Source organism: Henckelia pumila, chromosome 1 (assembly GCF_033568475.1).
Source record: "Henckelia pumila isolate YLH828 chromosome 1, ASM3356847v2, whole genome shotgun sequence".
Classification (NCBI taxonomy): domain Eukaryota; kingdom Viridiplantae; phylum Streptophyta; class Magnoliopsida; order Lamiales; family Gesneriaceae; genus Henckelia; species Henckelia pumila.
The window spans coordinates 171655380-171727468 of record NC_133120.1 but is presented as its reverse complement, the minus strand read 5'-3'; the positions used below and the strand labels follow the sequence as shown (position 1 = coordinate 171727468).

The window sequence follows — 72089 nt, the reverse complement described above, 5'->3', positions numbered from 1 at the left end:
ATTGAACTAGAGTGAGCGGGGTAGATCGAGTCCGTATGAATTGAATTCTCGCATGTGATTGATTTATTTAAATGATTATTTTAAATACGTGCGAGCATGCTTTATTGATTCTTGAATTAATTGAATTACATGAATTGTGATTAAATTTATAAAGCATGAATTACGTGATATATAATTGTATTTGTGCTATCATCTGTTTTCGAATATACTTGAGATTCATGAGTACTCAGAGCAGAGTTTTGGACACCGAAGTTATGAGATTGAGATTGTGATTGAGACATTGTGTCCTAACCCTTTTATATCAGATGGCACCTCGACGATCTGTATGAAGAAATCAACCACACATGGTTCCTCCTTCTAATGAGAATCAACAACTAGTAGTAACTCCTCCGAATGATCAGGGTAGTACTGGAGCGGATCAGATTGATGCTACCGCGACCCCTATGGAAACTCTATTGAAGAGATTTCGATCGTTTTGATCGCCTACTTTGAAGGTTACCGAGAACTCCATTGATTGTGAAAGTTGGCTAGAGGACATTGATCAACTCTTTGATTCCCCTGACTATACCGATGACCGCAGAATCAGGTTAGTCATTCACCAGCTACAGGGTCTTGAGGTTCGCACACATCGCAGACAATGAAGAAGCCAAGGCCGATCATTTCATCAACGGCTTGAACCCGGAGATTTTCACTTTGGTCAATACCGGGAGACCCAACAACTTCGCCGATGGTATGGATCAGGCAAAGGGAGCCGAAGCTGGACTATTGATTCAGCGAGGAAATCAGTTAGCTCCTCAGCAGCAGCAGAGATCTTTTCAGAATCAGTCTGTTCAGTTTCAGACTCAGCAGTCTCAGTATCAGTACCAACCTTCTCAACAGTCGAATCAGTCTTAGAGGGTTGAGGGAGGTAACAGTGGCAAAAATGGGCGAGATCAGTATAGACCGAAAGGGAAGCAATTTAAGAAGCCTGGGAGTAGTTCATCGAGTTCCAGTGGCTCTAGACAGTTCAGTTCTAGGCAAAGTTTAGGGTTTTCAGGAGCATCGTGCAGTAATTGTGGAGGCCGTCACCCAAGCGACCAGTGTCGAGGCGTGTTTGGTAGTTGTAATATCTGCCAGCAGCCGGGTCATTTTTCTAGAGTTTGTCCTCAGCAGGGTTCTGATAGGGCTCAGAGCGGCAGTTCTTATCGACCGCCAGCTCAGCCCAAGAGATCAGCTTTTGCAGTCCATTCTTTTCTGCCCCAGCAACAGTCTTGTCAAGGAGGTAATCAGAATTAGAACCAACCTCCTCAACAGCAGGCGAGGGTGTTTGCTTTGACAGAGGATCAGGCCAATGCAGCTCCGAATGATGTGATAGCAGGTAACTGTTCGATTTTTGGTTATCCTGCGTATGTTTTGATTGATACGGGTGCTTCTCACCGTTTTATTTCTGAGAGATTTGTCTTGATGCATGATTTAATTGCTGAGCCATTATCTGATGTCATTTCTATTACTTCACCTTTGGGTGGAGAAACTATTTCGGTGAGATTGGTACAAAACTGTGTGTTAGAATCCGAGGGGAATTCGATTGAGATAAACTGCATTGTACTTGGACTATCTGATTTTGATTGTATTTTCGGGATTGATGCTCTGACCAAGTATAGGGCGACAGTAGATTGCTTTCAGAAAGTGGTCCGATTCATACCTGAGATGGCAGACGAATGGAAGTTTTTCGGTAAGGGTTCTCGATCCAGAATTCCTTTGATTTCTGTGTTATCCATGTCTCGTTTGCTACAGAGAGGGGCAGAGGGATTTCTGATTTATGCAGTGGATGTTCAGAGGTCTAGTCCTAAGTTGACTGAGATACCAGTGGTTAGCGAGTTTCCAGATGTATTTCCAGACGAGATTCCTGGTTTGCCGCCTATTCGATAGATCAAATTTAACATTGAACTTGCACCAGGTACTCAGCCTATTTCGAAAGCGCCTTACCGAAAGGCTCCATTAGAATTGAAAGAGTTGAAGGAGCAGTTAGAAGACTTGATTTTCAAGGGATACATCCGACCTAGCGTATCACCTTGTGGTGCTCCAGTGCTTTTTGTGAGGAAGAAAGACGGTTCTATGCGACTCTGCATCAACTACTGCCAGTTGAATCAAGAGACGGTCAAGAACAAGTATCCTCTACCTAGGATTGATGACCTTTTTGATCAACTGCAGGGTTCTTCAGTGTATTCGAAGATAGATCTGAGATCAAGGTATCATCAGCTGAGAGTTCACGACGAGAATGTGCCTAAGACAGCCTTCAGAACTAGATATGGGCATTTCGAGTTTATAGTCATGTCGTTTGGTTTGACCAATGCTCCAGCAATTTTTATGGAGATGATGAATCGTATCTTTCAGTGGTATTTATATGAGTTCATCATTATCTTCATTGATGATATTCTGATCTATTCGAAGAACCGTTCAGGTCATACAGAGCATTTGAGGATTGTATTGCAGATTTTGCGAGCCGAACAGTTGTATGCTAAGCTATCAAAGTGCGAGTTCTGGTTGGACCGAGTGGTTTTTCTAGGCCACATTTTATCGGAAGATGGAATTGCTGTGGACCCAGTAAGATCGAGGTAGTCATGAATTGGCCGAGACCGACGTCAGTGCCAGAAATCCGAAGCTTTATGGGTTTAGCGGGATATTATTGCCGATTTATCGAGGGTTTCTCTTCCATTGCAAAGCCGATTACCCAGTTGACCCAGAATAATGCACCGTTTTTTTGGTCTGAGGAGTTCATGGCCAGTTTTATTGAACTGAAGAAGAGGTTGACCAGCGCACCGATCTTATCTATTCCATCAAGTACGGGAGGTTTTTCCGTTTACTGCGATGCTTCTCAAAGTGGTCTTGGATACATTTTTATGCAGAGGAAGCACGTCATAGCTTATGCATCAAGGCAGCTGAAGCCGCACGAGACTCGTTATCCAATCTGTTGGAAAACGGTGATCAGATCAATCAGAATTGATACTCGGTGCAGCGGAAGTTTAAAAATTTTATATGGAACGATTCCATATCATGGGTATCAAAACTTTACGATTAAATTGTGCGTGTAAAAATTAAATAACAATTAAATTTTTACCTTGAAATCTCGAAACGAGATTATGGACACCAACAGATAACTCTGCTCTTGTTGTATATCCCAGGAACTGATGGACGAACAATTCTTCAATCAGGTCCACGAACAGAAGTTTAATCCCTCTGATAGATTGCACTAGAAAATCTATCAGAAGTTTCTACGAAGAGAATTAACGAATTTGATCCGTTAAACCAGACTGCAAATTCAAAATTCACAGGCTGGATTTTCTGTCAGAGAGATGGGAGGGGCGGCCACTAGAGAGAAAACAGCTAGGGTTTTCGAAAATTGTGACCTCTGTTGTATAATTTCTATACTGCAATAACTTATTTATAATGTGGGCTGCTAACAGCTTAGGGCCCATTAGTCATAAGTTCAAGCCTGACAAGCAAAGCCCGCATGTTCAGAAATTAATATAAAATTCATCGTGAATCAGATTGATAAACCAATTTCACCAATGTGCACAGAAACCATTTCTGCATCTTTTAAAGTCAAGATAAATTTTCTGAATCCGAATTCAGTGATTTCCAAAAATGCCCATCCCTATGTCATTTTAGGAAATCTTACTCCCTCTACTCTTAAATAAGAAGTCCCACTTCTTTGTTCATTAAATTTAACTCTTTAAATTTAACTATCTCAACGGGGATTAAAAATCCATTACTTGTGTGACCCTCAATGGTTCAGGGATACAGCTAGCCGTGGGCTCACAACTCCTTGTGACTCGGAAGAACAATTTCCGACTTGCCCATCGAATCATGGTAAGAGCGCCTAGCAACATCGCCCCATGATTCCCTAGGTATCACTGATAGTGCCTGCAAGAACCAATATATTTTGGTTAGCGTACAGTACGGTCCCTTCATCCATATATCCCGATCGAATCAACAACCATTGGTAAATCGAGAGTCGTTCGAGATTCGATAACTATGCAATACATCTTGAAGATCAAATAGTGACATCGCATGTGCTACTAAGAAACCATTTCTTAAAACACATCATGTACTCTGGCCAGAGATTCGTCACACTAATATCTCCTCAGATTGCATAGGATATCCACACTCGCAAGTATGTGGTGAATCCTTGACAACAAAGCATCGACTCCTATATGTGTCGTAACTGTACCCAATCCCGACACCTGATGACCCCAATAGAGTCGATAAACGAGTCAAAGCACAGTACTAGCATATAGAGTCTCAATGATGTTTCAAGTAGTAAGGACTAATGGTGTACAACCAAAACCGCGGACTTCATCCACTCGATAAGTGATAACCACTTGGAAAGTCCGGATAGGGTAGTTCGATCATTCATCGTATGAATATCCATTTGCATGCTTTGAACATCTCTATGTTCCATACCAATGAAACGTGGTACTCGGCATCGCAAATGCTAGTCTCAATCTCGAGTGATCCTTATCCTTATTAACGGACGGCTCAATCGACTAGGAACTGTTTAGAATATACAGTGACTATAAGATGTGTTTCATGATAGTCATCCCCATGTACTACCACATCTTACATACACTATAGTATATTCAAGGTCTTTATCAAAACAACAATAGTATATCACAATATAACAATATGAAGAAATATAAAGTCATTGCCATTATAAAAGTGTAAATTATATTAAACAAAAGATTGTTTATACAAAGAGTCATCAAATCCTTTAGCCACAAGTTGGCTCATCGGGCACCACTCTTTCAATCTCCCACTTGCCCTAAAGCCAACTAGTCATACTACGTAGACCCATTGCTTCGCGATGTTTGTCAAATAATGGTCCTGGCAAGGGCTTAGTAAGTGGATCAGCGATATTGTCTGCAGAGGCCACTCTCTCGACAGTGATGTCTCCTCTTTCCACGATCTCCTGGATGATGTGGTATTTCCTCAGTACGTGTTTGGATCTATGATGAGACCTTGGTTCCTTTGCCTGAGCAATGGCACCCGTGTTGTCACAGTACACCGGGACTGGACCAACAACTTCAGGAATGACGCCCAACTCTTGGACGAAATTCCTCATCCAAACGGCCTCTTTAGCAGCAGCTAATGCCGCAATGTATTCTGCCTCAGTGGTGGAATCCGCTGTGGTGTCCTTCTTGGAACTCTTCCAAGAGACAGCACCGCCATTGAGCATGAACACAAATCCAGAGGTTGAATTCGAGTCATCCACGTCAATTTGGAAGCTAGAGTCGGTATAGCCTTCCAATTTTAGTTCTCTTCCTCCATATACCATGAACATATTCTTTGTCCTTCGTAAGTACTTAAGAATGTCCTTCACGGCTTTCCAATGCATTTGACCGGGATTAGCTTGATATCTGCTCGTGACACTCAGAGCAAATGCTACATCCGGTCTGGTAGATATCATCCCATACATGATACTTCCTATGGCTGACGCATATGGTACATGTGTCATTTTCTCTATCTCTTCATCAGTCTTGGGACACATGGACTTGGATAGAGAAACTCCATGACACATAGGTAGATGTCCTCTCTTGGACCCATCCATTGAAAACCTTTTCAATATGGTTTCGATGTAAGTTGATTGAGTGAGTCCTATCATTCTCTTAGATCTATCTCTATAGATCTGTATCCCTAGAATATAGGATGCATCACCCAAATCCTTCATCGAGAATCTACCTGATAACCATATCTTTGTTGACTGCAACATCCCTACGTCATTCCCAATGAGTAGGATGTCATCAACATAAAGTACTAAGAATGTCACAGCATCCTTAACTACTTTCTTGTACACGCACGGTTCCTCCGGGTTCTTGATGAAACCAAAATCCTTTATTGTTTCATCAAATTTCTGGTTCCAACTTCTTGATGCTTGTTTGAGACCATAGATCGATCTCTGAAGCTTGCATACCTTATGCTCGCTTCCCATGGATGTATATCCCTCAGGCTGCATCATATAGATCTCTTCCTTAATGTTCCATTAAGAAATGCAGTCTTTAAATCCATTTGCCATATCTCATAGTCATACCAAGCAGCTATGGCAATAAGGATTCTTATGGACTTGAACATTGCAACTGGTGAAAAGGTTTCATCATAGTCAACTCCTTGTCTTTGAGTATAACCTTTCGCCACCAATCGCGCCTTGTAGGTCAATACCTTACCATCAGGCCCAAGCTTTCTCTTGTAGATCCATTTACACCCTATTGGAACAATTCCATCAGGAGGATCTACTAAAGACCAAACTTGGTTTGTATGCATCGAATCTATTTCCGACTGCATAGCTTCAAGCCATAAATTTGAATCCGCATCGAAAATTGCTTCCTTGAAGTTTCTTGGATCACATCCAACGTCGGGTTCATCTTGATCCCCTTCAAGAAGAAGACCATATCGAATAGGAGGTCTAGAAGTCCTCTCGGATCTTCTAGGTATAGGCGTGTCCATCAATGGTTCCTGAGGTGTAGGATCATTATTTTGTATTTCGGGTTCTTCTCGAATTTCTTCGAGTTCCATCATTTCGCCTTTCTTATCCAATAAGAACTCCTTCTCCAAGAAGGTGGCATTCCTTGAAACAAACACTTTTGTTTCAGTAGGATGATAGAAATAATATCCGATTGAATTCTTCGGATACCCTACAAAATAACATAAGGTGGATCGACTATCCAACTTATCTCCCACTGTCTGCTTCACGTAAGCAGGACATCCCCAAATCCTCAAGTACGAATACTTAGGAGCTTTGCCATTCCATAACTTGTATGGTGTTTTGTCCACTTCTTTGGTTTGGACGTTGTTCAACAACAACACCGCCGTTTCAAGCGCGTAGCCCCAAAACGAAGGTGGAAGCTCAGTGAAGCTCATCATGGATCGAACCATGTCCAACAAAGTTCGATTACGACGCTCCGATACACCATTTAGCTGAGGTGTCATAGGAGGAGTCCACTGAGAGAGAATCTCATTCTCTTTCAGATAGTCCAAAAACTCGGTACTTAAGTATTCTCCACCTCGATCCGATCGAAGTGCTTTAATACTTTTACCTAGCTTGTTTTCTACTTCAGCCTTGAATTCTTTGAACTTTTCAAATGCTTCAGACTTATATTTCATTAAATATAAATACCCATACCTTGAATAATCATCAGTAAAGGTAATGAAGTAGGTGTGGCCAAATTGAGTACCAATTCTAAATGGACAACAAACATCTGTATGGATCAAATCCAACAGATTTTGACTACGTTCAGGTTTCCCCTGAAAAGGAGATTTAGTCATTTTTCCTTTCAGGCAGGACTCACAAGTAGGTAGAGAGTTAATATCAGACATATCAAACATGCCCTCTCCCACTAGCTTGTTCATCCTCCTTGAGGAAATATGACCGAGCCTAGCATGCCATAGGTTTGCCGGGTTTTGACTATCGATTTTCCTTTTGTTTGTTGTTACCGGTTTATCAACATAATTTATTGGAACGTCTTTTAATTTTAAGTTATATAGATCGTTTTCAAGTTGTCCATTTCCAATCAAACATTCATTCTTGTAAATATTGCAAATCTCATTCACAAAATTGCAAGAATAACCATCTCTATCAAGCATAGAAACAGAAATAATGTTTTTAATCAAATCTGGAACAAATAAAACATCTCTCAAAAGTAACTTAAAATCGTTCTGCAAAATTAAATAAACATCTCCCACAGCTTTAGCTTCAACTCTAGAACCATTTCCGAGCCTCAGCTGGGTCTCACCCATTCTAAGCTTGCGACTTCTTGTCATCACCTACAAATCAATGCAAATGTGAGATCCACATCCGGTATCCAATACCCAAGAAGTAGTATTAAGTGAAACATTTATTTCAATATAGAACATACCCTTCGCAGTTCGCAACTGCTCTAGATATTCCTTGCAGTTACGTTTCCAATGACCGGGTTTCTTGCAGTAATGACAAACATCCTTGGACTTTTCCATGTTTGAAGCCTTTGTCTTGTTCTTCTTCTCGGGTCCGGTTTTCTTGGGTGGGGCACAACGTTTCTTACCCTTTGTACTTGGCCCCTTCTTAGCTGAAGAAGAGGAGGCCACCAATAGAACTGGTTTATCCTTCTTTAAAGTGTCTTCATATATTACAAGCATATTGACCATCTCTTCAAGGGAGGCCTCTATCTTGTTCATATTGAAATTCACCACAAATCTGTCAAACGAAGAAGGAAGAGAGAGAAGTAATAAGTCCACATTGAGTTCATGCTCCAACACCAAATCAAGCGTTACCAACTTCTGTATGAGCCAAATCACTCGTACCCCATGATCACGGACCGAAGTCCCTTCACGCATGCGACACATCATTAGCTCTTTTACAGTAGCAAACCTTTCAGCTCTCGATTGAGCCCCAAAAAGTTCCTTGAGTTGTACGTGAATGTCAGCAGCATTCACGGTGTCCTCAAATCGCCTCTGGAGTTCATCAGACATCGAGGCTTGCATATAGCATTTGGCCTTGATATCATGGTCCCACCATTTATCAAGTTTGGCCAACTCTTCTGGACTTATATCAGCTGGTGCTTCCTTCGGAGGAGATTTTTCTAACACGTAGAGCATCTTCTCCGAGGTCAAGACAATCTTCAACTTACGGAACCATTCCGTATAGTTTGCGCCAGTCAGTTTATTTTGTTCGAGAATAGAGAATAGTGGATTGCGCGAATTCATCTTTATGAAATACTGAAAAGAAACAGACAATTATCAGTGATTGTTTAATTAATTTACTAAGACATAAAATAGGCAAAATTTATTTTATGAATCTCACTCCCACTATTTTAACGATTTCACTACCCTCTGGTGAAAACGGAAAACTATTTTCCTTAGTGGGAACATGGAGTCCAATTGACAAACTATGGTCCCGAATAATATCAGTCAACCATAATTTTCAAAAGGTAGAGCCCAATTGCTTCCAAAGCAACCTCCACGTTTTTACCTCATGTGAAAGAGTGGGTGCCCGGTGAGCCAACTTGTGGCTAAGGGCTTTGATGACTCTTTGTATAAACTTTGATGACTCTTTGTATAAACAATCTTTTGTTTAATATAATTTACACTTTTATTAATGGCAATGACTTTATCTTTCTTCATATTGTTATATTGTGATATACTATTGTTGTTTTGATAAAGACCTTGAATATACTATAGTGTATATAAGATGTGGTAGAACATGGGGATGTCTATCATGAAACACATCTTATAGTCACTGTATATTCTAAACTGTTCCTAGTCGATTGAGCCGTCCGATAATAAGGATAAGGATCGCTCGAGTTTGAGACTAGCATTTGCGATGCAGAGTACCATGTTTCATTGGTAGGGAACATAGAGATGTTCGAAGCATGCAAATGGATATTCATATGATGAATGATCGAACTACCCTATCCGGACTTTCCAAGTGGTTATCACTTATCGAGTGGATAAAGTCCGCGGTTTTGGTTGTACACCATTAGTCCTTACTACTTGAAACATCATTGAGACTCTATATGCTAGTACTGTACTTTGACTCGTTTACCGACTCTATTGGGGTCATCAGGTGTCGGGATTGGGTACAGTTACGACACATATAGGAGTCGATGCTTTGTTGTCAAGGATTCACCACATACTTGCGAGTGTGGATATCCTATGCGATCTGAGGAGATATTAGTGTGACGAATCTCTGGCCAGAGTACATGATGTGTTTTAAGAAATGGTTTCTTAGTAGCACATGCGATGTCACTATTTGATCTTCAAGATGTATTGCATAGTTATCGAATCTCGAACGACTCTCGATTTACCAATGGTTGTTGATTCGATCGGGATATTTGGATGAAGGGACCGTACTGTACGCTAACCAAAATCTATTGGTTCTTGCAGGCACTATCAGTGATACCTAGGGAATCATGGGGCGATGTTTCTAGGCGCTCTTACCATGATTCGATGGGCAAGTCGGAAATTGTTGTTCCGAGTCACAAGGAGTTGTGAGCCCACGGCTAGCTGTATCCCTGAACCATTGAGGGTCACACAGAGTAATGGATTTTTAATCCCCGTTGAGATAGTTAAATTTAAAGAGTTAAATTTAATGAACAAAGAAGTTGGACTTCTTATTTAAGAGTAGAGGAGTAAGATTTCCTAAAATGACATAGGGATGGGCATTTTTGGAAATCACTGAATTCGGATTCAGAAAAATTTATCTTGACTTTAAAAGGTGCAGAAATGGTTTCTGTGCACATTGGTGAAATCGGTTTATCAATTGGAGTCATGATGAATTTTATATTAATTTCTGAACATGCGGGCTTTGCTTGTCGGGCTTAAACTTATGACTAATGGGCCCTAAGCTGTTAGCAGCCTACATTATAAATAAGTTATTGCAGTACAGAAATTACACAACAGGTCACAATTTTTCGAAAAACCCTAGTATTTTTCTCTAACAGTGGCCGCCCCCCTCCCCTCTGCTCGGGAAAAATCCAGCCTGTGAATTTTGAATTTGCAGTCTGGTTTAACGGATCAAATTCGTTAATTCTCTTCGTAGAAACTTCTGATAGATTTTCTAGTGCAATCTATCAGAGGGATTAAATCTCTGTTCGTGGACCTGATTGAAGAACAGTTCGTCCATCAGTTCCTGGGAGATACAACAAGAGCAGAGTAATCTGTTGGTGTCCATAATCTCGCTTCGAGATTGGAGGTAAAAATTTATAATTGTTATTTAATTTTTACACACGCAATTTAATCGTTAAGTTTTGATACCCATTATGGAATCGTTCCATATAAAATTTTTAAACTTCCGCTGCACCGGGTATCAATTCTGATTGATCTGATCGCCGTTATCCAACAGTGGTATCAGAGCCAGGTTGATCAGATCAAGCGATTAAATTAATCGATTGTACAAAAAAAATTTTAAGCCTCGGTTTTTTGAAACAAAATAAATTTTTAAATTAAAAATTTTTCGGGCAAAAACACGGGCAGCGATTGGATCGCTGCCCGGAGGCAGCGAGAGTCGCTGCCCCGGGCAGCGCACGGCGCTGCCCTAGGGGCAGCCAGGCTGCCCGGCCCGAGCCCCTTTGGGGCGCGGGCAGCCCGGGAGTGTCCCGGGCGGCCCGCGAAAAATTAATTTTTAATTTTTAAAATTAAAATTTTAATATGTTAAAATTCTATTTTTGGTCCGATCGAAAATTATTTTTGATTAATCCACGAGGCATCGGATCGAATTGTTCGAGTCCGAAATTTTTAAAATTGATTTTTGGATAAATTTGAATTTTTGGAAAATTTAAATATTTTATCAGTTAAATTGAATTTTATGAAATTAATTATTTTTGGTACAATTGATGATAAGATATGATCTTATGGAAATATTGAGTAAAATATGATTTTATGTATAAAATTGGATTTTATATGTAAAATATGATTTTATTTGATAAAAAGATAAAATATGATTTTGTATGTAAAATAAGATTTTATATATGGAATATGATTTTATCCTTTTAATTTAAATTGCCATTGCATGTTATCCAATAAATTAATTTTGAATTAAATGTTATTGGATAAGGATGATCGATTGCCATGACCAATTTTGTAGGTGTATGTTAGGAATTTACATTTGTTTTTATTGTTGTTGGATTTATTAATGGGCCTGGTTTATGGCCCAATATGAATTGTCATATGTAATAAAAGTGGGTCTGGTTTATGGCCCGTTCCCACCCCTTGAAATGTATCCCCTACTTGTCATTGTTATTTATTGTAAATACATTAGATTTAGTGGGAGATGAAGATTTGAAGACGGAGGTGGGCCCAGCAGACAATAAAGACAGAAGAAATGTAAATTGGAAGCTCAATGTAATAGGATTGCATTGCATACTGCATATTACCAAGGATTGGACTAAGACTCGTGATTGGCAACCACAGGTCGATTAGAAATGGAAACGATCATCCTATATAATATATGATATTATTGTTTGTATGCATGTTTTAGACAAAATTGTGTGAATCCGGCAAGCATACAAAATTTTAAAATGATGAGACAAATTTTCAAAATTAAAATCCCTCATTTTAAATATGATTTAAAATTGATATCAAGATAAATAAAGGAAATTTAAAATTGTTTAAATGTTCCTACCTTCCATCAACGATCAATGTATGAGATGCTACCCGCGGATACGGTCCGGCTCATATTATTGGGGGGGCCCGTTCGTCGGAAAGTTGTACATTGGATCGACACATGTTGTAAGTTGGGTGGAACTCCCATGGGATCGGCTCATATTATTGGGGGATCCACATGGCGACCGTCCATCACAACTTAATATTGATGGGTCATCTTGACATATCACAATAAACGGCGTCATATTATTGGGCCCTTATTGGACATGAGGTAAAAACGTGGAGGTTGCTTTGGAAGCAATTGGGCTCTACCTTTTGAAAATTATGGTTGGCTGATATTATTCGGGACCATAGTTTGTCAATTGGACTCCATGTTCTCACTAAGGAAAACAGTTTCCCGTTTTCACTAGAGGATAGTGAAATCGTTAAAATAGTGGGAGTGAGATTCATAAAATAAATTTCGCCTATTTTATGTCTTAGTAAATTAATTAAACAATCACTGATATTTGTCTGTTTTTTTTCAGTATTTCATAAAGATGAATTCGCGTAATCCACTTTTCTCGATCCTCGAACAAAATAAATTGACTGGCGCAAACTATACGGAATGGTTCTGTAAGTTGAAGATTGTCTTGACTTCGGAGAAGATGCTCTACGTGTTAGAAAAATCTCCTCCGAAGGAAGCACCAGCTGACATAAGTCCGGAAGAGTTAGCCAAACTTGATACATGGTGGGACCATGATATCAAGGCCAAATGCTATATGCAAGTCTCGATGTCTGATGAACTCCAGAGGCGATTTGAGGACACCGTGAATGCTGCTGACATTCACGTACAACTCAAGGAACTTTTTGGGGCTCAATCGAGAGCTGAAAGGTTCGCTACTGTAAAGGAGCTAATGACGTGTCGCATGCGTGAAGGGACTTCGGTCCGTGATCATGGGGTACGAGTGATTTGGCTCATACAGAAGTTGGTAACGCTTGATTTGGTGTTGGAGCATGAACTCAACGTGGACTTACTACTTCTATCTCTTCCTTCTTCGTTTGACGGATTTGTGTTGAATTTCAATATGAACAAGATAGAGGCCTCCCTTGAAGAGATGGTCAATATGCTTGTAACATATGAATCCACATTAAAAAAGGATAAACCGGCTTTCTTGGTGGGCTCCTCTTATTCTGCTAAGAAGGGGCCAAGTACAAAGGGTAAGAAACATTCTGCCCCACCCAAGAAAATCGAACCCGAGAAGAAGTACAAGACAAAGGCTTCAAACATGGAAAAGTCCAAGGATGTTTGCCATTACTGCAAGAAGCCCGGTCATTGGAAGCGTAACTGCAAGGAATATCTAGAGCAGTTGCGAACTGCGAAGGGTATGTTCTATATTGAAATAAATGTTTCACTTAATACTACTTCTTGGGTATTGGATACCGGATGTGGATCTCACATTTGCAATGATTTGCAGGTGATGACAAAAAGTCGCATGCTTAGAATGGGTGAGACCCAGCTGAGGCTCGGAAATGGTTCCAGAGTTGAAGCTAAAGCTGTGGGAGATATTTATTTAATTTTGCAGAACGGTTTTAAGTTACTTTTGAGAGATGTTTTATTTGTTCCAGATTTGATTAAAAACATTATTTCTGTTTCTATGCTTGATAGAGATGGTTATTCTTGCAATTTTGTGAATGGGATTTGCAATATTTACAAGAATGAATGTTTGATTGGAAATGGACAACTTGAAAACGATCTATACAACTTAAAACTAAAAGACGTTCCAATAAATTATGTTGATAAACCGGCAACAACAAACAAAAGGAAAATCGATAGTCAAAACCCGGCAAACCTTTGGCATGCTAGGCTAGGTCATATTTCCTCAAGGAGGATGAACAAGCTAGTGGGAGAGGACATGTTTGATATGTCTGATATTAACTCTCTACCTACTTGTGAATCCTGCCTGAAAGGAAAAATGACTAAATCTCCTTTTAAGGGGAAACCTGAGCGTAGTCAAAATCTGTTGGATTTGATCCATACAGACGTTTGTGGTCCATTTAGAATTGGTACTCAATTTGGCCACACCTACTTCATTACCTTTACTGATGATTATTCTAGGTATGGGTATTTATATTTAATGAAATATAAGTCTGAAGCATTTGAAAAGTTCAAAGAATTCAAGGCTGAAGTAGAAAACAAGCTAGGTAAAAGTATTAAAGCACTTCGATCGGATCGAGGTGGAGAATACTTAAGTACCGAGTTTTTGGACTATCTAAAAGAGAATGGGATTCTCTCTCAGTGGACTCCTCCTATGACACCACAGCTGAATGGTGTATCGGAGCGTCGTAATCGAACTTTGTTGGACATGGTTCGATCCATGATGAGCTTCACTGAGCTTCCACCTTCGTTTTGGGGCTACGCGCTTGAAACGGTGGTATTGTTGTTGAACAACGTCCACACTAAAGCAGTGGACAAAACACCATACGAGTTATGGAATGGCAAAGCTCCTAAGTATTCGTACTTGAGGATTTGGGGATGTCCTGCTTACGTGAAGCAGACAGTGGGAGATAAGTTGGATAGTCGATCCACCTTATGTTATTTTGTAGGGTATCCGAAGAATTCAATCGGATATTATTTCTATCATCCTGCTGAAACAAAGGTGTTTGTTTCGAGGAATGCCACCTTCTTGGAGAAGGAGTTCTTATCGGATAAGAAAGGCGAGATGGTGGAACTCGAAGAAATTCGAGAAGAACCCGAAATACAAAATAATGATCCTACACCTCAGGAACCATTGATGGACACGCCTATACCTAGAAGATCCGAGAGGACTTCTAGACCTCCTATTCGATATGGTCTTCTTCTTGAAGGGGATCAAGATGAACCCGATGTTGGATGTGATCCAAGAAACTTCAAGGAAGCAATTTCTGATGCGGATTCAAATTTATGGCTTGAAGCTATGCAGTCGGAAATAGATTCGATGCATACAAACCAAGTTTGGTCTTTAGTAGATCCTCCCGATGGAATTGTTCCAATAGGGTGTAAATGGATCTACAAGAGAAAGCTTGGGCCTGATGGTAAGGTATTGACCTACAAGGCGCGATTGGTGGCGAAAGGTTATACTCAAAGACAAGGAGTTGACTATGATGAAACTTTTTCACCAGTTGCAATGTTCAAGTCCATAAGAATCCTTATTGCCATAGCTGCTTGGTATGACTATGAGATATGGCAAATGGATGTGAAGACTGCTTTTCTTAATGGAGACATTAAGGAAGAAATCTATATGACGCAGCCTGAGGGATACACATCCATGGGAAGCGAGCATAAGGTATGCAAGCTTCAGAGATCAATCTATGGTCTAAAACAAGCATCAATAAGTTGGAACCAGAAATTTGATGAAACAATAAAGGATTTTGGTTTCATCAAGAACCCGGAGGAACCATGCGTGTACAAGAAAGTAGTTAAGGATGCTGTGACATTCTTAGTACTTTATGTTGATGACATCCTACTCATTGGGAATGACGTAGGGATGTTGCAGTCAACAAAGATATGGTTATCAGGTAGATTCTCGATGAAGGATTTGGGTGAGGCATCCTATATTCTAGGGATACAGATCTATAGAGATAGATCTAAGAGAATGATAGGACTCACTCAATCAACCTACATCGACACCATATTGAAACGGTTTTCAATGGATGTGTCCAAGAGAGGACATCTACCCATGTGTCATGGAGTTTCTCTATCCAAGTCTATGTGTCCCAAGACTGATGAAGAGATAGAGAAAATGACACATGTACCATATGCGTCAGCCATAGGTAGTATCATGTATGGGATGATATCTACCAGACCGGATGTAGCATTTGCTCTGAGTGTCACGAGTAGATATCAAGCTAATCCCGGTCAAATGCATTGGAAAGCCGTGAAGGACATTCTTAAGTACTTACAAAGGACTAAGAATATGTTCATGGTATATGGAGGAAGAGAACTAAAATTGGAAGGCTATACCGACTCTAGCTTCCAAAGTGACGTGGATGACTCGAAGTCAACCTCTGGATTTGTGTTCATGCTCAATGGCGGTGCTGTCTCTTGGAAGAGTTTCAAGCAGGACACCACAGCGGATTCCACCACTGAGGCAGAATACATTGCAGCATCAGCTGCTGCTAAAGAGGCCGTTTGGATGAGGAATTTCGTCCAAAAGTTGGGCGTCATTCCTGAAGTTGTTGGTCCAGTCCCGGTGTACTGTGACAACACGGGTGCCGTTGCTCAGGCAAAGGAACCAAGGTCTCATCAAAGATCCAAACACGTACTGAGGAAATACCACATCATCCGGGAGATTGTGGAAAGAGGAGACATCACTGTCGAAAGAGTGGCGTCTGCAGACAATATCGCTGATCCACTTACTAAGCCCTTGCCAGGACCATTATTTGACAAACATCGCGAAGCAATGGGTCTACGTAGTATGACTAGTTGGCTTTAGGGCAAGTGGGAGATTGAAAGAGTGGGTGCCCGGTGAGCCAACTTGTGGCTAAGGGCTTTGATGACTCTTTGTATAAACAATCTTTTGTTTAATATAATTTACACTTTTATTAATGGCAATGACTTTATCTTTCTTCATATTGTTATATTGTGATATACTATTGTTGTTTTGATAAAGACCTTGAATATACTATAGTGTATATAAGATGTGGTAGAACATGGGGATGTCTATCATGAAACACATCTTATAGTCACTGTATATTCTAAACTGTTCCTAGTCGATTGAGCCGTCCGATAATAAGGATAAGGATCGCTCGAGTTTGAGACTAGCATTTGCGATGCAGAGTACCACGTTTCATTGGTAGGGAACATAGAGATGTTCGAAGCATGCAAATGGATATTCATATGATGAATGATCGAACTACCCTATCCGGACTTTCCAAGTGGTTATCACTTATCGAGTGGATAAAGTCCGCGGTTTTGGTTGTACACCATTAGTCCTTACTACTTGAAACATCATTGAGACTCTATATGCTAGTACTGTACTTTGACTCATTTACCGACTCTATTGGGGTCATCAGGTGTCGGGATTGGGTACAGTTACGACACATATAGGAGTCGATGCTTTGTTGTCAAGGATTCACCACATACTTGCGAGTGTGGATATCATATGCGATCTGAGGAGATATTAGTGTGACGAATCTCTGGCCAGAGTACATGATGTGTTTTAAGAAATGGTTTCTTAGTAGCACATGCGATGTCACTATTTGATCTTCAAGATGTATTGCATAGTTATGGAATCTCGAACGACTCTCGATTTACCAATGGTTGTTGATTCAATCGGGATATTTGGATGAAGGGACCGTACTGTACGCTAACCAAAATCGATTGGTTCTTGCAGGCACTATTAGTGATACCTAGGGAATCATGGGGCGATGTTGCTAGGCGCTCTTACCATGATTCGATGGGCAAGTCGGAAATTATTGTTCCGAGTCACAAGAAGTTGTGAGCCCATGGCTAGCTGTATCCCTGAACCATTGAGGGTCACACAGAGTAATGGATTTTTAATCCCCGTTGAGATAGTTAAATTTAAAGAGTTAAATTTAATGAACAAAGAAGTTGGACTTCTTATTTAAGAGTAGAGGAGTAAGATTTCCTAAAATGACATAGGGATGGGCATTTTTGGAAATCACTGAATTCGGATTCAGAAAAATTTATCTTGACTTTAAAAGGTGCAGAAATGGTTTCTGTGCATATTGGTGAAATTGGTTTATCAATCGGAGTCATGATGAATTTTATATTAATTTCTGAACATGCGGGCTTTGCTTGTCGGGCTTGAACTTATGACTAATGGGCCCTAAGCTGTTAGCAGCCTACATTATAAATACGTTATTGCAGTACAGAAATTACACAACAGGTCACAATTTTTCGAAAAACCTTAGTATTTTTCTCTAACAGTGGCCGCCCCCCTCCCCTCTGCTCGGGAAAAATCCAGCCTGTGAATTTTGAATTTGCAGTCTGGTTTAACGGATCAAATTCGTTAATTCTCTTCGTAGAAACTTCTGATAGATTTTCTAGTGCAATCTATCAGAGGGATTAAATCTCTGTTCGTGGACCAGATTGAAGAACAGTTCGTCCATCAGTTCCTGGGAGATACAACAAGAGCAGAGTAATCTGTTGGTGTCCATAATCTCGCTTCGAGATTGGAGGTAAAAATTTATAATTGTTATTTAATTTTTACACACACAATTTAATCGTTAAGTTTTGATACCCATTAAGGAATCGTTCCATATAAAATTTTTAAACTTCCGCTGCACCGGGTATCAATTCTGATTGATCTGATCGTCGTTCTCCAACATCATGTCCAATAAGGGCCCAATAATATGACGCCGTTTATTGTGACATGTCAAGATGACCCATCAATATTAAGTTGTGATGGACGGTCGCCATGTGGATCCCACATTAATATGAGCCGATCCCATGGGAGTTCCACCCAACTTACAACATGTGTCGATCCAATGTACAGCTTTCCGACGAACGGGCCCCCCCAATAATATGAGCCGGACCGTATCCGCGGGTAGCATCTCATACATTGACCGTTGATGGAAGGTAGGAACATTTAAACAATATTTAAATTTCCTTTATTTATCTTGATATCAATTTTAAATCATATTTAAAATGAGAGATTTTAATTTTGAAAATTTGTCTCATCATTTAAAATTTGTATGCTTGCGGGATTCATATAATTTAGTCTAAAACATGCATACAACGATAATATCATATATTATATAGGATGATCGATTCCATTTCTAATCGACCCGTGGTTGCCAATCACGAGTCTAAGTCCAATCCTAGGTAATATGCAGGTATGCAATGCAATCCTATTACATTGAGCTTCCAATTTACATTTCTTCTGTCTTTATTGTCTGCTGGGCCCACCTCCATCTTCAAATCTTCATCTCCCACTAAGTCTAATGTATTTACAATAAATAACTATGACAAGTAGGGGATACATTTTAAGGGGTGGGAACGGGCCATAAACCAGGCCCACTTTTATTACATATGACAATTCATATTTGGCCATAAACCAGGCCCATTAATAAATCCAACAACAATAAAAACAAATGTAAATTCCTAACATACACCTACAAAATTGGTCATGGCAATCGATCATCCTTATCCAATAATATTTAATTCAAAATTAATTTATTGGATAACATGCAATGGCAATTTAAATTAAAAGGATAAAATCATATTCCATATATAAAATCTTATTTTACATACAAAATCATATTTTATCTTTTTATCAAATAAAATCATATTTTACATATAAAATCCAATTTTATACATAAAATCATATTTTACTCAATATTTCCATAAGATCATATCTTATCATCAATTGTACCAAAAATAATTAATTTCATAAAATCTGATTTAACGGATAAAATCTATAAATTTTCCAAAAATTCAAATTTATCCAAAAATCAATTTTAAAATTTTCGGACTCGAACAATTCGATCCGACGCCTCGTGGACCAATCAAAACAATTTTCGATCGGACCAAAAATAGAATTTTAACATATTAAAATTTTAATTTAAAATAAAAAAATTAATTTTTCCCGGGCCGCCCGGGACGCTCCTGGGCCGCCCGGGACGCTCCCGGGCTGCCCGCGCCCCAAAGGGGCTCGGGCCGGGCAGCCCGTCGCTGCCCCTAGGGCAGCGACGATCGCTGCCCTGGGCAGAATCACATCGCCGCCCATGGGCAGCGACCCTCGCTGCCCGTGTTTTGCCCGAAAAAAATTTTATTTTAAAAAATTTATTTTGTTTCAAAAACCGAGGCTTAAAATTTTTTTTTGTACAATCAATTAATGTAATCGCTTGATCTGAGCAACCTGGCTCTGATACCACTGTTGGAAAACGGTGATCAGATCAATCAGAATTGATACCCGGTGCAGCGGAAGTTTAAAAATTTTATATGGAACGATTCCATATCATGGGTATCAAAACTTTACGATTAAATTGTGCGTGTAAAAATTAAATAACAATTAAATTTTTACCTTGAAATCTCGAAACGAGATTATGGACACCAACAGATAACTCTGCTCTTGTTGTATATCCCAGGAACTGATGGACGAACAATTCTTCAATCAGGTCCACGAACAGAAGTTTAATCCCTCTGATAGATTGCACTAGAAAATCTATCAGAAGTTTCTACGAAGAGAATTAACGAATTTGATCCGTTAAACCAGACTGCAAATTCAAAATTCACAGGCTGGATTTTCTGTCAGAGAGAGGGGAGGGGCGGCGGCCACTAGAGAGAAAACAGCTAGGGTTTTCAAAAATTGTGACCTCTGTTGTATAATTTCTGTACTGCAATAACTTATTTATAATGTGGGCTGCTAACAGCTTAGGGCCCATTAGTCATAAGTTCAAGCCTGACAAGCAAAGCCCGCATGTTCAGAAATTAATATAAAATTCATCGTGAATCAGATTGATAAACCAATTTCACCAATGTGCACAGAAACCATTTCTGCATCTTTTAAAGTAAAGATAAATTTTCTGAATCCGAATTCAGTGATTTCCAAAAATGCCCATCCCTATGTCATTTTAGGAAATCTTACTCCCTCTACTCTTAAATAAGAAGTCCCACTTCTTTGTTCATTAAATTTAACTCTTTAAATTTAACTATCTCAACGGGGATTAAAAATTCATTACTTGTGTGACCCTCAATGGTTCAGGGATACAGCTAGCCGTGGGCTCACAACTCCTTGTGACTCGGAAGAACAATTTCCGACTTGCCCATCGAATCATGGTAAGAGCGCCTAGCAACATCGCCCCATGATTCCCTAGGTATCACTGATAGTTCCTACCACAACCAATAGATTTTGGTTAGCGTACAGTACGGTCCCTTCATCCATATATCCCGATCGAATCAACAACCATTGGTAAATCGAGAGTCGTTCGAGATTCGATAACTATGCAATACATCTTGAAGATCAAATAGTGACATCGCATGTGCTACTAAGAAACCATTTCTTAAAACACATCATGTACTCTGGCCAGAGATTCGTCACACTAATATCTCCTCAGATTGCATAGGATATCCACACTCGCAAGTATGTGGTGAATCCTTGACAACAAAGCATCGACTCCTATATGTGTCGTAACTGTACCCAATCCCGACACCTGATGACCCCAATAGAGTCAGTAAACGATTCAAAGCACAGAACTTGCATATAGAGTCTCAGTGATGTTTCAAGTAGTAAGGACTAATGGTGTACAACAAAAACCGCGGACTTTATCCACTCGATAAGTGATAACCACTTGGAAAGTCCGGATAGGGTAGTTCGATCATTCATCGTATGAATATCCATTTGCATGCTTTGAACATCTCTATGTTCCATACCAATGAAACATGGTACTCGGCATCGCAAATGCTAGTCTCAATCTCGAGCGATCCTTATCCTTATTAACGGACGGCTCAATCGACTAGGAACTGTTTAGAATATACAGTGACTATAAGATGTGTTTCATGATAGTCATCCCCATGTACTACCACATCTTACATACACTATAGTATATTCAAGGTCTTTATCAAAACAACAATAGTATATCACAATATAACAATATGAAAAAAGATAAAGTCATTGCCATTATAAAAGTGTAAATTATATTAAACAAAAGATTGTTTATACAAAGAGTCATCAAAGCCCTTAGCCACAAGTTGGCTCACCGGGCACCCACTCTTTCACAATCCATGATATTGAGCTTGCTGCGATCGTTTTTGCTTTGAAGACCTAGCGTCATTACCTTTATGGTGAGTCTTTTGAAATATTTTCTGACCACAAGAGCCTAAAATACTTGTTTTCCCAGTCTGAGCTGAACATGAGACAGAGGAGATGGATGGATTTGCTTAAGTACTTCGACTGTGAGATCAAATATTATCCTGGAAAGTCGAATGCAGCTTTAGGCGCCCTTAGTCGGAAGCTTTGTTCCTTATCTCTCGCTACGATTTGTGTCTCTCAGTTGATTGAAGACTGTTGTACCTTTGGTTTTGAGTTTGAGACCGATAGGAGATCCATCAGAGTTTTTGTGATACAGGCCAAACCAGAGTTGTTTCAGTTGATCAGAGAGGCATAAAGATCTAATCCGAGCCGTCAGAGTTTGATAGAGAGGGTCAGATCAGGTCACCAGTAAGAGTTTCAGGTCAGGGATGATGTTTTATTTGTGAATAACCGTATTGTGGTGCCCGATGTTTCTGAATTGAGACAGTGTATTCTTCAAGAGGCGCATTTCAGTCGGTTCAGTGTTCATCCCGGAGGCCGGAAGATGTATGATGACCTGAAGACTCAGTTCTGGTGGAAGCAGTTGAAGGGAGACGTCACGAGGTTTGTGTCCGTTGTCTAAATTGTCAATAGGTGAAAGCCGAGAGGAAGAAACCAGGTGGCTTATTGCACAGTTTTCCTGTTTCGGAATGGAAGTTGGATCACATCTCTATGGATTTCGTCATGAAGCTACCGCGTTCAGTCAAAGGTTGTGATGCGATTTTGGTAGTGATTGACCGTCTAACAAAATCTGCTTGTTTCATTCCATACCAAATGACATACCGTCATGATCAGATGTCCGAGTTATAAGTCAGAGAGGTAGTGAGATTGCACGGCGTGCCAAAGTCGATAGTATCAGACAGAGACCCGAGATTCACTTCTCATTTTTGGCACATCTTATAGGAGGCATTGGGTACTCGTTTTCACTTGAGCACAGCGTATCACCCTCAGACCGACGGTCAGTCCGAGCGTACTATCCAGACTTTGGAGGATATGCTTCGAGCAGTAGTGCTTGATTTTGGCTCAGGTTGGCAGGATTCTTTTTCTCTAGTGGAGTTTTCGTACAATAACAGCTTCCAAGCGAGTATTGGTATGGCACCTTTTGAAGCGTTGTACTGGAAGAAGTGTAGATCTCTGTTGTTTTGAGATGAGATTTTAGAATCACCTGAGTTGGGTCCAGATATGATTCGCGATATGGCAGAGCAGGTGAAGTTGATTCGAATCAGAATGAAGACAGCCCAAGACATATAGGCCAAGTACGCTAATATCAGACGCAGACCATAGTGTTTTCATCAAGGAGACCGAGTGTTTTTGAAGATTTCTTCGTTTAGAGGCACTGTCAGATTCGGGAAGAGAGGGAAGTTTTCGCCAAGATTCATTGGTCCGTATGAGATTTTGGAAAAGATAGGAGATCTTGCCTATAGGATTTCTCTTCCTCCGTCTCTTTCAGGCATCCACGATGTGTTTCACGTTTCGATGTTGCGGAAATATCATCCGGATCCGTCCCATGTTCTTCAACCAGACGAGGCAGAACTCGATGAGACTCTGAGCTATTTCGAGAGACCGATTCAGATCCTTGATAGGAAGGAAAAGCAGCTCAGGAACAAGTCGATTTCGTTAGTGAAGATTCAGTAGAGTCGTCAAGGATTTGAAGAAGCAACTTGGGAGACCGAATCTGATATGAGGCAGCGATTTCCAGAGTTATTCGATTGATGTGAGTTATTTTCAGTTCTGATGATTTCGTTATCTTAGCTTTTGTGATTCGTGATTTCGAGGATGAAATTGATTCTTAGAGAGGGAGAATTGTAATGCCCCGATTTTATTCTAATTGAGTTTAATTGAGATAATCAGAGTTTTCAGAATGTTGAGGGTCGTTTTGATATTTCTTAGGGGTCATTTTGCAAACTTTGGTGAATCGAGGGACTAAAGTGCTAAACTTGAATTTTATATATTATCTAGCAAGTTGACTTCTCCATCTTCATCCTCTCTCTCTCCCTCACGTGATCTTCCCTCCATTGAAGCCGAGACCAAGCTTTTCCAAGCCTTGAGATTTCCATCCGAGCTCAATCCGACCGTTGGAATTTAATTTTGAAGGCAGATTAGCGATCACCGCAACGAGGACGTCATTTTGCCATAAGTTTTTGCTGCGATCTATGAACTTTGATTTTTTTTGGGTTGTCAGAATTTGATGATTTTCGAGTATGTCGTTCTTAAGCTAGCATAGACTGTGTATTCGAAGTCGATTCGAAAAAAGAACGAAGTTTGGATTTTATATGATTTTTTGGAGCATATTTTCGAAAATGGGTTTTGGAATTATGGTGGATTTGGTTGTTTGTTGGATTTGGAAGATGGGTTTGAGTTGTATTGATGATGATAATTGGTTTGAGATTTTTGGTTTGACAGTTTATAGCCGTTATGCCGTCGAAATCGAGTTTTGGATTATCGGTTATATTATTCGGTTTGACTTCCAGGTTTGTTTGAGTTAGTAATTTGATATCGAATCCGTATTTCATATTTTCAGAGTTTGGTTGAAAGATTCGGGTTTGGAACAAACTTGGGAGTTTGAACCGATTCGAGAGTTGAAGATGGTATAGTATTGAACTTCTTGTAATGGTTTGTTTTGATTTGATTCGATATTGATTGAGTTCGTTGTCATTTTCAGATTTGAATCACCGACGAACTTGGAAAGGTAAAAGACGACATTGAATAGAATGGGGTTGAATACTCAAGTTCGATTGATTCTCGAGTCCCGAAAATCACATACTGCATGTTAATTTGTTGGTGTGAACTTAATTGATTTATTTTGTTTACATTTGCATTCATATTGAGCCGAATGTTCGATTCGTTTTGAAATTAGACGATTTAGGGAGCTGTATTGAAGTGGCCTTAGATTTTGAGTTTTTCCAAGTGCTAGAATACTTCGTATAGTTGCACTGAAGTCTAGGGGATTGAGTTGAGCGACATCCACCCCGAATGGGAGAGTCGGTGGGTTGTTCTTGATGACTTGACCCCGAGATTCCAACCGAGTATCGATTGATCTTTCTATTATCTGATTTGATAATCCCGAGTTTTGAATTCATGCATACATCCATTCTCATTTTGAATTATTGATGATTGTTACATTTCAATATGAGATGTTTAATTGTTATTGTATGTCTGTCTCTTTTACTTGGAAATTATATTTCTAACCGGGTTATCCGGCTGTTGTTTTTGTTTGTATGTGTAATTGAAAACAGGAGGATCAGGAGCCGGACCAAGTCGTCTGGGTTAGCACGGGGTGTGAATGATAGAAGTGAGACACCGTGTCGTAGGGTTGTGTCTTTTGAACTTTTATTATTTTTGATTAGTCGATCGAATCCTATCATCGAACTTAGATTTGTTCCGTACTCTTTATGCTTTGTATTATATAAGCTATATTGAAGCTTGTCCTAATAGTTTTAGATTGTATAACCTTAGGCTATCTCGTATTGAAGCTTGTATGATGTTTGGATGAATTTTGTAATGGGTTATGCATGATTTAGTTTGAGTTTGGACAAGTTTTTCTGCTGAGTTTTTGCTTCAGGACTGTCACCGCTCGATCGGTGAGATCTTACCGATCGAGTGGAGAGCATTTGCTGAGTTTCTGTTTCTAAAATTTCTTGCCCTCTCGATCGGTTGAATCCTACCGATCGAGCGGCGATGGTTTTTCTTCGGGCAGTGAGTTTCAACTTCTCGCTCGCTTGATCGGTAAGATCTTACCGATCGAGCGGAGCACTATTCAAAAAAAATTGCTTTATCTCTTGGACATTTTTATGATTATCGATAGGATTAATTTTTATTAGGCGATTAGAAAACGGAGTCTCACAGTGAGCATGCCAACAGTCATATCAATTACATTGATATCTATAAAGGAAATAGAGGTTTGTATGCAGCATAACTAATCATGGATATGTTTATGCGTAAAAAATATGTTAAGAGAGAAGTTTCACTGAGTGTAAATTTGTTGGAGGTAAATATCCAGTTTTCCAAAATTGTTTGGTCATCTATCCTAAGGAGAGGCATCACAAGTACGAGAAGTACAAGCGGCTACTGGGTGCAACTACGCTGAAGAAGTTTTCAATTCTAAGGGCATCCACCTTCTTTCACTTATCAAGAGATACAAGGTTTTATGAAAAATTTCTACTGATCCAGTGATCCTAGAGAGTCCATCAGTAGATTTGGATGGCTAGATAGATTCGTGGAAAATGTCTATCCTAAAGGAGATATGTGTTGCTAGAAGTCAAAAGTGGAATCTATTTACATTCCCTATTATGTTTGTATTATCTACTTCTATAAAATAAAATGCAAATGAGAAAGCTTAGTCGTGATGCTGTTTTCCAGTCCTGTCGAGACACTCGTTGATATTCACATTGAATCTGCTTCTAGACTGGCTGGTGAACAACTTCACTTATTTGTGGTTATTTTTGGTTCAGCATCTGCTTTCTTCTATATGGATCAAAGTTCTATTAAACTTTATTTACAGTAAGGCAGTAATTTTCTTGAAAGGTACAGCTGTCAGAGGTGCTGAATGGGTTGTTCATTCATAACATTTCTTCTGGTTCTGATGCGTTGTTCAAGAATGAGAAAGGGATCCTCGCTCTGATACCACTTGTCAGGATCAAATTGCTACTGTTGCTGGGTACAAAGTAGTGAGTTACTACTGTTCTGATATTGTCTGCTTCTAGACTGGCTGGTGAACAAATTCAGTTATTTGTGGTTATTTTTGGTTTAGCATCTGCTTTATTCTATCTGGATCAAAGTTCTGTTAAACTTTCTTAATAGTAAGGCAGTAATTTTCTTGAAAGGTACAGCTGTCAGAGGTGCTGAATGGGTTGTTCATTCATAACGTGTCTTCTGGTTCTGATGCGTTGTTCAGGAATGAGAAAGGGATCCTCGCTCTGCTACCTCTTGTCAGGATGGAATTTCTACTGCTGCTGGGTACAAATTAGTGAGTTACTACTGCTTTGATACTAATTTGTAGATGCAATAGCTCCTTGCTGCTCTTGAGTTCAGTAGTGCGAGCCACTGAACTCTCCTTTCTTCTGGATCTTCAAAGTCGACCAACATGTATACTTGTGCGGAAAGTGGTCAACTAGGAGATTGGAATGCATCAGTTGATTCTACTTGTTTGTGAATGTATAAAACATTAAATAACACAGTAGATTGTTTCTGGATGTTCGGAGACTTAGAAAGTACTACAAGAATACTTTGAGTATTATAACTTTTGCAACACCTCACTTTAGATAGGACTTACTCTACTGTCTATAACTGAGACTCCTAGACTAAACAAATCAGTTCTCGACTAATATTACAAGAGTGTTTTGGTCAGTTCACTCAACTGATTAGTTTACAGAGTTTGTATAACTCAACACATAGAACAAAGTGATCCTAAGAGATCTGATATATCTTGATGCGTGTGCTAGTGTTCTTCGGCTTCTGTAAATGATCTTCTATTGTAAGGGTTGAACTCTTCTTGTATGTATGTAACAAGTGAAAGTGTTCAGTTGTTCTTTGCTAAATTGTAAGTGGTGTGAGTTCTTGTAAGATGGTTTGTTCTTCTGTATGTTGTGGTCTCTATTTATATGTGTGCAGACTTTATGTTGACTATGCAATTAGTTGTAAATGAATGGTCAAGATGAGTTTTGGGATTAAATCTTGATCCAATGGCTAGGATTAGCTCTCAGTTAGTTTTTTGCGGTTAAGTTAGCTTCTAACAAAATTAAGGGCAACTAACTAAATCTAAGGAGGATCAGATAAGAGAGAGGGAGAGCTAGCCCTGTTGGTTTACAAATTCATCTATATTACTCGATCAAAGAAGAGCAAGGGAAACCTTTTGTCATCTGGAGATTGAGAGTTGAAGTGCATCCTAGAGGATCTGGAATATCGATTGTCCCTATTTTCTTTGTTTTTGAGTGTAATTATATGAGTCTCTGTTATAGCTCATGATATACGATCTTTGGGGTTGTATAGGACGAGATCTTTTGATTTATTATTAGTGAATTCATTTGGGTGAAAACCCAGAACCTTGGATGTAGGATTGATCTCAATCTGAACCAAGTATTTCTTGTGTTATTCTTATTGTTCCTGTTTTTGTTCTCATAATTAAGCTTGTTGCTTGTTCATCAGTGAAGCGTGTGATATATATATTGGATATATCTTGTGCTCTGATATTCAACAAGTGGTATCAGAGTCATGGTCTGATCGAGCCAATGTGGATGGAATCCTCAGAATTAAACAAAGGAGGTGAGGCTTCCGGTAAGATCCGTGTTAAGCTCTCGAGGGGTGATGCTCCCAGGAATTCATGTAAGGCATGTGCCTCAACGCAGTGAAGTGGAGTAGCCTCGATTGGAGGATGGATTGGGAGGCCCGTACCATGTTAATAATGGTGTGACTTCGTTTGAGGGGAGGATTGTTGGGATATCAACCAAAGTCCCACATTGGTAGATCAAGGAAATGATCATGGGTTAATAAATGAAATGGTATCTCCATTTTGGTATGAGGCCTTTTGGGTGGTTCCAAAAGCAAAACCATGAGGGTTAGACCCAAAGTGGACAATATCATACCAATGTGAGATATTCGGGTTCCGTTGTTCCAACAAGTGGTATCAAAGCCTCAAGGTTAAGATCTTGGGGCGAAAGATTCTGCGTGGGTGTTTTGCTTCTTCCCAGCTATTGATTTTTTAGATTATCTTTTCTCTTTTGTGTTGTGAATCTTCGTTGAAGTATGTCTACTGGCCAGGGACATTCTCTAGCGATGTCCACATCAAGATATGAGGTGGAGAAATTCGATGGAAAAAATGACTTCAACTTATGGAGGGAGAAGATGATTGCGCATCTAGGAAATCTAGGACTAGATGAAGCACTGTTAGGAGAATCCAAGATTCTGGATACAAAAGAGAACAAGTCTGAGATATTGAAGAAGGCTAGAAACACGATTGTTCTTAGCCTTAGTGATCAGATTCTTAGGGAGGTGGTAAGGGAAAAATCTGCTGCTGATATGTGGCTCAAATTGGATCAATTATACATGACAAAAGCATTTCCTAACAGGATATATTTGAAGCAGAAATTCTACAGCTATAAGATGGATGAAAACAAGTCAATTGATGAGAATATTAATGAGTTCACTAAGTTGTTATCTGATAGTAGTGTTTTGTTTGCATTTTTAGTGTCGCTTTGTTAAGTGTTTTGCATGCATTTTGTGTCATTATTCATGTTTTATTCTAGTTTTACTTTATGTCATGCATTGAGCTTCTTAACTTAGTTTTTACTCATTGTGTAGGAATTACCTTGTTTTGATTAAAGAAATCGAAGTGCGTCCATGCGTCCAAAGAAAGCAGCAAAGCAGATTTTTCATCATGGAAGCATGCGCTCGATCTTGGAATTTACCCAGATCGAGCGTGGTCATGAAATTTTCAAGACAGTAGGATTCTCAAGTGTTGTGCGCTCGATCGGGTGGAAGTCCCGGATCGAGCGAGCTCAAGGAATTTTCGAGGCAGAAGTTTGCTATTTTGTGCGCGCTCGATCCTAGCATTTTCCCAAATCGAGCGCGCGAGTCTGTTGCGGAAAAAAATTGTAATTTTGGAAACTCTTTTAATTAAGGCTCTAGATTTTTATTAGACTTTGAAGTCGGTTTTAGGGATTTTATCAGACTATTCTACACGCTGAGAACGTGAAGAACTCTCTGTGGACGGCTAGGTTTTCATCTTTCTTTTCTTATTTTTATTTTCTCTCATGATTTTTTGTAGAAAATTCATGAGTATTGTTGGCTAAACTCTTTTACTTGGTTGAGGAAGACGAACCCTTGGTATATTTCATTTTTGAGATTTGATTTTTAGTGTTTTAATTTTTATTAAGTATCAATATTTGATCTATTTTATTTTATGTTTGTATGCGAGATTTTAGGATTGGCCATCTTAGGATTTTGTATTGCAAGCGATAGCTAAATTAGAATTCAAATCCGTAATTGTTTGAATAACCTAATTTGCGAAGCAACTACGTGTGATAATTTCTGCTGTTGAATTTATTATCTCGTAGGGTCAATTATTGGATAGGCTAAATATAACCGCTGGTGTTGTGTTGTCTAGTTTTGTCAGTTTTACTAGTTTGAATGCTACCGTGGATTTAAATCTAGATTGCTGTTATCGGGTTGGTCCATTGGTAAGGGTTAATTAAGAATGTTGTTTTATAATTAACTAATACTACGGTGAGACATGAATTGAATTTTCAATGACGAATATTTAATAAGATTAATTATTTTAGAGAATCGATGATTGAATGAATGAATATCAAGGGTATAGTCGACCGATACCAAGTCTCGTCTCTTATTGAATTTCTCCAGTCTTTTATTTAAATTTTGCATGCTAGTGAATTTTGATTGCTTAAAGTTTTTAGTAGTTAATCCAAACTTGAAAACCCCCATTTATTTTATTTAGAACACATTGAATTTATATTTCCTCGTGGGAACGATCCCTACTCACACTACTACATTTTCAGTGATTATCTGCTTGAGTTGGGTAATTTGGGCGTACGCGATAAGCGCTACCAAATTTTGGCGTCGTTGCCGGGGAACGGTGTTAATTTATTGTGTTCTTCTTATTTTATTTTTAATTTTAATTTTTTATTTTTTTTATTCCTCGTAGTGCTACTCTGGTTTGTTCATGCTTTCAGGTGACTCTGCTGAAGAAAATTTTCTCTACGATTCGGAAATAGAAAGGACCTTGCATACGCAGAGGAGAGAATTTAGTAGGAAACAACAAGAGGAAGCTGCTCGAGCTGCATTCCCAAAAGAAGAGATGGCTGCTAACGCCAATCTGAGTTTGAGACAATTGGGCACTCCTGATCCAAATCAACAGCTCTTATGCATTACTTTTCCAAATTTAGAAAATAATGCTAATTTTGAATTGAAATCTGGACTGATACACTTACTGCCTGCTTTTCATGGTCTTGCAGGTGAGGATCCGCACAAGCATCTGATGGAATTCCACGTGGTGTGTTCAAGCATGAAACCGCATGGAGTGACAGAGGAGCAGATTCAGCTCAGAGCCTTTCCTTTCTCTTTAAAAAGTTCTGCTAAGGATTGGCTGTACTACCTACCTTCTGGATCCATCACCACCTGGACTGAGATGAAGAGGATATTTTTAGAGAAGTACTTTCCAGCTTCTAGAGCAGCAAACATCCGGAAAGAAATTTATGGGTGCAAACAGCAGATGGGAGAGTCACTGCACGAGTATTGGGAACGCTTCAAGAAACTTTGCGCCAGCTGTCCGCAGTACCAGATAAGTGAAAATTTACTAATTCAATACTGTTATGAAGGATTGTTGTCCCATGACAGGAGTATGCTGGATGTGGCTAGTGGAGGAGTTTTTGTGGACAAAACTCCGGTGCAAGCAAGAAATTTAATAGAGAATATGGCTGTTAATTCTCAGCAATTTGGCACCAACAGAAGTGATCCTGCGCCCAGAAAAAGTAACGAGGTAAACGTTTCTTCCCTTGAACAACAACTGAGCGAACTGACGTCTCTTGTGCGTCATATCGCTGTAGGGAATGGACAAATTGCTAAGGTATGTGGAATTTGTACTCAAGTGGGACATGCAACTGACATGTGTCCCACTCTTCAAGAGGGATATGCAGAACAAGTCAATGCAGCTGGAGGATTTCCAGGACCACCTCAACAGAAGTATGATCCTTACTCCAACACGTACAATCCAGGTTGGAGGGATCATCTGAACCTCAGATACGGAAATCCACAAGAGAATCCACCTGGACCTCAAGCACCACAGCACAATCAATCTTATAGGCAACCGTACCATCCACCACAGCGCCCTCAGATTCCTACGCCAGGTGAGTCTCTTGAAAACATAGTTTAGAATCTTGCCACTAATACTTTGGCTTTTCAACAGGACACCCGGACGAGCATCCAAAACTTAAATACCCAAATGGGCCAGCTCGCTGCAGCAATTAGAAAGTTGGAAGCACAAAATTCCAGCCGTTTACCTTCACAAACAGTGGTGAATCCGAAGGAGAACGTGAGTGCTATTACTTTGAGGAGTGGAAAGGAGATGCAGATTCAAGATGGATTGGTCAAAGAACCGGCAGAGATTGAAGGGGACAAAGAAGCTAAGGTGGAGGAGAATGAGCCCATTCCTAAAGAAGCACCGAGAGGTAAGTTCCCTCCTTTTTCTGAGTATAAACCTGTAGCCCCTTTTCCCTTAGCTTTAAAGGACTCTAGGAAAAATGAGGGGATTAAGGAGCTTTATGAAACTTTTCGTAGATGCGAGGTAAACATTCCACTGTTAGATGCTATTAAGCAAGTACCTCGCTATGCTAAATTTTTGAAAGAATTATGTACTGCAAAAAGAGAACAAAAATTGAAGGGTTGTAAGAAAGTTGAATTGGGAGAACAGATCTCTGCCGTTATTCAAAGAAAGGTACCTACAAAATGCAAGGATCCAGGTATGTTCTCGATTCCATGTAAAATAGGAGATGTTCAGCTTGATACAGCCATGCTAGATTTAGGAGCGTCGATTAATGTCATGCCATACTCTGTTTATGCTTCCTTAAATCTTGGGCCTTTGAATGAAACTGATATTGTTATCCAAATGGCTGATCGATCTACTATTTTTCCACGGGGTTTATTAGAAGATGTCCTAGTGCAAGTTGGCGAATTGGTCTTCCCGGTTGATTTTTATATTCTTGACATGAAAAACAATGAAGTGAATAGCCCTATTTTATTAGGAAGACCATTCTTGAAAACTTCTAAGTCTGTAATAGATGTTGATAACGGTACTCTCACTATGGAATTCGATGGGAAAATTACCAAATTTAATATTTTTGATGCCCTGTAAAATCCTGTTTGTGAAAGTGTTGTTAATATACTTGCAATGCCTGCTGAAATTTCTACTGCTGAAAATTTTATCTCTGATATGCAGGCACCAAAGACTGCGACAAAACATCCTCCTGACCGAGCGAAAAGAATTGCCAAGAAGTCGAAGCATAAAAAGCATGGAACATTGACTGGAAAAATTATGAAGTGGGTAAAGGTGGACAAAGGAACCAGATTTAAACCACCCTGAGGAACTGCAACATTCAGTCAAGCCAACGACCGTAAAGAAAGGCGCTGACTGGGAGGCAACCCAGCAATTATTTTTTTTTTGTTTTTGCTTCGTTCTAATTTTTTTTTTTTTTGTTGAATTTTTGTTTTTACTTTTGGTTTCGGAAAATTTTTGGAAAATTAAAAAATATAACTTCTGAAGTAGCAGGCGCGCTCGATCCTGATTTTTTTTAGGATCGAGCGCACCGAAATCGTAAGTCCACTGCCCGCATATTTTAATAGGCGCGCTCGATCCGGGAAAGTTGTAATATCGAGCGCGCGGAATTTCTAAACTCACTACCCGCACATTTTAACAGGCGCGCTCGATCCGGGAAAGTTATAGGATCGAGCGCGCCCTTTACGTTGCTTTATTTCTGAGCGTTTTCTCCCTCTTTTCCCCCACTCCCCCTTTCAAATTCCCCTCGGCCCTTAGAACCAATTTTCTCCAAATTTTTGAAATTTCCAAATTTTTCACAATTGGTTATCTATCTATTACAGGATCGCTTGGAATCTTCATTTTTGTTCTCCTCTCTACTACTCCAAGGCCATATTTTGCTAGACAAGCCGGAATTGTTGGTGCCCACAAGGTGTTCGACGAATTGCCTCATCCACCAATTCTTGCGAATTTTTGAGTGATCATGGGTCCAAAGCGTACTACTGAGAGAGGCGAATCTTCTCGCCAAGGCACACGAGCTACAACCGCATCCTTCAACCTTGCCGGCCGTTTTGTCAATCAAGCGGCCCGGGATCGCTACGACCACGCTAAGAACCATCGCTCCCCTATTACTGAGAGGGGTTTTGATCTCGATGTGATTGTAAACGAAGTAGCGGCTCAAGTCTTGGCACGTGGGTAGGGAACGTTCTGTAAGCAACCCGCTCCAGCCATTGTCCCTCTTGTTAGGGAATTCTATGCTAATGCTGCGGAGCGGATGGATGGCAAGGCCTTTGTCCGGGGCACTTTGATTTCCTACGCAGCTTCTGAGTTGAACGCCATGCTAGAGACACCAGATGTCGATGACAGCATTTTCCAAAGTGCTACCCTTTACCCGGATGCCTACGAGATCCTTGCTCAACTATGCTTCACCGGGGCTGCTTGGTCGGATCCGATTACTTACAAATGCTTCAAAGAGAAATATCTTTTTGTGAATCCGGCCACCTGGTACACATTCCTTTGCCGCCGTTTAATGCCAATCTCACACAAGAGTGTCGTTCATATTGACCGTGCTGTGTTGCTATACGCTCTCGATGTCGGACTTCCGGTCAATGTGGGTCGAGTTATTCATGCTCAGATACGGCAAGCGGTCACTTCTAGGACATCCGGTCTATTCTTTCCCATGATCATTACACAGTTATGCCTGCGAGCGGGTGTGCAAGCTAGAGTAGATGAGGAATGGTTGCAGCCAATGCGACCCATTGATCAAGCAGCGGTTGATGCCAAACGAGCTTACAGGCGGAGCATCTTTGTGGTGGATGACCAATTTGTGGCGGTACATGATCCGGTGCGTCCTATTCCACCTCCATGCCGCACTACTGCAGTTACTGTTCAAGAGATGGCCGCTTTCACTCAGCACCAGAACATGTTCAATGCGGCCACAGCTGCAAATTTTCAGGTGATAGATTACATTACTCGTGGCATCTCCGAGAGACTTGGGATTGATCCCACCACGCTCCCACCAGTTGTTCCTTTCCCGCCACCTTTTGAGTTTCCATGGGTCGACCCAGTGCCACCGCCAGAGCATGATGAGGACGGGGCGGACGCCAATCCATAAACCTGGGGAGTTTTCTTTTTATCTTTTCATTTCTTTGCATTGCATTCATTTTCTTTTGTGTTGTTAGTTGTTTATTTTAGTTCTCGAGCATTGAGGGCAATGCTTCGTTTAAGTGTGGGGGGGTGCATTCAGTGTTTTTTTGTTTGTTTTGCATTGTGTTTGTTGCGTACTTGCATATAGTTAGTAAATTGTTTCATGAGTGTTTTGTGTGCATGAGTTGAGGATGAAATTGTTAGCCTATGATGAGATAGTTGAAAAATGGATTTTTGAAAAAATTTAACTCTTGATTGGATATGAGAAACCGTAGGTTGTTTGTTGAATATTCTTAAGCACGCATGTTTAACCAGTGAAGTGTAGCGATGTATTAGATATCGTGGATGTCTGTTGGACCATTGCACGACAATAGGTGTTTGTGAAACTTGATAGTGTTTGAATCTTGATGATTTCTTTGATATGACATAAATGATCTTGGGCGCACCTAGAAAAAAAATAAATAAATTTTACAACTCCATCCGGGCTTGAAAAGGATTGAAATCCTAATCCTAAAAAAAATCAAATTCAAGGCTAAGTATGCGGATAAAATGGGGTTGATGCTCCATCCGGGCTATAGACGAGGGGATTGAAATTCTAATCCTGTCTTAGTTGTAGCTAAGTTTGCGAGTAATTATTAGGGCTAAAGCAATACCGGGTGCAAAATCCGGAGGTGCGTAATTATTCTCAAGGAAGTTGTGCTGTGTTGAAGGATTGTTGGAAGGAGAGTTCTTGATGGTGAGGCTTGCACCGAATTGTTATAGATCGGCGAACAGTCTTGAAACTTTGTTCTTTTAAAGTTGCATGTAACTAGGGTAACATGACACACTCACACGTTCGCATTCGACTGAAGGTATATCATTGATGATTGAGAGTCGCTATGAAATTATTTTTTTTAAATGAAAGTGGTTTTCTCTGAGGCTATGATTTGCGTTATTCATCCTTTCTTATGTTTTTGTTCTGTTTCATTTTGTTTTTGCATAAATTTCTCGAGGGCGAGCAAGGTTTAAGTGTGGGGGTATTTGATATTAGTGTTTTGTTTGCATTTTTAGTGTCTCTTTGTTAAGTGTTTTGCATGCATTTTGTGTCATTATTCATGTTTTATTCTAGTTTTACTTTATGTCATGCATTGAGCTTCTTAACTTAGTTTTTACTCATTGTGTAGGAATTACCTTGTTTTGATTAAAGAAATCGAAGTGTGTCCATGCGTCCAAAGAAAGCAGCGAAGAAGATTTTTCATCATGGAAGCATGCGCTCGATCCTGGAATTTACCCAGATCGAGCGCGGTCATGAAATTTTCAAGACAGTAGGATTCTCAAGTGTTGTGCGCTCGATCGGGTGGAAGTCCCGGATCGAGCGAGCTCAAGGAATTTTTGAGGCAGAAGTTTGCTATTTTGTGCGCGCTCGATCCTAGAATTTTCCCGGATCGAGCGCGCGAGTCTGTTGCGGAAAAAAATTGTAATTTTGGAAACTCTTTTAATTAAGGCTCTAGACTTTTATTAGACTTTGAAGTCGGTTTTAGGGATTTTATCAGACTATTCTACATGCTGAGAACGCGAAGAACTCTCTGTGGACGGCTAGGTTTTCATCTTTCTTTTCTTATTTTTATTTTCTCTCATGATTTTTTGTAGAAAATTCATGAGTATTGTTGGCTAAACTCTTTTACTTGGTTGAGGGAGACGAACCCTTGGTATATTTCATTTATGACATTTGATTTGTAGTGTTTTAATTTTTATTAAGTATCAATATTTGATCTGTTTTATTTTATGTTTGTATGCGAGATTTTAGGATTGGCCATCTTAGGATTTTGTATTGCAAGCGATAGCTAAATTAGAATTCAAATCCGTAATTGTTTGAATAACCTAATTTGCGAAGCAACTACGTGTGATAATTTTTGCTGTTGAATTTATTATCTCGTAGGGTCAATTATTGGATAGGCTAAATATAACCGCTGGTGTTGTGTTGTCTAGTCAGTTTTACTAGTTTGAATGCTACCGTGGATTTAAATCTAGATTGTTGTTATCGGGTTGGTCCATTGGTAAGGGTTAATTAAGAATGCTGTTTTCTAATTAACTAATATTACGGTGAGACAGGAATTGAATTTTCAATGACGAATATTTAATAAGATTAATTATTTTAGAGAATCGATGATTGAATAAATGAATATCAAGGGTGTAGTCGACCGATACCAAGTCTCGTCTCTTATTGAATTTCTCTAGTCTTTTATTTAAATTTTGCATGCTAGTGAATTTTGATTGCTTAAAGTTTTTAGTAGTTAATCCAAACTTGAAAACCCCCATTTATTTTATTTAGAACACATTGAATTTACCTTTCCTCGTGGGAACGATCCATACTCACACTACTACATTTTCAGTGATTATCTGCTTGAGTTGGGTAATTTGGGCGTGACACGATAAGCGCTACCATTATCGGATCTCAAAAATATGGAGGTGAATATTGATGAAGAAGACCAAGCTATCTTTCTCCTGAACTCACTGCCAAAAGCGTTTGATCAGCTAAGGGACACCTTGAAGTATGGCAGGGAAACACTCACACTTGAAGAAGTCACAGCCTATAAGGCCCGGGATTATTTGATTTAATCCGCGATTATTTAATTTTAATCCGAGAATATTTAATTTGAGAATTTTTAGAGTTTAGATTTAAATTATAATATTCTTAAATTATTTAGGATTGAAATTGAATTAAAATGAGGGCCGGGTCTGTTTTGCAATTTATGATGTTTTGAGGGGCTTAGTGCAAATTCTGAAATTTGACTTGGACACTTGTATTCTATATGGTTGCCAACGTGTGTAGCACCATTTCTTCATAAACATTTCAGCTAAGGATCGAGACTCCTTCTTCTTCACTTGAAATCTTCATCTTCAAAAATTAATATCTCAAGATTCGGTGATCCAATTTTAATTCCGAACATAGCGATGCGATCCTCTTGCTACAAGCTTCGATTTGGTGTAAGTTTTCTTACCTTTCCAGCATGTTTTGAAGGTTGGAAGTTGGGAGAAATCAGATATTATTGTATATTGTTGTTCTTGAGTTTGTATGTATTACGATATCGAAACCGGACCAAAGAGTTGATGTCGTATGCATTTCTTATTATTGTCCAGCCATGTTCAAACCTAACCATGTTTTATTTTTCTGGATTATGATGATATCTTGATGGTCTAAGTCGGTTTTGAAGTATATTAGATTGATATCTTGAGTTTGATATCGTTTCAGTTATCGATTTTCAGTCGTTACGCCGCCGGTTTATGATTTGAAGCCGTTTTGATATCTAGTTGATTGAGTTGTGTATATATGAGTCCTTTTTCTGATATCTCGTGAATATAATATTCGAATTGGTTAAGACTTGAGCAAAGTTTGAAGTTGTTTTGATATTGAAGATTGAGTTATGGGTTTGAATAGATGAATGATGATATGAGTTTTGTTGTAGATTTTCAGGACTTGAAGCATCTAAAATTCCAAGAAAATAAAGGTATAATATTACATCGAGAGTTAAGGTCTTTGAAACTCGGGAACTACGATTCTTGAGTTATCCCGCTAAAAATCACATACTTGCTTTTAAATGTGTTGTTTTGATATAGAACTTGAATTGTGAATCCATCTCAGGTAAATGGATCTTTGATTTATGTTATTTACCTTTGATGTTGAGTCGATTATGATCCTTAAAGTCCGGATATATCCAGATTAAGATCGTTTACGAATCTTAATTCCAAGATCGGAAATGAATGAACGAATCTTGAGACCGAGATCGTATTCAAAATCTCGAGAACGTGGATCTATTTGCCTTCGATAGATATGCGTTTTATTTATGTTATAGCTTGAATTGAGTTTCTATGTTTAACGCATGTATATGTCGATTATACTAAGAATTATATTCTCACCGGAGTTATCCGGCTGTTGTCTTGTTTTGTATGTGTGCATGACAACAGATGGGGCAGGAGCTAGCCAGAGACGATGAGGGTAGCTCGAGTGAGAGTCTTAGCAAGTGGTGACTTGGGTTTTGGAAGGAGTTTTGTAACATAGACATTGTTAAGTGTGTTAAAAAGACATTTTACTTGTGTTGGTTTTTAAGAACACAAGTTAAACTTATGTCTAGTTAGTTTTGATGAATTCTATCTATTAGTTTGATGTATCTAAATCTTTTAAGGATGCTTGGAAACTTGTGGTGTATTTTAATGCATGTTGTGGATTTGTTTTATCAGGTTTTAGATCCAAGAGAGCAAGTTTGGAAGAGGTTGAAATATCAAACCATAAGTTGCTGAAAACAGGGCATTTTCTGCCCAGAAATTGAGCCCGAGCTGCAGAAAACTGCAGCCCGAGTGCTGCCTAAAAATCCCAACCCGAGGGTTGGGTTAGAGGGAGCGCTCGGTCGGATGAATAGTGCCGATCGAGCGCAACCCTATTTAAAAAAAATGATCTTCTTCCTTACTTGTTTAGTTAATGATGTTTATTCATTAATTGCCCCGAACGAATCGAGATTATCAATCCGAGGTCCCCACACAGCCTCATAGGGGTTGCATATTCCAAGGAGTTGGATTTGAAGGCAAATGGGAAACTTCAAAAGCCATCTGTTGAAGGTTTAAATATAAGAGGCTGATCCCTTGAAAGAAAAGGCTCGACAAATAAATGGAGATCCGAGTCAAGATCTAAGTCAAGGCCAAAGAGAACTTGGTGGTCTTCTAAGAAGGAAGGCCATATCAAAAGGTTTTGTCCTTTAAGGAAGATGAACCAAGGACAGGAAAACCCTCCTGTCACTGATGCTGCAAATATTCTTGAAGGATATGAAGAGGCTGAAGTGTTGACCATCTCTACTGAAGATCCTAAGGAGGAATGGATTCTAGATTCTGGATGTTCTTATCATATGTCTCCTAGAGAGATTGGTTCACTGATTTTCAAGAAGTAGAATCAGGTTATGTACTTCTTGGAAACAATCAATCCTGTAAAATCCAAGGGATTGGTTCAATCAAGCTGAGGATGTGGGATGGATCTATTAAAATTCTAACTGATATGAGATATATTCCTGACTTGAAGAGAAATTTGATCTCTTTAGGCACTTTAGATCAAAGGGGACTAAGCTATAAAGCTCAAAATGGTACCCTTAAAGTGATAAAGGGCTCATTGGTTATAATGAAGGTTGTTCTAAGGCAAGGATTGTATGTACTTCAAGGAACATCTTTATCATCCTAAATCAATGTGACTACAACTGATAAGGATCATACACTGATGTGGCATCAAAGACTCGGGCATATGGGTCTAAAGGGCCTTCAAGAGCTCAGCAAACAAGGTTTCCTGGACCAAAATCAGACCACCAATCTGGAATTCTATGAGAGTTGTGTCCTTGGTAAAACTCATAGGTTGAGATTCAACACTGCCACTCACAATACTAAATCTTCTCTGGATTACATACATATTGATCTTTGGGGCTCTCCACAGGTACCCTTATCCCTTTCAAAATGTCAGTATTTTATTTCCTAAATTGATGATTACTCTAGGAAGGTTTGTATTTACTTTCTTAAAACTAAATATCAAGCTTTCAATAAGTTTATAGAATGGAAAACTTTAGTTGAGAATCAATCTGGAAATAAAATTAAGTTTTTAAGAACTGATAATGGCTTGGAGTTTTGCAACCATATGTTTGATGAATACTGTGCAAAAAATGGTATTGCTAGACATAGGACTTGTACATACACACCACAACAAAACGGAGTTGTAGAGCGCATGAATAGAACAATTATGAATAAAATGAGATGTATGCTTAGTGAGAGTGGTTTGCCACCAAAATTCTGGGCAGAGGCAGCTTCAACTACCTGTTATCTAATCAACTTGTCACCTTCCTCTGCCATTGAGTTTTTGGTTCCAGAATTCAAATGGTCTAGCTCAAAACAAAATTATAAACATATAAGAACTTTTGGTTGTGTTGTGTACATTCATGCAAATCAAGGTAAGCTAATTCCTAGAGCTAAGAAAGGAATTTTCTTAGGTTACCCTACTGGGGCAAAAGGTTATAGAATCTGGCTCTTAGAGGATATGAAGTGCATTATCAGTAGAGATGTGATCTTTAATGAAACTATTTTTTATAAAACTAACAATCTTGATGCAAAGTCAGCCAGCTCCGATCAAGCTGAGAAAAATTCACAGGTTGCAGATCAAACACATACACTGGATAGTACCCCAGCTAAGAATGAAGGTGGAGCTGATCTAAATGAATCTGAAGATTTCTATGATTTTAGTCATGCTGAGAATCAGATTTCAGATCAAGTTACTGAGACATTGGATACTAACATAGAAGAGTATAGTGATGATCTAAGACAGGACCAGCATTTGAATGATTATATGCTTGCAAGAGACATGGTCGGGAGAGAAATTAAGTTGCCATCAAGATTTGCATCTTTTGATTTTACAGCATTTGCTCTTAATGTTGATGAATTGATGGACTTAGAAGAACCAACTACCTATGAAGAAGCAATGATAGAGATAAAGTTCTATGGCTAAAGGCTATGCAAGATGAGTTCAAATCCTTGATCAAGAACAACACCTGGATATTTTTTGATAAACCAAAGGATAAAAGGTTGATTGGATGTAAATGGATTTTTAAAAGGAAACCAACAATTCCAGGAGTTTGAGGGGCCAAGTTTCAAGGCAAGATTATTTGCAAAGGGGTTCTCACAGGTGGAAGGGATCGATTACCATGAAGTGTTCTCCCCTGTGGTTAATCACTCTTCTATAAGAATTTTACTTGTTATCACTGTTATGCAAGACCTGGAGCTAGAGCAGTTAGATGTTAAAACAGCATTTTTACATGGAAATTTTGAAGAAAGGATTCTGATGACACAACCAAAAGGATTTGAAGTTGGGCCTCATTCTGGAAAAGTATGCTTACTACAAAGGTCTCTTTATGGTCTAAAGCAGTCACCTAGACAGTGGTACAAGCGATTTGATGACTTTATGTTACAGCAAGGCTATGTTAGATCTAAGTATGACAGTTGTGTGTACTTCAGGAGACTTCAAAATCAGTCATATATTTATTTATTGATCTATGTTGATGACATGCTCATAGCATGCAAAGATCCTAAGAAAATACGAAAGTTAAAACTCCAACTCAATAATGAGTTTGAAATGAAGGATCTTGGTGCTGCTAAACAAATCTTGGGAGTTGAGATCTTGAGAGATAGACATCAGAAAACCTTGTCCTTAACACAAGAAAAGATACATTAATAAGGTTTTAAATCTTTTTAACATGACTGATGCAAAGGCAGTAAATATTCCTATTGGTGCACACTTCAAGTTGATGGCAAAAAAGCAAGATAAAAAGGTGCTTGAGGCAGTACATATGAAAAATATTCCTTACTCGAATGCAGTAGGAATTATTATGTATATGATGGTCTCAACAAGACCTGATATTACATATGCTTTAGGTCTTGTAAGTAGGTTTATGAGTAAACCAAGTCGAGAGCATTGGCAAGCAGTTCAGTGGCTGTTGAGATATTTGAAGGGAACTACAAAGCTGAGTTACAATATTCAAAGTCTACTGCAAATACATGTGAAGTTACTGTTTATTGTGACTCTGATTATGCAGCGGATCTTGACAAGTGAAGGTCAATTTTAGGATATGTATTCACAGTTGGTGGCAATGTGGTGAGTTGGAAATCAAACTTGCAAAGTGTTGTTGCCTTATCTACAACTGAAGCTGAGTACATAAGCTTGACAGAAGCGGTTAAGGAAGGGCTTTGGATTACTGGATTTGTTTCTGAACTGGGATTTGAGCATAAGATTGTCACAGTATTTTGTGACTCACAAAGTGCAATACATTTGTCCAAAAATTCTCTTTTTCATGAAAGGACAAAACACATAAATGTTCGATTGCATTTTGTGAGGGATATTATAGGTAGAGGCTTGGTAAATATCCAGAAGATTGATACAATGATCAATCCCGCATATATGCTAACAAAAGTAATACCATTGAGCAAACTTAATCAAGCATTGGGTATGCTCAAGCTGTTGTGCTAGTCTAAATGTATTTTAATGGGAACTCAGATGGATTCACTTGTTTCAACAAATTCAGTCAAAGGTGGAGTTTTGTGAAGACTTTATGTTGACTATGCAATTAGTTGTAAATGAATGGTCAAGATGAGTCTTGGGATTAAATCTTGATCCAATGGCTAGGATTAGCTCTCAGTTAGTTTTTTGCGGTTAAGTTAGCTTCTAACAAAATTAAGGGCAACTAACTACATCTAAGGAGGATCAAATAAGAGAGAGGGAGAGCTATCCATGTTGGTTTACAACTTCATCTGTATTACTCGGTCAAAGAAGAGCAAGGGAAATCTTTTGTCATCTGGAGATTGAGAGTCGAAGTGCATCCTAGAGGATCTGGAATATCGATTGTCCCTATTTTCTTTGTTCTTGAGTGTATTGATATGAGCCTCTGTTATAGCTCATGATATACGATCTTTGGGGTTGTATAGGACGAGATCTTTTGATTGATTATTAGTGAATTCATTTGGGTGAAAACCCAGAACCTTGGATGTAGGATTGATCTCAATCTGAACCAAGTATTTCTTGTGTTCTTCTTATTGTTCCTGTTTTTGTTCTCATAATTAAGCTCGTTGCTTGTTCATCAGTGAAGCGTGTGATATATATATTGGATATATCTCGTGCTTTGATATTCAACAATATGTACAAGAAATAGTCGTTTTCTTGTTTTTTTATTTCACTGTAGAAAGGTACATTGTGGCTGCATTATTCAGAGTCTGTGTACTAGAGACATTTGGATAATAGCTTGAACTGGTTAATAGGACGTTCTGATCTGATCTTCTTCTACTGTCTGCTATTTGAGTTTTTATGCTTCTGCCTTTTGATGTTTAAGCTCTTCTGCTTCGCGGTTTCTGCTACTGTTGTTGATTTACACAGTTGTTTTGTTAAATACCAAAACTTAGATAATTAATTCCTTAACAGCATGAACATTTTTTGGAACCAAACTAACGGATGAGGGATATAAATGGGAACACAAATATTTGAGACATAATTGGAAAAAATGATAAACTATAAGGACATAATAATTTATTATTTCAAGAATAGGATATAATTTAAGCATTTTCACACTCACATGCATAACACGTGTAAATTTTGTTTGATATTCGCGGAGGAATTAACCGTAGGTATATTTTGTGGAACAAAACGGAAAAATTCTCGGTTTGGTCCTAGATTTTGTTTGTGACCCGAAATATTCTCAATTTTTTACTCATTTGGTACTTCCGTCAATTTGAGTGTTTAAATTAACCAAACACATGCACATTGCACATTGATGTATCAATCTATGGAAAAGATTGAAACGAAAACTGTCCTTATCGAAGAGAATCTATTCTCCTCTCTTGGCAGGAGCCCGCACTGTTAGAATAGATGCCCTGCAAGCCAAATGTTGGTCAGGGATTTTATTGACTCAAGTATAATAACAATCTTTATTTTAATATAATTAATCTTTTATCTGGCATTTTTTTTATCTGTATACTCATGCAAGTTGCATAGATAAAGACCTTAATTATACTATAGTAAGATATGAGGTTGTACATATGATGACAATCATGAAACACATATTATTAATTACTGTATATTCTAAATCAAGTTCCTAGTCGATTGGGCCGTCCAAAATAAGGATAAGGATCGCTCGAGCTCGAGATTAGAATCTGTGATGATGTGTACCACGTTTCATTGGTATGGACATAGAGATGTTCAATCATACAGATTGGTGCTCATACGATGAGTTCACTGAACTACCCTCCCTCGAACTTCCCAAGTGGTTATCATTCATCGAGTGGATAAGTTCGTGGTTATGATTGTACACCATTAGTCCTTACGACCCGGAACAACACTGAGGCTCTACATGCTAGGACTTTACTTTGACTCGTTTACCGACTCCATGAGGGTCATCAGGTGGCGAGGTTGGGTACAGTTACGACACATGTAGGAGCCAGTGCATTGTAGTCGGGGATTTACCGCTCACCTACGGGTGTGGATATCCTATGTGATCAAGTGAGATAATAGTGCATGTAATCTCTGGCCAGAGTGTAAGATGTGTAGTAGAGTAAAATGTTTATCAAGTTACACATGCGATGCCACTATTTATTCTAAAAGACATCACATCGTTATCAAAATTCATATGCAACACTCGATGAACCAATGGTTGCAGTTTCGATCGGGATATATGAGTTGAAGGGACTGTACTGTACGTTAACCATAATCTATTGGTTCTTGCAGGCACTATCAATGATACCTAGGGAATCATGGGGCGGTGCTACTTAACGCTCTTACCATGATTCGATGGGTTAAATCAGAAATGAGTTCTGACATTTTATGATCAAGGAGTTGATGCATAGAATGAGGCTAATAAGGGTAAGCCTGGACCCACAGCTAGCTGTATCCCTGAACCATTGAGGGTTACACAAGAACTGGTTTTCCTGTTCCCGTTGAGATAATAAATTCAAAGAGTTGAATTTATGTTAAACAAATTGGACTGGATCGATAGATAAACTTTATAAATGATTTATAAAGGCTTATAGAAATTTTGAGAGCAAAATTAATTAAAAGGGTTTAATTAATTTTTTCGAGTTGGACTTGGATTTAAGGACTCACTCAATATATATATAAATGCATATATATAGATATATATATAAATATATATTTATGGACGTGGGACCTTATGTTTATAATAATATATATATATATACACATATATATATAGATATATATATATATATATATATATATATATATATATATATATTATATTTAAAAAAAATAAGTAAATGAGTTGTCTCCCCGACAACTCATTTACTCAACCCCAGTCAATATTTCAGATTGATTGGGGTGAACGACTAAAAGAGGAGGGGCAGAGAGGAATAGAAGCAATTGTGAATTGCTTAATTCTCTCCTCGCTCTTCTGGTTCTTCAGTCAACGGAAGAAATTGTTTCTTTTCTCCGCTGCTCGAAGCTCTCTTCCTTCTAGTCTTCTTCATTTTTCAACGAAATTTTTTTTCTTCTTTTAAGTGCAATTTAGAAGAGGGACAGGAAATCCGGTCGTGGACCTGATTTGAAGAAAGGAGGAAAAATTCAGTTGATTGTTCGTAGGGATTTACAACAAGAGTTATTTTCGAATTTTTTTCGAAATAGTTGGAGCCATCGTCAATCTTTTAAGATTGATAGGTATAAATCTTTTAACACCCTACGCATATTTATTTAAACCATACGAGTGTCCAAGAAAATTTTGAACGTCAAAATTAAATTTAAACTACCGCTGCGTTTTGGGCACGATAGAGATCCGAGATCCAATACGCACCGTCTGAGTCTGGATTCAGCAATCTTCCTCCACCCACTCTGCACGCATCAACCATTTTCATCATTTTGATTCCAACATGAAATCAACAGGTTTTGTTCCTTTAAGTTTTGCAAATCTCAAGCTCTTGGGGACACATGAACCGACACCACCAAGACAAACTCTTTTCATTTTCATCAATATTATTTTATTCAGTTATGCAAACATGAATTCCAGCAAAGTTCACTTCTTCTGTTTTCACCTTCTTTGTATTGGGTGATGACATTATATTCCTAGTTTATTGAGACCCTGTCTTTGTCAATATTTTCGTGGCATATTATTATAGATTATTGAGATCCTGTCTTTGTCAATATTTTCGTGGCATATTATTATAGAATAGATAAATATATATTTGTGTACCGGAACGAGTAGCGAAGCAAGTTTCATAGTTACGGCCTTGAGCGTGCCGAGGTGCATTGCTGAATTGAGGTGGCGGATAAAATGAATGAGTGTGCAGACTCTTGGACGGTGGGGGACAGCTTCAAAGCAAGGAGAATCGATTCTTTCCGATCAGGGGCCAGGGCTTTTGTTTTGGGCTTTTCAATATACTAGTAAGGAAATAAATATGATTTTTATATTAAAATTATAATATTTTGTTTCTACCATAAATAAATACAAAATTAAACTTTAATTAATTTTATCGTAGATTTTCTATTTTTGTATTTAAGTTTTTTCTTGTTTAATTTTGATTGTGCACTTGCTTTTGACTTCACTACAACAAAAATGATGAAAGACTACGGTGGAAAAACGTAGTTAATTGGGAGTTTAAAACCGTAGTTAAGCCTTTAACAACGGTTTTAAAGACCCCTTTAACAACGGTTTTTCACCTTTGTCTTTTTTATGTATAAATAAAAAAAAAATACAATTTTCTGTATTATAAATTCCTTAGAATTTGAAATTTGAAAATAAAGTTTAATATGCAATTTTTCAATATTGTAAATTACTCAAAATTGAAAATTTGAATCCTAGTTTCATACACACTAAAAAATAAAGTAAAATATGGTCCTAAATTCCTAAACCGTAGTCTATTTATAAAAAAACACGCTCATAAACTACGATTCAAAATAACCATAGTCTATTTATAAAAAAACACGCTCATAGACTACGGTTTTTAAAAACCAATGTTGTAGAACACAAACAACAACGGTTTTTACAAAACTGTAGAGATATATTTTAAAAAAACGCCCATTAACTACGATTTCTGTAAAAACCGTAGTTAAATGTAAAAATACTACGATTTTATTAAAAAGCGTAGTCTTTCTAGTGTAGTCTATTACCAAATTTCTTATAGTGAGCTTGATCTTTTAGTTTTCTTTTGATTCCTTTCATTTTGAATGTTGATAACCTTGCATCATCTGATATGTCAATTAATTCCATCTTTTGATCTGTTTTTTTCTTTTTTTGTTGTTGTTTGAGCTTTTGCTATTTTTGGATACTTGTTTCTTTTTCTTTTGGAAATTTATGTGACGATGTTGTTCTTCAATTCTTTTGACATATTTACTTCTTCTATGATACTTTTCTTTAATGTATGTATTATGATTGACTGACCATCTTTTTGATCGATCTTCACCTTGTTTTGTTAATCTAAATACAAATTTATAATTCTCTGCTTGTGATCTTCTTCAATTCTTTTCATGTAGTCATTTTGAATCGATGTTTGTAATTAAATTACAATTATTTTGACTATTATTTTTTAATTGAAGTATGTTGAATCAAAATATAAATTAAATATTTTAAATTTAATATAATGAATTTAATTATTTATTGCCTAGACGAATTCTTAATTCGATTGGTACGTACTCCAGTTGTTTTGATTATTCCTCTCAGATATTTGTTGCATGCCTCGTATGTCTCGTTTGGTATTTTTTTCCTGTGTTTTATACAATCACATTTATATATTTTTTTTTCAAATTTAATGAATCGTTTGAAAATGCATTATCAATTTGGCTAATATTTTGAAATTATTGTTTCATTATGTAATTAATTATTATTCAATATAATTTATTTACTTGGTGAAAGTATACGTTTGTCGTTTTATTTAGGAAAATTGCATATATCACCCCTGTGAAATCGCGTGTTTGCTGATAACCCCCTATGAAAAGTTTTTGAACTAAAAGCCCCTTATGATTCTAAATCTGTAGCATACACATCTTTCTGGCTAAAAAAATGACTAAAATGCCATTAATGTTATAATACAATTTAATATTATAATATATTTCGTGTATGACAAATATTATGATAAAATAATTATATATAATTTTCATAGTTATTTAAATAAAATTTGATTATTTTACTCAATTAAATATAGAATTATAAAAAAAATTAATATAATTATTTATTTAAGTAAGGGTATTTTTGTCAATTTTTAACTGAAAAAGGTGTGTATGATACAAATTTTGAATCACAGAAGGTTATTAGCTTAAAAAAAATTCATAGGAAGTTATTATCAAATTTTGGATATCACAAGGGTGATATATGCAATTTTTCCTTTTATTTACTTTGTCTTTGGAGAAGAAATATGAATTAATGTTATGTAAGCGAATTCTGATTAGTCTTTTCATATTTTTCTTTATTGGAATTTGTATCGTTTTTATACATTTTTTTATAAGATAAGATTTAAAAGTTCATTGTTTTTAAATTGAATTTTCGATCTTTGGTGTTGAATGATGATTATGCTGTCAGATTTAGTTTAGTTAATTTTTTTTTTGTTTTCTCCATTAATAGATACATGTGTGCCTTCGTATGTTTTCATGTATATGTCTCAATATTTTATAAGTTAGACATTTAATGTAATGTAAATATTTATATAATTTTTTTTAATACACTGTTTCTCAATTTTAATTAATATTTTTACTTACATTAATTATATATATATATATATATATATATATATATATATATATATATTTGATTGCGGTGAAATTTCATATTTGTTGGTAAGACTTTTAATTTTCAATTTCAAATAATCTTTCAAAAAAAATTCAATTAATAATAAAATAATAAGTTCACTGTAAAAAAATTAAAAAAGAATTTTTTGACGGTAAAATAATAAAGAATTTTAAGATTATGAAATATTGAAAATGTGACATTTGTAATTTATTTATTTTATTTTGATTTATATGGTTTTTTTTATCAATATCAAGTTGTTTTTTATTTTAATTTAATGCGATTGTGTTGATAATTATTGAATTCTCTGTTTGATATTTTTATTTATTTTTGTCTTATTTGTTATATGAATATAGAAATAAATTTCGTGAATTATATTTATTTAATTTTATTTATAAAAATCGAATAAATTATGGTAACTTTTTGTTAAAATCATTTATATGTTTATGTTAATAACTTGCCTTTAATGGGAAAAATTCTCAATTTGATCCCTCATTTTAGTTCCCAGATTTGGTCCTCCGTTTTTACATCGACCCAATTTGATCCTTCATTTTTCACCATAATTCCGTAATTGATCCTTCCGTCCAGTCAAGTGTTAAAATTAACGAAGATGACCTGCTTAGCCCGATAAAGCTTCCCCTCTCACCTCTAGAACGGGTAAACCCATTTTTAACAATTTCTTGTTGGTTTTAACTCTTCTGCATTGTAATTTAGGGGAAATTGCATATATCACCCCTGTGAAATCCCGAGTTTGCTAATAACTTCCTATAAAAAATTTTTAAGCTAATAACCCCTTGTGATTCAAAATTTGTAGCATACACACCATTTTCAATTAAAAATTAACAAAAATATCCTTACTTAAATAAATAATTAAATTAATTTTATTTTATAATTCCATATTTAATTGAGTAAAATAATCAAATTTTATTTAAATAACTATGAAAATTATATATAATTATTTTATCATAATATTTGTCATACACGAAATATATTTTAATATTAAATTGTATTATAACATTAAGGGCATTTTAGTCATTTTTTAGCCAAAAGGGGGTGTATGCTACAAATTTAGAATTATAGGGGGCTTCTAACTCAAAAAAATTTCATAGAGGGTTATCAGCAAACACACGATTTCACAGGGGTGATATATGCAATTTTCCCTGTAATTTATTATGTGAAGATCGTAGTTTCCCACACTTCTAATTGACTTGATGTTGGACAATGTACTATGTACAAATCGTTATAAAATGTTCGTTCTTTCATTTACCTACTATTCTTGCTTAATCAGTTCAAAGAATGTTTTGGATATTAAATCAGTTCCAAATTTTCTTCAAGAATATGCTCATTTACTACATATGTTTCAGTCTACAACAATAATCTAATTTTCACGAATTCTTCTTTGAAATCTTCCTATACTTACGGTCACAGCACTCAACAAGAATGACCCGTTTCCAGGCAAACAACCAATTCTATGCTAGACTAAATTCAATCGAGTTACGCTATCTGACTCGTTTTGAATATTTGTGTATTAAGCCAAGTAAAGAACTCTTCAACTTGGATACATACAGATACGAATCACACAACTGCATCCTCTTTAGACCCTTTCTTTTTTTCAGTTCACATCTTCTAATTATGATATTAAATAATTATTTTTAATTTTTTATATTTGAAATTATGATTAAATTCAATAAATAAACACACACACATGGCGAGTTATATAATGTCTTATTAAAATATTGAATAAAATGATATTAAAATTTAATCATTTTCAGGAAAAAGTCGATGTCACCTTGAGGGTACTAAAATGATATTAGAATTTAATCATTTCCGGGGAAAAGTCGATGCCACCTTGAGGGTAGTACCCTCAAGGTGGCTTGTCAGTTTGTGATTGGCTAAATTTGTGGGTTCCATATGTGGGACCCACATGAGTAAATAATCACAAACTGACACACCACTACCCTCAATGTGGCATCGACATTTTCCATTTGCGGATACAAACGAATATACATATTCTAATTAAATAATACATATATATTATTTTATTATAACTGAAATATATCTATCTATATATTGTCTTTTCGGTTGATTATATAGTAATTATTTATATATATAAGAAATCGGAAATCACAAACCATAAAAAAAAAAAAAAAAACTATGATATATAGTATTCAAATAGCTCATTGGAAACTATACATCTATTTAGTCTGTGGACAATCGGAAAAGATAAAAATACAAAATACAAAAGGCCAGAGATAGAGAATTTATCCGTAAAATGAACTATTAAAATTATTATAGTAATTTTTAGTTACCCAGGTTTTATATTCTTTCGAAATATTAGTATTATCATCATACTATGAAAATTATTACTATTATACACATGAAAAATATCAAAAAATTAAATAATACAATGTTACATGATATACACATTTTCACGGCCATTTTCAAAACTACACATACATTAATATCATCCCAATTAGAGAAATATTGATATATAAACAGTCGAATAACACAATGTTATTATCCAAACAATAATTAGTTCAATTCTTTAAAAATCTAAAAATAGTTCGTTTATTTTCAACATTGTTTAAAATCATCGGAAAGAGATAGCCTGGTAGAAATTAGAATAATCTCCTGTATTAGATTCCCGACAATATAATGGATGCAATAATATCCTAGGAAACTATGTGTGACGACCCGAGTTCTAATCTCTCATTTAATCAAATCATCATAATTAATAGTCAAGGAATCAAAGACTCAACAAAGTTAAAAAAAAATATTTTTAAAAATCAGAGCACCTCGCTCGATCGGTAAAAAGTTACCGATCGAGCGAGCACAAAGGCCCAACTCTCGGGTGCAACAAAATGGTGGCCTCGCTCGATCTGCAACAATTCACCGATCGAGCGAGCCACAATCTTCAGGTTTTCTGTCCCTGCAATAATGGCCTCGCTCGATCCGTGATAATTCACCGATCGAGCGAGAGCATTTTCCAGAAAAAGAACAGAAGAACTTTTGCTGTCAAAAACAAGTTCTTTCATGCATTTTTCATCCAACATCAACTCATATATAGCCTATACCAAAAACATAAGCTAACATGCATTCTAACATGATACAAGTTGATAAAAATAGATCATCTCAAAGCCTTGAGATCAACATGATAGGCTCAAGTCTAAGAAGAATCAAAGTAATACTAAGATTCACAAAATGAGTTTCAACATGCTCCATTTCATATTCATCTAACATACTCATGCTAAGTTCAATTCACAACATCTCAACAAGTTACAACTAGCTTTATCACTAACATAATATCTCATGAAGATGTCAACTAGAATTTCATAAACTAGAGTTCATTACAACACAAGCTAAGGTCATAGCATACAAGCCAAATCCCAACTACATATCCAATTGGTACAAATTGACAGCAACTCTTATCTAAACCCGGATCACCACTCTAATCTCTCTCGATCTCAGTTCTTCATGGTCTTCCCGGACTCATTCCAGTCTCACCTATTGTCATGCACACATACAAACAAGACAATAGCCGGAGAGACTCCGGTGAGAATTTAATCCCAGTATAAAACAACATACATGCATAAACTCAAGCAATTCAACTTGAAGCATAATACCAATCATTCAACAAATAAAACTCAAGGCAACTTAAGGCATAGTAATTCAACATGCTATTAATCAAGTTGCAAACGTTGTATTCAAGCAAGACATGCTATCAACTCTTCAAACAATCATGCAATACTTCAACTTAAACAAATAATAGAAACTCATCTATTAAAATCAAAAGCAATGCATGATTTAAAATCGGTTATCATATCGGTATCGGTTCTCGTTTTGGGATCCCTAGGAAAGAAACACATCAACCCATCCACCTACTCTCCCTTCGAGGTGATGTTGAGTGCTTATTCCCGGACTTTGGTCCACTATATTGAGCGTCAAACGGAAGGGATAACTCACTCACCTAGCCGTCCAACGTTAGGGACAAATCGATCACCTAAACTTCTCAATATACGTCCAAACGTCCTATCATTATATCTGGGCAACTCAGCCCTCAAATCTCGAAAGAAAGTTGGCCCAATATGAATGCAATAAACTCAAATGCATCAATTCAAGACCAACAATACGAACTAGATCAAGTAAGTAATCATAAAAGCATCTATTAACAATAGAAGCACAAAGTATGTGGTTTTAGAAAGGAATAATCAATAAATTCATATTGAGTGTGCAAGCCTTTTCTTTAGAGGTTGTCTTATACCTTTCAATCTTGGTTTTCAAACTCTTCAACTCTAGTGAAGCAATACAACAAGTCCCTTGTAAAAATCTGCTCAGCCATCCATCACTCTTCAAGTCATAAAGTGCACAAACTTTGATCAATTCTTTCTCGGTTCGACGCTGAACTTTCCAAGCTCGATGTACCCTGTTTTCAATCTGAAAATACATCATATATATTCAAGAACATCAGCAAGAACTCAAACCATGTTCAGCTCAATCAAAGATATCACAAATCAACTCAATTCTTGACTCGACGGCATGATGATAGAAATTCGGCAATCGTAACTCATTTCTATCTATTCTATCCATCCTATAAATTTCATATAGAACTCAAACCAGCATAATATATCATATACCAACATATTCAGATGGTAAAACTTCCGAATAAGCTGCTGAAAATCTGTAGCAATCGCAAACAACTACTATTCTTCGGTTCAACTTCGATATCGTAACATATATATATCGATCTTCCTCTCTTAGCCAACAAATATCAGTATTAAAACCATCATAACCCAGCATAATAAAAGCATACAAATCTCGAGTATAAGCTGGAAATTCATGGCAAATCCAAACGACATTCAATCGTCGAACCGGTTTCGATATCACAATGCATAGAAGCTCTAGAACATCAACACATGATCAATATGATTTCTTCCCCATATAAAAATTTCGAAATCATAATAAAGCTTATCAATACTTACATCAATTGATAGCCCTTCTCACAAGGATTCCGGAACACTTTTCGGAATTGAATTCGGATGAACGGATCAAAAGTTTTCACACTTTGAAAATCAATTCTAAAGAAGAGGATGAAGCCTCTCGATTTCTTGGCTAAGAAAGATGATATTCTGCTGAAAACATACATGATACACGTTCAATACTGTAAAGAGGGCAAGTGTCCAAGTCAAATTCCATTTTTTGCACTTTGGCCCCTCAAATCTTCACTATTTGCAAATCGATCCTCAGCAAACCTTTTTAATTCAATTTCAATCCTAAATAATTTAAGAATATTAGAATTTAATTCCAAACTCCAAAATTCTCAAATTAAATATACTTGGATTAAAATTAAATAAATCTCCGATTAATTCAATTAATCCTGGGCGTTACAATTCTCCCCCTCTAAGATCGGATTTCGTCCTCGAAATATCTTGCACTCTGTATGCACATAAGATAAGGAAAAGGAGAAACACTGAATAAGAATTCACCTCAGTGAAATAACTCAGAATACACTGTTTCATAATGGATTCAACTTCTCAAATAACTTCTTTAGTTCTGCAACGACTTCACTGATTCGATTCTGAGTTGCTTTTATTCCTCATCAGATATTCGTATCATCTATTCGACATAGATCAATGTCTCATCAAACTCAATCTCATCTGACTGAAGCACATAAGAAGTCTCATTTTAATACGTTCGCGGCATAAAATACATCACGAATATCAGAAAGCAATAAAGACAATATAAGTCGATAGGCAAGATTGCTTATTTCTTCAATAGTGTAATAAGATTCAACAATTCTCGGAGATAATATTCGTCTCTTGTCAAATCAGACCATGCTTCTAACAATAGAAATCGGCAAACATACTCGGTCTCCCTGTTCAAAACACAAAGATCAGTGTCTGATATTCGTATGTTTTGCTTCTCGTTCATCGACTATCTTCATTCTCTTCTGAATAAGTTTCTTAAATCATATCTGATCCGATAACTGATAGTTCTGAAATACTATTTCAATTCAGAGAATTTCTGATTTTCTTGTCATTTCACAATTCAGAACAGTATCGCTACATCTATTAGAAAGCTGTTACAGGAATTACAATTTCCAAATGGCAATATTAGTCAGCTAATACCGAATCAGGTATTAGAATTCTGAGCATCTCCTCGAAGTTTGGATAGTCAACTCAGACAATCCATCGATAAGAGGATGGTCATATGTTATCTCATATAACCAAATACTCGAACTATTTGACAATCGATGCCACAATCAATCAAATAAATCTAAAGTTTCCAACTCGACAATAGATTTGAATAATTCCTGTCATCGCATCATGTCATTAAATTCTTTTACAGCTATCTTCTCATATCTGTAGCATATCCAAGACAACATATTCTTGCATTTGTTGAAATCTACTTCAAGCAATCACAAACTCTAAACAACCAATAGCGCAACAGTACTATACAACTCAAAATAATATTCTGACACACTAGATTTCAACATTTCTGCAATATCATCGAGTCACATCCATTCCAGAATCAAATTCTTTTGGCGATCTTTTATAGCAAGGAATAACATTTCTTGTATAGCTCCTAGCTATTTCATCAAATTGTATAGCTTCAAATACAACATATCATGCCATCTGTAAGAACTATCAAATATTATATCGCAATCTCATATCGATATAGATAGTTTCAGAATACAATTCAACGGCATTTGATCTTCTTTCGATTCTGAACCACTAATCTGTTCATAAAGCATTCAATTGATCTCGCTCAGTTTAATTCATTGACAGTCTAGGCTTTAGAACCAATAATTCTATCGATAAATTCTGTAATTACTCAAAGTAATCATCTAGTCAAGGCAAAAAGATAACAATTCATCTTCATAGCCTTATTCAATTTTTGATAATTAGTCCAAAATCTCACTGATCTGTATTTCTTTCACTTCTTGCAGTTTTGTTGGTGTCATTTTATAAGGTACTTTCAAAGTCAATAAGATATCTGGCATCAATTACATATCGAAGTCCATCGCACAGACTAGAAATAATCTCATAATTTTATCTGGAAAATATCAGCAATTCGATAATAATTGGCAAATCAACCAATGCTGAGCTAGCTTCCAATACATCGATTGCATAATAAGGAATTTTCTCTGCTCTTTTCGGCAATAATCAAAACATAGATAGAATAGATATCGAAGGAATTCGAAATATCAAACTCTTACCGTAGAATTCCCATTCTTTTATTGATTCAATTCTGAATCTCCTAATTTTCTGAATCAATCTACGACATCCCTGTACTTGGTTACCATATTAAAACCGATAATTCAGTCAAAATCTAACAAACCAAGCACAATACAATCTATCTCTCTCACATTACCTTCAAACTGTAGTATAAAAATTTTCGGACAGATATCACTTCCTTCAAACTCAAGAATAAATACCACAGTAGAGAATACAGCAACAGGTAATGCACATAATCTAGAAATGTCGTTCAGAGATAACATAAGGGATGCTCCAATATCTTCAAGCACATAAGCAAAATAACCATGCAAAGAACAATTACCTGCTAAACATCATCTGATGCTTGCTTTTCCGGCTGAGTCACTTCTCTCGATGACCTTGTACTATGTGATCTTTCAAACCACGTTGCGGACATACTCTGGCAAAATGTCCCGCTTGATAGCATATATGACAACTCCCAAGTACACCTCTGCACTGATCATTAGGATCTCCTCCACCACATTTGTTGCAATACAAACCTGTATACTCAGAACTAATGTGCCTCTGTCCACTAAAGCTAGATGAACTATCTCCTGATTTCTTAAACTGCTTTTCTCTTGCTTCCAAAGAATCTTTCTTTCCACAACTGCTACCACCTTCCTCAAATCTGGGAAATGGTTGCTGAAACTGAGTCAATGGCTCTCGTTGAGACTGTGACACAAACAATGCTTCTCGTTGTTTCATCAGACCAGTCTCTGCTCCCTTTGCTTTATCAAGTGCATCCGCAAAGGTGTTTGGTCTACCAACATTCACCAATGTAAATACATCTGGATTCAGTCCATTAATAAACTGATCAGCTTTAGCCTCTTCATTCTCAGCTATATGTGGAGCGAATTTCAGCAAAGTAGAGAACTTAGCAACATATTCCGCAATAGTCAGATTGCCTTGTTTCAGATTGGCAAACTCTACATTCTTATCTTTTCTGTACGACACTGGAAAGAATCGTTGATAAAATTCAGTTTTAAACACTTTCCAATTAATCATCGTACCTCGATTCTCAAGAGCCTTCTTGGTTGTAATCCACCAGCTCTTTGCAACATCTTGAAATTGATACCCAATCAGTCTAATTCTTCTATCATCTGCATAATCAAGGGAATCAAACATCATCTCAATATCCTCTAACCAACCTTCACACTCAACTGAAGTCTCAGTTCCTTTCAAAGTAGGCGGCTTGAAAGATTGAAATCTTTTCAGAAGTATCTCCATTGGTGATGCTGTGACATCACTCATATCTCTCAATGTACTACTTTGCTCTATTCTCAGAGCTTCAGGTGTTTGTGGCACTGTCGGGGCTACATTCACCTATTCTGGCTGAGGAACTGTCTCTGTCTGTCTATTCATCATTCGACGAGGAGGCATATATTCTAATTCAAACAGATTAGTATAAAATATAATCTCATGTATAACAATTCTGTCTCAGACCTCCTCTGATCAACACTGTTGTGTATTCTCAAAAAAATCAAGTTCTGATTCATTCTCGAATAATGCACGCTTCCAATCAATTCAGATAATAAGGAAAGCATGTAATTTCTGCATCGGTACTGCATGCTATTCTTACCATTTGAACACAAAATTATAGCATCATATAATTTGAAAAACAGTAAAGCATGCTCGATAATTTAAATCACAAAATCATGCAATCATATAGTTCTCGAATTATAATACAATATTCGCATGTATTTCAGGTAATCATAAAAAACATTCAATCACATGCGAATAAAGAAATCAAGCGGACTCGATCTACCCCGCTCATTCTAAATCAGTCCAGAACCTACGCTCTGATACCACCTGTTGTGACGACCCGAGTTCTAATTTCTCATTTAATCAAATCATCATAATTAATAGTCAAGGAATCAAAGACTCAACAAAGTTAAAAAAAAATATTTTTAAAAATCAGAGCACCTCGCTCGATCGGTAAAAAGTTACCGATCGAGCGAGCACAAAGGCCCAACTCTCGGGTGCAACAAAATGGTGGCCTCGCTCGATCTGCAACAATTCACCGATCGAGCGAGCCACAATCTTCAGGTTTTCTGTCCCTGTAATAATGGCCTCGCTCGATCCGTGATAATTCACCGATCGAGCGAGAGCATTTTCCAGAAAAAGAACAGAAGAACTTTTGCTGTCAAAAACGAGTTCTTTCATGCATTTTTCATCCAACATCAACTCATATATAGCCTATACCAAAAACATAAGCTAACATGCATTCTAACATGATACAAGTTGATAAAAATAGATCATCTCAAAGCCTTGAGATCAACATGATAGGCTCAAGTCTAAGAAGAATCAAAGTAATACTAAGATTCACAAAATGAGTTTCAACATGCTCCATTTCATATTCATCTAACATACTCATGCTAAGTTCAATTCACAACATCTCAACAAGTTACAACTAGCTTTATCACTAACATAATATCTCATGAAGATGTCAACTAGAATTTCATAAACTAGAGTTCATTACAACACAAGCTAAGGTCATAGCATACAAGCCAAATCCCAACTACATATCCAATTGGTACAAATTGACAGCAACTCCTATCTAAACCCGGATCACCACTCTAATCTCTCTCGATCTCAGTTCTTCATGGTCTTCCCGAACTCATTCCAGTCCCACCTATTGTCATGCACACATACAAACAAGACAATAGCCGGAGAGACTCCGGTGAGAATTTAATCCCAGTATAAAACAACATACATGCATAAACTCAAGTAATTCAACTTGAAGCATAATACCAATCATTCAACAAATAAGACTCAAGGCAACTTAAGGCATAGTAATTCAACATGCTATTAATCAAGTTGCAAACTTTGTATTCAAGCAAGACATGCTATCAACTCTTCAAACAATCATGCAATATTTCAACTTAAACAAATAATAGAAACTCATCTATTAAAATCAAAAGCAATGCATGATTTAAAATCGGTTATCATATCGGTATCGGTTCTTGTTTTGGGATCCCTAGGAAAGAAACACATCAACCCATCCACCTACTCTCCCTTCGAGGTAATGTTGAGTGCTTATTCCCGGACTTTGGTCCACTATATTGAGCGTCAAACGGAAGGGATAACTCACTCACCTAGCCATCAAATGTTAGGGACAACTCGATCACCTAAACTTCTCAATATACGTCCAAACGTCCTATCATTATATCTGGGCAACTCAGCCCTCAAATCTCGAAAGAAAGTTGGCCCAATATGAATGCAACAAACTCAAATGCATCAATTCAAGACCAACAATACGAACTAGATCAAGTAAGTAATCATAAAAGCATCTATTAATAATAGAAGCACAAAGTATGTGGTTTTAGAAAGGAATACTCAATAAATTCATATTGAGTGTGCAAGCCCTTTCTTTAGAGGTTGTCTTATACCTTTCAATCTTGGTTTTCAAACTCTTCAACTCTAGTGAAGCAATACAACAAGTCCCTTGTAAAAATCTGTTCAACCATCCATCACTCTTCAAGTCATAAAGTGCACAAACTTTGATCAATTCTTTCTCGGTTCGACGCTGAACTTTCCAAGCTCGATGTCCCCTGTTTTCAATCTGAAAATACATCATATATATTCAAAAACATTAGCAAGAACTCAAACCATGTTCAGCTCAATCAAAGATATCACAAATCAACTCAATTCTTGACTCGACGGCATGACGATAGAAATTCGGCAATCGTAACTCATTTCTATCTATTCTATCCATCCTATAAATTTCATATAGAACTCAAACCAGCAGAATATATCATATACCAACATATTCAGATGGTAAAACTTCCGAATAAGCTGCTGAAAATCTGTAGCAATCGCAAACAACAACTATTCTTCGGTTCAACTTCGATATCGTAACATATATATATCGATCTTCCTCTCTTAGCCAACAAATATCAGTATTAAAACCATCATAACCCAGCATAATAAAAGCATACAAATCTCGAGTATAAGCTGGAATTTCATGGCAAATCCAAACGACATTCAATCGTCGAACCGGTTTCGATATCACAATGCATAGAAGCTCTAGAACATCAACACATGATCAATATGATTTCTGCCCCATATCAAAATTTCGAAATCATAATAAAGCTTATCAATACTTACATCAATTGATATCCCTTCTCACAAGGATTCCGGAACACTTTTCGGAATTGAATTCGGATGAACGGATCAAAAGTTATCACACTTTGAAAATCAATTCTAAAGAAGAGGTGAAGCCTCTCGATTTCTTGGCTAAGAAAGATGATATTCTGCTGAAAACATACATGATACACGTTCAATACTGTAAAGAGGGCAAGTGTCCAAGTCAAATTCCATTTTTTGCACTTTGGCCCCTCAAATCTTCACTATTTGCAAATCGATCCTCAGCAAACCTTTTTAATTCAATTTCAGTCCTAAATAATTTAAGAATATTAGAATTTAATTCCAAACTCCAAAATTCTCAAATTAAATATACTTGGATTAAAATTAAATAAATCTCCGATTAATTCAATTAATCCTGGGCGTTACAATTCTCCCCCTCTAAGATCGGATTTCGTCCTCGAAATATCTTGCACTCTGTATGCACATAAGATAAGGAAAAGGAGAAATACTGAATAAGAATTCACCTCAGTGAAATAACTCAGAATACACTGTTTCATAATGGATTCAACTTCTCAAATAACTTCTTTAGTTCTGCAACGACTTCACTGATTCGATTCTGAGTTGCTTTTCTTCCTCATCAGATATTCGTATCATCTATTCGACATAGATCAATGTCTCATCAAACTCAATCTCATCTGACTGAAGCACATAAGAAGTCTCATTTTAATACGTTCGCAGCATAAAATACATCACGAATATCAGAAAGCAATAAAGACAATATAAGTCGATAGGCAAGATTGCTTATTTCTTCAATAGTGTAATAAGATTCAACAATTCTCGGAGATAATATTCGTCGCTTGTCAAATCAGACCATGCTTCTAACAATAGAAATCGGCAAACATACTCGGTCTCCCTGTTCAAAACACAAAGATCAGTGTCTGATATTCGTATGTTTTGCTTCTCGTTCATCAACTATCTTCATTCTCTTCTGAATAAGTTTCTCAAATCATATCTGATCCGATAACTGATAGTTCTGAAATACTATTTCAATTCAGAGAATTTTTGATTTTCTTGTCATTTCACAATTCAGAACAGTATCGCTACATCTATTAGATAGCTGTTACAGGAATTACAATTTCCAAATGGCAATATTAGTCAGCTAATACCGAATCAGGTATTAGAATTCTAAGCATCTCCTCGAAGTTTGGATAGTCAACTCAGACAATCCATCGATAAGAGGATGGTCATATGTTATCTCATATAACCAAATACTCGAACTATTTGACAATCGATGCCACAATCAATCAAATAAATCTAAAGTTTCCAACTCGACAATAGATTTGAATAATTCCTGTCATCGCATCATGTCATTAAATTCTTTTACAGCTATCTTCTCATATCTGTAGCATATCCAAGACAACATATTCTTGCATTTGTTGAAATCTACTTCAAGCAATCACAAACTCTAAACAACCAATAGCACAACAGTACTATACAACTCAAAATAATATTCTGACACACTAGATTTCAACATTTCTGCAATATCATCGAGTCACATCCATTCCAGAATCAAATTATTTTGGCGATCTTTTATAGCAAGGAATAACATTTCTTGTATAGCTCCTAGCTATTTCATCAAATTGTATAGCTTCAAATACAACATATCATGCCATCTGTAAGAACTATCAAATATTATATCGCAATCTCATATCGATATAGATAGTTTCAGAATACAATTCAACGGCATTTGATCTTCTTTCGATTCTGAACCACTAATCTGTTCATAAAGCATTCAATTGATCTCGCTCAGTTTAATTCATTGACAGTCTAGGCTTTAGAACCAATAATTCTATCGATAAATTCTGTAATTACTCAAAGTAATCATCTAGTCAAGGCAAAAAGATAACAATTCATCTTCATAGCCTTATTCAATTTTTGATAATTAGTCCAAAATCTCACTGATCTGTATTTCTTTCACTTCTTGCAGTTTTGTTGGTGTCATTTTATAAGGTACTTTCAAAGTCAATAAGATATTTGGCATCAATTACATATCGAAGTCCATCGCACAGACTAGAAATAATCTCATAATTTTATCTGGAAAATATCAGCAATTCGATAATAATTGGCAAATCAACCAATGCTGAGCTAGCTTCCAATACATCGATTGCATAATAAGGAATTTTCTCTGCTCTTTTCGGCAATAATCAAAACATAGATAGAATAGATATCGAAGGAATTCGAAATATCAAACTCTTACCGTAGAATTCCCATTCTTTTATTGATTCAATTCTGAATCTCCTAATTTTCTGAATCAATCTACGACATCCCTGTACTTGGTTACCATATTAAAACCGATAATTCAGTCAAAATCTAACAAACCAAGCACAATACAATCTATCTCTCTCACATTACCTTCAAACTGTAGTATAAAAATTTTCGGACAGATATCACTTCCTTCAAACTCAAGAATAAATACCACAGTAGAGAATACAGCAACAGGTAATGCACATAATCTAGAAATGTCGTTCAGAGATAACATAAGGGATGCTCCAATATCTTCAAGCACATAAGCAAAATAACCATGCAAAGAACAATTACCTGCTAAACATCATCTGATGCTTGCTTTTCCGGCTGAGTCACTTCTCTCGATGACCTTGTACTATGTGATCTTTCAAACCACGTTGCGGACATACTCTGGCAAAATGTCCCGCTTGATAGCATATATGACAACTCCCAAGTACACCTCTGCACTGATCATTAGGATCTCCTCCACATTTGTTGCAATACAAACCTGTATACTCAGAACTAATGTGCCTCTGTCCACTAAAGCTAGATGAACTATCTCCTGATTTCTTAAACTGCTTTTCTCTTGCTTCCAAAGAATCTTTCTTTCCACAACTGCTACCACCTTCCTCAAATCTGGGAAATGGTTGCTGAAACTGAGTCAATGGCTATCGTTGAGACTGTGACACAAACAATGCTTCTCGTTGTTTCATCAGACCAGTCTCTGCTCCCTTTGCTTTATCAAGTGCATCCGCAAAGGTGTTTGGTCTACCAACATTCACCAATGTAAATACATCTGGATTCAGTCCATTAATAAACTGATCAGCTTTAGCCTCTTCATTCTCAGCTATATGTGGAGCGAATTTCAGCAAAGTAGAGAACTTAGCAACATATTCCGCAATAGTCAGATTGCCTTGTTTCAGATTGGCAAACTCTACATTCTTATCTTTTCTGTACGACACTGGAAAGAATCGTTGATAAAATTCAGTTTTAAACACTTTCCAATTAATCATCGTACCTCGATTCTCAAGAGCCTTCTTGGTTGTAATCCACCAGCTCTTTGCAACATCTTGCAATTGATACCTAATCAGTCTAATTCTTCTATCATCTGCATAATCAAGGGAATCAAACATCATCTCAATATCCTCTAACCAACCTTCACACTCAACTGAAGTCTCAGTTCCTTTCAAAGTAGGCGGCTTGAAAGATTGAAATCTTTTCAGAAGTATCTCCATTGGTGATGCTGTGACATCACTCATATCTCTCAATGTACTACTTTGCTCTATTCTCAGAGCTTCAGGTGTTTGTGGCACTGTCGGGGCTACATTCACCTGTTCTGGCTGAGGAACTATCTCTGTCTGTCTATTCATCATTCGACGAGGAGGCATATCTGCTAATTCAAATAGATTAGTATAAAATATAATCTCATGTATAACAATTCTGTCTCAGACCTCCTCTGATCAACACTGTTGTGTATTCTCAAAAAAATCAAGTTCTGATTCATTCTCGAATAATGCACGCTTCCAATCAATTCAGATAATAAGTAAAGCATGTAATTTCTGCATCGGTACTGCATGCTATTCTTACCATTTGAACACAAAATTATAGCATCATATAATTTGAAAAACAGTAAAGCATGCTCGATAATTTAAATCACAAAATCATGCAATCATATAGTTCTGGAATTATAATACAATATTCGCATGTATTTCAGGTAATCATAAAAAACATTCAATCACATGCGAATAAAAAAATCAAGCGGACTCGATCTACCCCGCTCATTCTAAATCAGTCCAGAACCTACGCTCTGATACCACCTGTTGTGACGACCCGAGTTCTAATCTCTCATTTAATCAAATCATCAAAATTAATAGTCAAGGAATCAAAGACTCAACAAAGTAAAAAAAAAAAATTTTAAAAATCAGAGCACCTCGCTCGATCGGTAAAAAGTTACCGATCGAGCGAGCACAAAGGCCCAACTCTTGGGTGCAACAAAATGGTGGCCTCGCTCGATCTGCAACAATTCACCGATCGAGCGAGCCACAATCTTAAGGTTTTCTGTCCCTGCAATAATGGCCTCGCTCGATCCGTGATAATTCACCGATCGAGCGAGAGCATTTTCCAGAAAAAGAACAGAAGAACTTTTGCTGTCAAAAACGAGTTCTTTCATGCATTTTTCATCCAACATCAACTCAAATATAGCCTATACCAAAAACATAAGCTAACATGCATTCTAACATGATACAAGTTGATAAAAATAGATCATCTCAAAGCCTTGAGATCAACATGATAGGCTCAAGTCTAAGAAGAATCAAAGTAATACTAAGATTCACAAAATGAGTTTCAACATGCTCCATTTCATATTCATCTAACATACTCATGCTAAGTTCAATTCACAACATCTCAACAAGTTACAACTAGCTTTATCACTAACATAATATCTCATGAAGATGTCAACTAGAATTTCATAAACTAGAGTTCATTACAACACAAGCTAAGGTCATAGCATACAAGCCAAATCCCAACTACATATCCAATTGGTACAAATTGACAGCAACTCTTATCTAGACCCGGATCACCACTCTAATCTCTCTCGATCTCAGTTCTTCATGGTCTTCCCGGACTCATTCCAGTCCCACCTATTGTCATGCACACATACAAACAAGACAATAGCCGGAGAGACTCCGGTGAGAATTTAATCCCAGTATAAAACAACATACATGCATAAACTCAAGTAATTCAACTTGAAGCATAATACCAATCATTCAACAAATAAGACTCAAGGCAACTTAAGGCATAGTAATTCAACATGCTATTAATCAAGTTGCAAACGTTGTATTCAAGCAAGACATGCTATCAACTCTTCAAACAATCATGCAATATTTCAACTTAAACAAATAATAGAAACTCATCTATTAAAATCAAAAGCAATGCATGATTTAAAATCGGTTATCATATCGGTATCGGTTCTCGTTTTGGGATCCCTAGGAAAGAAACACATCAACCCATCCACCTACTCTCCCTTCGAGGTAATGTTGAGTGCTTATTCCCGGACTTTGGTCCACTATATTGAGCGTCAAACGGAAGGGATAACTCACTCACCTAGCCGTCAAACGTTAGGGACAACTCGATCACCTAAACTTCTCAATATACGTCCAAACGTCCTATGATTATATCTGGGCAACTCAGCCCTCAAATCTCGAAAGAAAGTTGGCCCAATATGAATGCAACAAACTCAAATGCATCAATTCAAGACCAACAATATGAATTAGATCAAGTAAGTAATCATAAAAGCATCTATTAACAATAGAAGCACAAAGTATGTGGTTTTAGAAAGGAATACTCAATAAATTCATATTGAGTGTGCAAGCCCTTTCTTTAGAGGTTGTCTTATACCTTTCAATCTTGGTTTTCAAACTCTTCAACTCTAGTGAAGCAATACAACAAGTCCCTTGTAAAAATCTGCTCAACCATCCATCACTCTTCAAGTCATAAAGTGCACAAACTTTGATCAATTCTTTCTCGGTTCGACGCTGAACTTTCCAAGCTCGATGTCCCCTGTTTTCAATCTGAAAATACATCATATATATTCAAGAACATCAGCAAGAACTCAAACCATGTTCAGCTCAATCAAAGATATCACAAATCAACTCAATTCTTGACTCGACGACATGACGATAGAAATTCGGCAATCGTAACTCATTTCTATCTATTCTATCCATCCTATAAATTTCATATAGAACTCAAACCAGCAGAATATATCATATACCAACATATTCAGATGGTAAAACTTCCGAATAAGCTGCTGAAAATCTGTAGCAATCGCAAACAACAACTATTCTTCGGTTCAACTTCGATATCGTAACATATATATATCGATCTTCCTCTCTTAGCCAACAAATATCAGTATTAAAACCATCATAACCCAGCATAATAAAAGCATACAAATCTCGAGTATAAGCTGGAATTTCATGGCAAATCCAAACGACATTCAATCGTCGAACCGGTTTCGATATCACAATGCATAGAAGCTCTAGAACATCAACACATGATCAATATGATTTCTGCCCCATATCAAAATTTCGAAATCATAATAAAGCTTATCAATACTTACATCAATTGATAGCCCTTCTCACAAGGATTTCGGAACACTTTTCGGAATTGAATTCGGATGAACGAATCAAAAGTTATCACACTTTGAAAATCAATTTTAAAGAAGAGGATGAAGCCTCTCGATTTCTTGGCTAAGAAAGATGATATTCTGCTGAAAACATACATGATACACGTTCAATACTGTAAAGAGGGCAAGTGTCCAAGTCAAATTCCATTTTTTGCACTTTGGCCCCTCAAATCTTCACTATTTGCAAATCGATCCTCAGCAAACCTTTTTAATTCAATTTCAGTCCTAAATAATTTAAGAATATTAGAATTTAATTCCAAACTCCAAAATTCTCAAATTAAATATACTCGTATTAAAATTAAATAAATCTCGAATTAATTCAATTAATCCCGGGCGTTACACTATGAATAGCAATGTACAATACCTACATGCAGATGATTCAAAACGATGGATATAGCCACCACAATGTTTTTCTTCTGCGGCTAAATAATATTTATTTATATATTGAATTACCAGCCGTTTATATATTTGGTTAGCAGCCGTTGGTTTAATTCACATCAAATGTCCTTTTAATTACCCTCAATAATAGTTAACAAATAATAATTAATGCACACATTATCATTTATTATAATTATAATTATAATAATACAATGTATCTAATACGGAATACGAAACGACACGCATTATCGGAAACCCGAAATAACTAATTCGAGCAAAACAGAGTTGACTAATAATTAATGCACATATTATCATATCATTTATTATTATGTATTTATAAATTATAATACAGTGACATAAGGGCAAAATGGGTAAGTAGACAATATGAAGGACAAATTTGTAAATACACAATTGAGAAAATTATTCATGCTTTTAAAAGAGTAATTTTAATTACCCTCAATAATAGTTAACTAATAATAATTAATGCACGCATTATCATTTATTATAATTATAATTATAATTATACAATGTATCTAATACGGAATACGAAATGACACGCATTATCGGAAACCCGAAATAACTAATTCGAGCAAAACAGAGTTGACTAATAATTAATGCACATATTATCATATCATTTATTATTATGTATTTATAAATTATAATACAGTGACATAAGGGTAAAATGGATAAGTAGACAATATGAAAGACAAATTTGTAAATACACAATTGAGAAAATTATTCATGCTTTTAAAAGAGTAATAGATTGATCCCTATGTGTGTTCCGTTAATTTATACTTTCAATTGACGGAAGTACCAAATGAGTAAAAAATTGAGAAGATTCGGGACTAAATCGGGTCACAAAAAAAATTTGGGACTAAATCGAAAAACAACCAAATGATTTAGAACCAAACCGAGAATTTTTCCGAACAAAACCAACAATGAGGGACGTAAATGAGAAAACTGAGAAACTATAGGGACGTAATAATGTATTATCACCTTTGACGCCATAACCATAATATTCTCTCATAGATAATTGTTACTTAAATCCTAATTTGATCGAAAATTACCATTAAAAATGTAAAAATAATTATAATACGTAAAAAAAATTGTGTTTACTCCTTTCATTTTTTAAGAGAATACAACACAAACATCCAAGGCCCATGACACTAAATGGAAGCTGCTGTAAGGCCTTCACCCATCAATTCCTTCTCACTGAAAAGATCTTTCTGAACTGGAATGTCTTGCATCTGCTGCGATGCAACAACATCTGCTATAGCTTTTCTAGCAGTGCTAGTCTTGTCGTCCTCGTCCGCTGCCTGGTCTTTCTCTGCATCACCATCTTTTTGCTCATCTTCTTCTTCCTTGGGAGGTGGAACGAAAAATGGTATTTTACCTCTCTGCCAGTCGTGGAGAACCATCTTTGCAGCTGTCATGTAGTCGGGTTCACCGCCCTATAAAAACAGATAACACCAGACAGCTATCAGTACACAACTACCAATAAGTAAAAGGAATATCGTAGTGATTGTGCACGATTTCTACTTGTTTGTAAGCTGGTCAACAATGTTCTTTTGCAACTTGGTAAATCATTCTGGCCAAGCGGATGCAGGTTCCCGGTAAGTGACAGCAATTGTGTCAAAGAAGACAGCATTTAACCTAGGTAAAAGTTTGTGCCTCTTCATGGTTTTAAGATTGTTGATAATAGCTAAACACGTGTAGACCCGACCAGGCGACCACAGTTCTCTTCGAACTATGGAACCGTAACCAAGATCGTAAATTAATTTATGATTTTAGACTCTGCAGTAGACAGACAACTTCCTATAGTTTGAATTACTTGATCACCATGAACTAAATCTAATCCCTAATTTTTATTTTTAATAAAGTGCTAAAATTCACAACATTTTGTAAGAACATTGTTACATAATTAAATTTATTTAATTTAATCATCCCTTGGAATAGATTTCAGATCAGCAAACTGCTTTCACTTGATTGTTAATAATTTAAAGGAATGGATTTCAGATCAGTTTTCTAGCCATACCTGCACCCGTACCGAAAGAAACATAATCTGGAATTTAGTATTACCTTCAGAAGTTTCCCAGTTGACTTGCATAGCTGAACAAGAAAGTCATTTTCATCCTCCCTGAAGACAAAGAAGGGTTAAAGCTGTGCGAAGTTTTTTATTTTAATAGGTTAATAAAATTTGAACATTTCCGACATCGTTTTTCTCTTCCACAACATGACTATCCCTTATATAATTATTCAGACACATTACAGGGGTAAAGAACAAGATAGCACAAACTAGGAGGGATAAAGAGATAAACTTCAATATAATTTACTGTTGAATAATACTACTTCTAGTTTGATGGCATATAATTAAAAGCATATTTTCGGATGTCTTGTATGATAATTAATATATTTGTTCTAGTCCAGTGGCGTATAATTGAGAGTGTACCAATCATTTATCTTGTATGCTCTCACAAGGTGCTCCTTTTTTACACGGTTAAGAACTTCGCCGATATGCTCAGAGGCATCCTGTAAATTTGTCACGCGTACCTGGAGACACGGTGAATCAACATCAACATTTAACAAATGAGGCATATGGAGAGTATACATACGCTTTTAAGAGTTATAGTATACAAGCATTCGAAGCATAGAATATAGATCTGACAGATATGAGCCACTACATGCTAGTAAAAGGATAAAATCTGTTGGAACCCATTGCATTCAATTTACATGATTTTTGTTATGACTCACGTCAAATACCGATTCGAGATTATAAAACCAAATGAACAATGGAACAGAAATGACTATTTTGTATTAGGAAGCACGTAAATCCCAGAGGCAACCCTCTGTACAAAATGGAACTCCCTAGCTAAGTGCTAGTTACTCTCTTTACAAGAAATCAAATCTCTAATGCCCTCTCATACCAACTAACTGCTATTATATATTCTCTTCCCCTTCACGTGTGTTTCGTTTGTTTCTCCTAACATACACTTTGATTGTCTTGGGCTTTTCATCTTCAGTCTCACTTGGGCCCTTTGAATTTGATGTTCCTGGGCCCAATGGGTCAAGATCTTGCATATTTGAATCTGGGCTCATAACAGTACCGGCCTCCTCAAAAATCGCCTTGTCCTCAAGACGAAATTCAGGAAATTGTCTTTGGAAATTTCCCAGGTTCTCCCAAGCTTCCTCATCAGTTCGTCCCTTCTATCGTACTAGGAGCTGTTGATAGGGCTGCCCTGCTATGTGTTTAATCCGCCCTGCTTACACCTCATCAGGTTCAAATGTCATGAATAAATCAGTGTCCAGTTCATCTGGTAATCTGATCTCGACATCATGGTTACCCACTGCTTGTTTCAAACATGAGACATGAAAGACCGGATGTACCCTAGACCCCTCAGGTAACTGTAAACTGTAAGCCACTGTCCCCACCTTCTTTCCAATCTTAAAAGCCCATAAAATCTGGCAGCTAACTTCTGAAAAACTCTTGTGCAAATCGAGTTTTGTCGATGTGGTCGCAACTTCAAATACACCATATCACCTTCCTGATCTCTCCGCTTTTTGTTAGCCTGCTTCGTCATATGTTGTTGAGCACTTTCAAGATTATATTTCAGCAGCCTTAATAGCTCATCTCTATCCCACAAGGCCTGCGATACAGCTGCTACCACTGTCTCGCCCGGAAGAAATCGAATCATGGCAGGTGGTTTGCATCCATATACCACTTCGAAAGGACTCATTCCTGTGGATGTGTGATAGGAGGTATTGTACCAATACTCGGCCCAATGCAGCCACTGAGCCCAATTCTTGGGTTGCTCCGAACAGAAGCAACGTAAATAAGTCTCAACGCACTTATTCAATGCCTCACTCTGTCCATCGGTTTCCGGGTGATATGAAGCACTCATTTTCAGTTGAGTCCCTTGCACCCTGAAGAGTTCGGACCAAAAAAGACTCATAAATACAGCATCCCTATCACTCCCAATCGTCTTTGGAACTCTATGCAATTTCACCACGTTTTTTATAAACACACCGCCACTGTACTAGCTTTGTAGGGATGTTTCAATAAAAGAACGTGTCCATACTTGGACAACCTGTCGATCACAACAAAGATAACATCATATCCCTTTAACTTTGGAAGCCCAGTAATAAAATCCATTGCTAAATCCTCCCAAATCATCACTGGAATAGCCAAAGGTTGTAGCAAACCCGCTGGGTTTGGTGGCTTCATACTTTTGTTGCTGACAATTACACATTCAGCCACAAACTGACGGACATCCTTTTTCATTCCTTTCCAAAAGAAATTACTCGCCACTCTTTTATACATTCGTAATGCCCTGGAATGGCCTCCAACTGGTGTGGTATGAAATTCATTTAACAACTTGGAAACCCACTGCGACGAACGGGGAACTACCAATCTGCCTTTGTGCAACAAACACTCGTTGACTAATCGATAATGTGTGCAGCCCTCATTATCCTCCCGGAGCTTATCAATAATTTTCCGCAGTTCTGGATCTTCCCACACTGCCTTCTTAACTTCATTTATCTCAACCCATTCTGCTTTTGTTAAAACACCCAAGCCGCCTCTGTCCTCTCTCCGTGACAAAGCATCTGCTGCTCCATTATCCATACCAGCCTTATGCTTAATTTCAAACTCATAGCCGAGCAGTTTGGCCAACCAATATTGTTGGTCTGGAGTGGTTATGCGTTGCTGAAGGAGGCTTCGTAATGGTTTATGGTCCGTGAGCACTATAAACTTGTGCCCCAAAAGGTAATGACGCCAATGTTGTACCGCCAAAACCAAAGCCATTAGCTCTCTTTCATAGGTTGATTTTGTTAAAGCTCGATCGGCCAGCGCCT

At 37.2% G+C, this 72089-nt stretch overlaps 3 protein-coding genes across 3 annotated transcripts in view; 2 read left to right on the top strand and 1 right to left on the bottom strand.

Annotated features, from left to right (window-relative positions):
• The first annotated feature begins 40054 nt into the window (after nt 1–40054).
• Nucleotides 40055–42022, top strand: LOC140874462 (uncharacterized). Its single transcript, XM_073277754.1, has 4 exons — nt 40055–40240; nt 40300–40303; nt 40749–41294; nt 41406–42022. Exons 1-4 carry the CDS (start codon nt 40055–40057, stop codon nt 42020–42022), a joined length of 1353 nt encoding a protein of 450 aa, XP_073133855.1.
• Nucleotides 42023–42044: 22 nt separating this feature from the next.
• On the top strand, nt 42045–42889 carry LOC140874461 (secreted RxLR effector protein 161-like). Its single transcript, XM_073277752.1, has 3 exons — nt 42045–42330; nt 42429–42586; nt 42842–42889. Exons 1-3 carry the CDS (start codon nt 42045–42047, stop codon nt 42887–42889), a joined length of 492 nt encoding a protein of 163 aa, XP_073133853.1.
• A 25292-nt stretch (nt 42890–68181) lies between these two features.
• Nucleotides 68182–72089, bottom strand: part of LOC140890833 (nuclear/nucleolar GTPase 2) — a 12470-nt gene continuing 8562 nt past the window's right edge. Inside the window, exons 9-11 of the mRNA XM_073298947.1 lie at nt 69688–69788; nt 69318–69375; nt 68182–68689 (exon numbers count right to left, since the gene is read on the bottom strand). Of these exons, the coding sequence (XP_073155048.1) occupies nt 68405–68689; nt 69318–69375; nt 69688–69788 (444 nt within the window). The 3' untranslated portion in view covers nt 68182–68404. The remainder of the gene's footprint in view (nt 68690–69317; nt 69376–69687; nt 69789–72089) is intronic.

Excerpts from the sequence above, each read along its gene's own strand:
- LOC140874462 (XM_073277754.1), top strand. The coding sequence starts at position 40,055 with ATGGGTCTAAAGGGCCTTCAAGAGCTCAGCAAACAAGGTTTCCTGGAC. Across the intron at positions 41,295-41,405 it reads GATAGAGATAAAGTTCTATG|GAAACCAACAATTCCAGGAG; the intron begins GCTAAAGGCTAT and ends GATTTTTAAAAG.
- LOC140874461 (XM_073277752.1), top strand. The coding sequence starts at position 42,045 with ATGACTGATGCAAAGGCAGTAAATATTCCTATTGGTGCACACTTCAAG. Across the intron at positions 42,331-42,428 it reads GCTGAGTTACAATATTCAAA|TTGGTGGCAATGTGGTGAGT; the intron begins GTCTACTGCAAA and ends ATGTATTCACAG. Across the intron at positions 42,587-42,841 it reads TTGAGCATAAGATTGTCACA|ATGGATTCACTTGTTTCAAC; the intron begins GTATTTTGTGAC and ends ATGGGAACTCAG.